The following is a 68,821-nucleotide window of genomic DNA, read 5'->3' on the forward strand; positions in this document are numbered from 1 at the left end:
ACCATCTACTGTAAAACAATCCTTTTCTGTCAATAAAGATGTTTGTTCTAGTTTTGATTCTCCATGTCATATTACTGATTGTTCTTCTTTTGTTGTTAAGTCTGATAACTCTCATGGAGATGAAATTTTGTGGCATGCTAGACTAGGTCATGTACTTTTTGTAAAGATGAGAGACATCCAAACTATACCTATTCAATTCTCACCTAGACAACCCTTTACTTGTGCCATATGCCCTATGACTAGGCAAACTAGAATGCCATTTTCAGAAAGTACAACTAATACCACCAAAGTTTTTGAGTTGCTCCATGTTGATCTATGGGAACCATACCACATTCCTACTTATGATGGTTATCATTATTTCTTGACCATGGTAGATGACTTCACTAGATCAACTTGGACACAACTATTAAGGTGTAAAAGTAATGCCTTACAAATAATCAAAACATTTGTATCACTTGTGGAAAACCAATTTCAGACCAAATTGAAAACTATCAGGTCTGATAATGGTTTGGAATTCACCTCTACTGAAGCCACTCATTTTTTCAAAGAGAAAGGTATAACACACCAAAAGTTTTGTCCCTACACACCTCAACAAAATGGTGTAGTTGAAAGAAAACACAAGTACCTTCTTGAAAAGCAAGAGCACTCTTATTTCAGTCCAAATTGCCCATGAAATACTGGGGAGAATGTGTCCTCACAGCCACATACATCATTAATAGACTGCCTTCCAAGATTTTACAGAATAGAACTCCTTATGAATTGTTGTACTACCCACAACCCACATATTCTCATCTTAGAAGTTTTGGATGCATATGCTTCCCCACTACTTTGAAAACTCATAAAGATAAGTTTGAGCCAAAGGCAATACCACACATTTTTGTTGGATATCCCTTCAATACAAAATGATACAAGGTTTTAGATTTAGCTACCAAAAGAGTTCATGTATCTAGAGATGTTATTTTTCATGAGTCTGTGTTTCCTTTTATACTGGCTCCTGATGGTTCTTGCTTTTCTTCTGTTTTAAAACTCCTGGTTCACCACTCTAACAATTTGACTTGCATGTCTAATTCGACAAACATTTTTTGTAATGATGAATCACTGGACATTAACACATCCCATGAATTCAATATAGATCAAGTAATCACTACCATTGATGAAGACACAGTCTCACCTACAACTCCTGATATTTAACCTCCCATCAACTCATTAATCACCTCACAACCCATACCTGCACCTATATCATCTTGTGATTATGTACCTACCCTTAGAAGAAAAACTAGGTCACTTCATACCCCTAACTACCTGAAATAGTATAATTACACTCTACCTAACTTGCACTTATCTTCAGATGCCTCCAGCTCACATCACTCCCTCACCTCTTTTATGTCCAACCATGATAGTGTTTGTTTCATCTCTTTGTGTTCTGATAGTCAGCAGTTGATTGAAACCATTTCACATGATTGTGAACCTTCTTCTTATGAGGAAGCAGTCTTGCATCCTGCTTGGCAAAAGGCAATGGCATAAGAATTTGAAGCACTATATTCAAATAATACTTGGGAACTGGTTTCTCTACCCCAAGGAAAGAATGCAATTGGTTGTAAATGGGTGTACAAAATCAAACATAAGGCAGATGGTAGTGTGGAAAGGTTCAAAGCCAGGCTGGTGGTTAAGGGGTATACTCAGCAGACATGAATAGATTACAATGAAACTTTCTCTCCTGTGGTTAAGATGACTACTGTTAGGACCTTCATCACCTTGGCTGTCAAGAGGGGGTGGAATTTGTATCAACTAGATGTTAATAATGTCTTTCTTTATGGTAATTTGAATGAGGAAGTGTATATGAAATTGCCACAGGGTCTTACTGTGTACAGTCAAAATGTGGTGTGCAAATTGAAAAAGTCATTGTATGGTTTAAAACAAGCTAGTAGGCAATAGTATGACAAATTGGCCAGCAACCTTTGTTCTAAAGGATACACACATTCAGATAGTGATTATTCACTGTTTCAGAAGAGGAAAAGAATCTCTTTGGTGTTTGTTGCCATTTATGTAGATGATGTGATTCTGACTGGAACTGATCAGGAGGAAATCAACTCTTTGAAATCCTTTTTGAATGATCAATTCAAATTAAAAGATCTTGGTAGAGTACTGCACTACTTCCTGGGATTAGAAATATTGTACAGACTTGATGGTGTTCTTATTTCACAAAGGAAGTTCACTATTGATCTGTTAAAGGAGTTTGACTCTTTGAACTGCAAGGTTGCTACATCACCACTTGATTACACTAAGAAATTGAGGGCCACTGATGGGAAACTACTATCAGATCCCACTCATTACAGGAAGTTGGTAGGGAAGCTTAATTTTCTTATAAATACTAGGATGGATATAGCTTACAGTGTGCAACACCTTAGTCAATTCATGCAAACACCCAGGGAACCACATTTAAAGGCAGCTTATCATGTTCTTAGATACCTAAGACAAGATCCTACAATGGGAATTTTCATCTCAAACAAGGCTGACCTTACCATCACTGCATATTGTGACTCAGACTGGGCTGCTTGTCCTGATTCAAGGAAGTCGGTTAGTGGTTATCTAGTGCTTATGAGTGATAGTCCTATCAACTGGAAGTCTAAGAAACAAGCCACTGTTTCATTATCCTCTGCAGAGGCAGAATACAGAGCTGTGAGACAAGTAGTTGGTGAACTGGTATGGCTTGAAAGGTTACTGAATGAATTGTTTGTACAATGCCCCTTACCAATATAGGTTTTCTGTGACAACCAAGCTGCAGTACACATTGCCAAGAATCCAGTTTTTTACGAAAGGACCAAACATATAGAAATCGATTGCCATTTTGTTAGGGATAAACTTCAACATGGCCTGATCACACTTCATCACATTTGCACAGACTCACAACTGGCAGATATTTTTACAAAGGCTCTGACTGGAGTTAAGCATACTACACTATTAAACAAGTTGTCTGTAAACTCACTTACCTCCAACTTGAGGGGGTGATGAGAATATAAGTTAGTTAGTACTGTTCACTGTTAGTTAGAGTTAGTTACAGGGAAGTCAGTTTTGTATAGTTTGTGTATCTATATATATAGGAACACATGTAATAGTTGCTCTCTTAATTCACATTCAATAAAACACATTTTTCATGTAGTTCTTCCAGAATCTTCTTCTTCCTTTCTCATATGAACTCAAGGTTCATCAATGGAGGAATTCGATTGTTTGTGATCACAGAGTGTTGATTTTCTCACTTAGCCTATTCCTTGTATAAATTTTTCGAAGAGTTTGATGAATAACTTGATCTTCATTATCCTAGGAAATTACGGTTCAACTTGAAATTATTTTCGTTTGATACTGACTACTTTTATGATATGGACAATTTGATTTAAAGAAATTTGCGTTGTTTCGTCAAAGTGAAGCTTTTTACATATTGAACAGTTGGACGAATCAGAAAAAAGAAAATAGATGTCAATTCCAAACACTGAAATTACAATGAAAGAAAATAACAACGGTAGGAAAATGATGAAATAACGACAGCGATTGCCATGAAAATTCATCAAATATGTGAGTTGCTACTTGTTGGCTATGCGCAGAAGGGTAGTAAAAAGTTGTTGAGGCTTAGACATCATGATCATGTGATCAGAGTCTGAGATCTCTTCCACTTCATTAGGAGGATTATTTTCAATCATCCATCGTTGAAATTCTTTGTTAAAAGCTTTACTTTCAGTAGCAACAATGAACACTCGCCTAACTGATCCATACCTTTTCCTTGAAAGAACTATCTCCTTAGAAACATCTTCAGCATGATATAAATATAGTGGCCTGACTAGTTTAGTCGCCATCGTCCAATCCTGATTTAAATCAATTTCAAGTTGATGTTACAATTAAGCACTTAAATTTGTGTTATGATTTGGTTACGTACCTTAATTGGACTCAACTGGTAAAGATTACTTGCCAAGAACTTCGAACCTAGGATGAGGGTGGTTGGAGGACTCGTAGGTCCATTGTCGTATGTAACGCGATTATCAAGTTCAGGTAGTACTGCACTAGATGACTATAACGAAGTATATTTAGTTTCAAACATGTAATTAAGAATTTAAATACAATGTGGAAAATTGGTACCTGAGTGTAGACGATGCTTGCATTGAGAGTTGGACCAGGCATTAGAGCAGTGACAAATACAACAGATGAAATCTTTTCGGGGAATGTTTCCATGGCTTTAGAGATGGCGAGTCCACCAAGGCTATGGCCTACAAGAACTACTTTTTTATGAGCAGGAAGTGAAGCCATGAACTCCATTAGTGGACTCAAGTAATCGAAAAAACTTGGAATTTCCAGTGCCTGTTTTGGGTTGTTTCCTGAAGCACCCAAGTCAATAGCTGTAACATTATGCCCTGAAGATGTCATCAATTCTACAATCTTGTACCAAGACCAGGCTCCATGACATCCCGTATGAACTAGCACAAAGTTATTAGGCCCTGACAAGATAGCATCTGCATATGCAAACATAAGTATTAGAACTACTTAATTGTCGATTATCGTAAGCTTGTAACCAAATTGTGATGAGTAGTGAAGGGGAATTGACAAATATGTTTGGACATGTATCTTTGTGATGTATTTGGGATATCGACTTGTTGACAATGTTTGAGCATTTTATTTACTCTAAATGCATGATTTGAAAATCTAAAGAGCAACGCGCATTGTACGTAGAGGACAAAGCTCCACCTTTGGGTTGTGATGAGCTAACAATGTTTGCAGTGGAGAAAGGGAGGCTTAATGAGGCAACATGGTTAGTTGCCTTTTGATCTCTAAATGAGTTGAATCCACTAATGTTGTACTTCATTTTGTTTCTTTTGATCTTGGATGACATCTTTGTACCTACAATATTGGCTGCTGAATTTACTGTTGCTGCAAATAATGTTGTCATTGTATTGTCTCACCACTAACCTATACAAAAAAAAAGTGAAGTTGTGACAAGTTTGTACAAAATCTTGGAAAAGAAAGAGATAAATGATTGGATTTTTACCTGATTGTGATGTCCTATGGACTGTGGAGTGCTCTATATTTGCCAAAAGAGATGATAAAAGAATGAATATTGGATTAAGAGGCATCTTATATATAGCTCATCAACTTTGTCAGGAAATTAGATGGTCCTTACTCCTTTTGTCCAAATTTAGATAAAGAATTCTTTAATTTGTCTTTCTTTTCTTTAAAAAGAATATCGCATAGGCCAATGTAAGTAGTATTTATTTATTGAAAAAAAAGAAGATATTTTTTTGTAGCCTATGAATATAGTAGTATATATATATCAAGTTCTTTAAATCATATCGTACATATCATAAAAGAAGCCAATATCATGATTCATGAGTTTCTAAATTCAACTCCACGGCACTACATTTCTTTATTTGAATCCTCTTAATGAAAATCATGAGTCAGAATCAGATTAATTGAGTATATAAAAAACGAATGATAGCCAAGAGTAGCCTAAATAAAAATGTAAAAGGTGATACAAAATTTGCAGAGTCATGACCGCATGATCAGAGCCCTCGATCTCTTCCACTTCATCAGGTGGATTATTTTCAATCATTCAATATTGAAGTTCTTTCTTTAAAGATTTATTTTCAGCAGCAACAATAAATACTCGCCTAACTGATCCATACCTTTCTCTTGAAAGAACTATCTCCTTAGAAACATCTTCAGCACGATATAAATATAGTGGCCTCACTAGTTTAGTAGCCATCGTCCAATCCTAACACCCCAAAAAGAAAAAAGAAAAACTGATTTAAATCAGTTCCAAGTTACGTTGATGTTGCAAGTAAGCACTTGAATAGATTTAATTTGTGATTTTGATACAGTATTGTGATTTGGTTACCTCAATTGGACTCAACTGGTAAACATTAGTTGCCAAATACTTGGGACCTAAGATGAGGGTGGTTGGAGGATTGGTAGGTCCATTGTCATATGTAACGCGATTATCAAGTTCAGGTAGTACTGCACTGCAGGACTATAACAAAAGTATATTTAGTTTTAAACATGTAAAAGAAAAAACAAATCGTAACAGAATCATCTCAGGACAAAAATTGATACCTCATTGTAGACTTCGGTTACATTAGAGTTGGACCAGGCATTAGAGCAGTGACAAATACAGCAGCTAAAATCTTTTCTGGAAAGTTTTCCCTAGCTTTAGAAATGGCGAGTCTACCAAGGCATATCTCATATGGTCACTTAACTTTGAGTTGTTTACTTAGAAAGTCACTCAACTTTAAGTTGTTTACTTAGAAAGTCACTCAACTTTGTTTTTTAACTCAAAAGTCATTCAACTATTGATGTTTCACTTAGAAAGTCACCCAACTATTTATATTTCACTTAAAAATCACTCAATCAATTTAAATAATTTTTTCATTAAATTTTATCTTACACTATTTTTAAGGAAATAATAAAATATCTATTTTAATTATTTTATTGATCCACTCCAATTATTTAATTATAAATTTTTTTAAAAAAAAACGTAGAGTGACAATTCCCCCCCCCCCCCCCCCCCCCCAAAAAAAAAAAAATTCGGTTCTAGTAATTGTAAAACTAGAAATAAATTGTTAAAAGATTACCAAAAAGAAAAATTAGAATTGATAAGAAGTAATTAAAAAAAAGAGGCAGTAACGATCTTCTACTATTTTTTTAATGAAAAGGTAGTAAAAAAAATAATAATTAAAATAAGCATCTTATTTTTTGTATTTTTACAAAATTTAATGAAAAGATTTTTTAAATTGATTAAGTGACTTTCTACGTGAAATATAAATAGTTGAGTGACTTTCTAAGTGAAATATCAGTAGTTGAGTGACTTTTGAGTTTAAAACAAAGTTGAGTGACTTTCTAAGTAAACAACCCAAAGTTGAGTGAGTTTCTAAGTGAACTATTGAAAGTTGAATGACTATATGAGATATTATCTCAGGCTATGGCCTACAAGAACTACATTTTTATCAGGAGGAAGTGAAGCCATGAACTCCATTAGCGGACTCAAATAATCAGAAAAACTTGGAATATCGAGGGCCTGTTTTGGGTTGTTTCCTGAAGCACCCAAATCAAGAGCTGTGACATTATGTCCTGAAGATTTCATCAATTCGACAATCTTGTACCAGGACCAGGCTCCATGGCCTCCCGTATGAACTAGCACAAAAGATGCAACATTAATGTTATTTGCCATTGTGTCTCACCACCAAACTATACAAAAATAAGATAGAATTGAAGTTGTATACAAAATTTTGGAATGAAAAGAAAGAGCTAAAAAATTGGATTTTTACCTTAATTGTTATGGTTTGTGGAGTTAAGTTGGCTAAAAGTAGTCTATAGAGATAATAAAGTTGGATCAAAGAGGCATTTTATAGCTCATAAACTTGCCTAATGACTTGTCCACCAGTATAAAGGTTTGAATAATTAGTAATGGAGTTCTATTTATTTTAATCATAAAAATTCCAACTAAAACGCATCATGTTTCTGTTGGGAAAACGCGGACAAGCACAAAAATATATATGGTAAAAGTAATGGAAATAAGAAGGGAAAATAATGGCACCAAGAATTTTACGTGGAAACCCTTCTAAATAAGGGAAAAACCACGAACCAAGAGGAGCAACTGATATTACTATAGTAAGGAATTTTACACTGTAGTCACGAATACAATACTCAAAGTGACTACTACACACTCAAAAGGAATAACACTCGTTTGATTTTCACCTTACTAAAATATCGCTCGCACTCTATTTTTTGTCACAGACTATTTTTCTTGTATAGTCTATGGAATACCTCACTTTGCTCTCAAAATGGTTTTTTCTCTCTAACTTGGTGTGTTTCACAAATGAGTAAAGGGCTCTCTATTTATAGGAGAAATCTACTCCTAATTATGTCACCAATGACATCATGAAAATACCAAAGTTTCAAAGTTTGCAACTATGTAGTTATCTTGATAAGAATTAGTTGGTATGTAGTTGTACCAACTTAAGACTTTAACAAAAATAGGGGCTGGAACCCCACAAATCTCCCCCTCCAGTCCCATGCCTCTTTCTTATCGAAGACTCTGGTAGCTGGAACTCATTAGCACTGGAAGGAGGTATCTTCATTTTCTTTAGAGAGAGCTCATACCCCCAAGTTTTTTGCGTAACCTGAACTTGTCTTTCGGTATCGTCTTGGTCAGCATATCTGCAGGATTTTCACTTGTGTGGATCTTTTTGACGTGAAATGATTCACTCTCCACTTTCTCACGAATCCAATGATATCTGACGTCGATGTGTTTTGTTCTTGCATGGTACATGGAGTTCTTGCTCAAGTCTATTGCACTCTGGCTGTCACAATAGACAATATACTCTATCTGATGCAAACCAAGCTCTTGAAGAAATCGCTTGAGCCATATCATCTCCTTGCCGGCTTCAGTAGCCGCAATATACTCAGCTTCAGTTGTAGATAGTGCAACACACTTCTGCAACTTTGACTGCCATGATATAGCTCCCCCTGAAAAAGTAAACAAATATTCGATAGTGGATTTTCTGTTATTAAGGTCACCTGCCATATCAGCATCTGTATAGCCCTTCAAGATTGGATCTGATGCTCCAAAACACAAGCATTCATCTGAGCTTCCTCTAAGATACCTGAGTATCCACTTCACAACTTCCCAATGCTTTTTTCCTGAATTGTCGAGAAATCTGCTAACAACACCAACTGCGTGAGCAATATCAGGTCTAGTGCATACCATTGCATACATTAGACTTCCGACGACGGAGGAATATAGAACTTTGGCCATGCTCTCTTTTTCCTCCCTAACTGTAGGACACATCTTCTTGCTCAACTTCATATGACCAGTAAGAGGTGTACTAACAGGCTTAGCATTTTTCATATTGAAGCGCTCTAGTACACGTTCAATGTACTTCTTCTGTGACAAATAAATCTTCTTTTCATCTCTGAGACGAGTAATTCTCATGCCCAAAATTTGCTTGGCATGACCCAAGTCTTTCATAGCAAAAGACTTACGCAACTCTTTCTTCAACTCGTCAATCTTGGAAGTATTCTTGCCCACAATCAACATATCATCCACATACAACAAGAGGATGATAAAATCATTGTCAGAAATTTTTTGTACAAATACACAATGATCTGAAGAAGTCTTCTTATAACCTTGCTCCCCTATAACAGATTCAAACTTTTTGTACCACTGTCTAGGAGCTTGTTTTAAGCCATAAAGACTCTTTTGAGTTTGCACACAAAATTTTCTTTACCTTCTACTTTGAAGCCCTCAGGTTGTTCCATATAAATTTCTTCTCCTAGGTCACCGTGAAGGAAAGCCGTCTTCACATCCATCTGCTCAATCTCTAAATTTAGACTAGTAGCCAAACCCAGAACAGTACGAATCGAGGACATTTTCACAACAGGAGAAAATATCCCGTCAAAGTCAATACCCTTCATTTGACCAAATCCCTTAACAACCAATCTAGTTTTGTACCTTGGCTTCAAGTTGTGTTCTTCAACTTTAACTTTGAACACCCACTTGTTTTTCAAAGCTCTCATGCCCTTGGGCAATTTTACCAACTCATAAGTGTGGTTCTCATGCAGAGACTTCATCTCATCTTGTATGGCTTCAATCCATTGATCCTTGTGCTCATCTTCTATGGCCTCCTTATAACATTCAGGTTCTCCCCCATCAATGAGTAATACATACTCATTGGGTGAATAACGATAGGAAGTAATTCGCTGCCTTGTGGACCTCCTGAGCGAAATATTTGATTCGTCCACAACTTCATGAGCAGGAGGATCATCAATAACAATATCATTGTTATTATCAACATCAACATGTTGATTCGATACATGATTATGGGCGTCACCGTGATCATCAAACCCAACAACATCATGCATACTTGTGTGAGGAACTTCTTCTAGATGAATTATAGCATCAAAACTTGAAGATTCTAGCTTCTCCGCTTTGTCAATATCTTCAATTGTTTGATTCTTCATGAAAATAATATCACGGCTTCTCACAAGTTTCTTCTCAATTGGATCATATAGCGTGTAACCAAATTCATCAAGACCATATCCAACAAAGATGCACTGCCTTGTCTTGGCATCTAACTTTGACCTCTCATCTTTCGACACATGTACAAAAACTTTGCAACCAAATACTCTCAAATGGTCATAGGAAACATTCTTTCCATACCAAACACTATTTGGTTCATCACTTTGCAAAACAACATCAGGAGATAGATTAATAACATGTGCAGCGGTTAATAAAGCCTCACCCCAAAATGAGCTCGACAATTTTGCTTCAGAAAGCAAACATCTAACTCTTTCCATCAAGGTCTTGTTCATCCTTTCAGCCAAACCATTTAGCTGGGGAGTCTTAGGAGGAGTCTTCTGGTGTCTAATGCCTTGATGTTTGCAGTATTCGTCAAATGGTCCACAATATTTACCACCATTATCAGTACGAATACATTTTAGTTTCTTTCCAGTTTCTCTTTCAACTGAAACCTGAAACTGCTTGAAGACACCTAACACTTGGTCTTTAGTCTTCAAGACATAGACCCAAAGTTTTCTCGAGCAGTCGTCAATAAAAGTGACAAAGTAGAGTGCACCACCCAATGTCCTTGTCTTCATTGGACCACATAAATCAGAGTGCACCAATTCAAGCAACTCTGTCTTTCTTGAAGGAGGGTAAAACTTAAAGGAAACTCTATTTTGTTTACCAGCCAAGCAGTGCTCACACTTTTCTAATTTAGCACTTTTGAAATTTGACAATAATTTCTTCTTGGCTAGAACATTAAGTCCTTTCTCGCTGATGTGGCTAAGCCTCTTGTGCCATAACGTTGAAGAGTTATCGCTTTCAACCACATTCAGCATATCAACACAAGTAGAGGCAGCAGTCCAGTATAGACCACGACGTTTGTTACCACGAGTCACAACCAAGGAACCCTTAATGAGTTTCCATTTTCCATCACCATTGGTACTAACATATCCTTCATCATCCAAAACACCAACAGAAATCAGGTGTAGACGAACATCAGGAGCATGTTTCACATTGTTCAAAACTAGTTTAGTTCCAACACTAGTTTTCAAACAAATTGTACCAATACCAAGCACCCTAGAAACAGTCTCATTACCCATACTCAAGGTTCCAAAATCACCAAGAGTATATGAAGAGAAAAAATCCTTCCTTGATGTCACGTGAGAAGCGGCACCAGTGTCCACAACCCAGCTTGACTCATCACAAGCAATATTTATCATATCCGCATCAAGGACGGTAACAAGATCTTCAGTGGTGATGGTGGCTAGGCAATTTTCATTGCCATCTTCTTTAGTTTCCTCTTTGTTTTTGTTCTCCCTCTTCACCTTCCTGCAGAATTTCTTTGTGTGTCTTTTCATGCCACAATGATAGCACTCAATGTCTTTAAGCCTGCCTCTGGATTTGCTCCTATTTTGTTCTCTATTCTGAGAACCACGAGTTTTGTTTCTCCCCCTGGAGCTAGTTATCAGGACATCCGATGAAGAAGAACCTTGAGATTTTCTTCTCATCTCTTCGTTCAAGACATTACTCTTGGCGGAATCCATTGAGATAACACCATCCAGAGCAGAATTTGAGAATGAAGTTCTAAATGTTTCCCAAGTTTCTGGTAGGGAACCAAGTAGAAGCAAGCCTTGAATTTCTTCATCAAATTTGATGCCCATAGCAGATAATTGGTTCATGATCCCCTGAAAATTATTCAGATGGTCTGTCATCGGAGAACCATCATGATACTTTAAACTCAACATCTGCTTTATTAAGAACATTTTGTTGTTGCCAGTCTTCCGAGCATACAACTTTCAAGATGCTCCCATAGGGTTCTTGCATGTGTCTCCCCAGAAATATGGTTCAACACATTATCGTCAACCCATTGCCTAATGAATCCACAAACTTGTCTGTGCAACAGATTCCACTCTTCATCTGTTTTATTGTCATGCTTTACAGTGGTAAAGACTGGTTGATAAAAATTCTTGACATAAAGTAGATCTTCCATTTTCCCCTTCCATATGGCATAATTAACACCATTCAAAGTGACAATTCTACTTGTGTTGGCTTCCATCGTTTTTCCAAAAAAAAGTAGTTATTGCAAACCAAAGTAAATATTTTCTGATGTGGAAGTTCAGACTGTGCTGCAACCACAGAGCATACTCAGATAAAATCTTGGCTCTGATACCAGTTTGTTGGGAAAACGCGGACAAGTATAAAAATATATATGGTAAAAGTAATGGAAATAAAAAGGGAAAATAATGGCACCAAGAATTTTACGTGGAAACCCTTTTAAATAAGGGAAAAATCACGGACCAAGAGGAGCAACTGATATTACTATAGTAAGGAATTTTACACTGTAGTCACGAATACAATACTCAAAGTGACTACTACACACTCAAAAGGAGTAACACTCTTTTGATTTTCACCTTACTAAAATATCGCTCGCACTCTATTTTTCGTCACAGACTATTTTTCTTGTATAGTCTATGGAATACCTCAATTTGCTCTCAAAATGGTTTTTTCTCTAACTTGGTGTGTTTCACAAATGAGCAAAGGGCTCTCTATTTATAGGAGAAATCTACTCCTAATTATGTCACCAATGACATCATGAAAATACCAAAGTTTCAAAGTTTGCAACTATATAGTTATCTTGATAAGAATTGGTTGGTATGTAGTTGTACCAACTTAAGACTTTAACAAAAATGGGGGCTGGAACCCCACAGTTTCTTAGGGCCCGTTTGACCATGTGATATGGTATCATGATATGGAATCATGAGATGAAATTGAAGGTTTGTTTGGACATGCGATATTAAATTTTTGTGTTGTATATTTTCTCATAAACATAAAAATCTCATAAGTTGAAAAATTATTAAATAGCCCCAATTGTTTATTCAATCTTATCAAATAAACAAAAAATTATAACATCGCATAATAAATTATTACAAAGTTATTTGTTCTCCACTTAAGTAATTGTTTCATCTAACTTTAATTTAATAAAAAAAATTGAACATAAATTGTAGTGTACTAGTCTTTAATATAATCCTCCCACATAGTACAGACAATTTCCTCGCGTTGAACTTGCATAGTCCTTTGTATGGAGATAAAAATCCTTTTGTGTTTCAGAAACCAACATCAACAACATAATATTTATCTACCAAAAAACATTTTATAAAGAATTACTAAAAGCATATATGACGTAAATGAGACAGCTTTGTGTAAATAAATAATATTTATTCTAAGGATGTAATTTAAAGTTACCATGTGGCAGAAATGGAAATTGTAACGTTGGTTCAACAAGTGCATTCTCAAGTACTTTACTATCATGTGCAGTACCATCCCAACCAGCAACAACAAAGGTAAATCGCATATCAAAATCACAAGCACATAAGACATTTTGTGATGTTCTTTTTTTGCGATTACGATATGCTTGTTGCACCGCTTTAGGAACCTTCCCTTCTATATATGTTCCATCAATCGCACCAACACAATCCTACCAAATAAAAAATACATCAATATTAGTTTAGTGAACATAAAATAAATTGGAAGCATTATAGAATGCACTACATAAAAATAATGTTTGTAAGAGTAATAAAAATAGTGCTTCCAAGACAACGCAAAGCCATAAAATAAATATTATCTCTTTAAACAAAGTTGATAGGAAATATGTAACTAAATACTAATAACTTACACATAAAATATAAATGTTCACTTATTAAGGCAATAAAATAAATTTATTAATGTGATTGAAATATTACCTGAAACCAAGGCCAAAATCGAGTATTATGTCGAATTTTGGAATGTACACCAGTCATATTTTTTGGTTGTATAAATGTTGGTGCCATCTTGCTAATTGCCTCGACAACTATTTTAACATGCCGGTTAATTGTTTCAAGTGAATGTTGAAAAGTTTCACAATCGTGAGGTGTGAGTTAAAATGACTATATGTTGGTGAGAATAATAAATTTTATGTCGGTGAGAATAATAAATTTTAAAAAGTAATGATGTGATTATAAATTTTATTTACATATGAAACAAATGGTTAGTAGATATAAATGTGGGGTTGTTTTAACAAAATATAAACCCATGGATCAATTATTGTATTAAAATATCTCAAATCAAGATATGGAATCACATGGTTTTTGGAGAATATGGTATCACCTCTCATGATATGGAATCATGAGATGGAATCAGCGTAAAATCGCATGTCCAAACGCTGATTCCATCTCACAATACCATATCGTGATATGGTATCGCATGGCCAAACGCCTACTTATACAACGTAATTTTAGTATTACTTCTTGATTTTCTAGCCTATGAATATAAATATAATAGTAGCTGTAGCAATTTTTTTAAAATCATAATTGTCCAGATCATTAAAAAAAAAATTAGTATCAGACAGCAAAATATTGATAAACTCAAAGTTTAAAACTTATGAGGTCATAGTTCAAGTTTGTTGACTATTTCAGAAATTAAGTTTAAAAATAAAATGAAATTTGAGGCATTCTCATGATTTTACTGCAAGTTATTACTTCCTTTAACGTTCTAATTATATGGTCATTTGAAAAGTAATCCACAACTTATGACATCTACTAATTGAGTTTTATAATTATACGAGATCGCAAGAATCCTAGATCAAACTAATTAATAATTTGAATAAAAATGTAAAAGGTGATCTAAATTTGTAGAGTACTAGTGATTGTCATAACTTCATCTTCTATCGAATGTTGAAGATTTAAAATCTAACAAAGCACTTCCCCTTCCCCTTTTTCTATACACTGCCCACATCTAAAAAAAAATAAAAAATATTAAAACAAGGAGTCTCTGTTAAAGCAAAAAAGTCCAGGTGGTTAATGAAATGAGTGAACTCCTTATAAAACTTGCACAATTTTTCTCCATTTGAGCTAACTTTTGGGGTGTGAGTTATACTTAAGACCTAATTTAACATGGTATCAGAGCATGACCCATCTCACCTAATGTTGGGGCCCAAAAAAATCAAAAATTGCCCATGCATTAGATGCTAAGCATTGGGCTTGCCCAAAATTGCCCACGCACCAGCTGCTACGCACTGGGCATGAGATGGGTCAAAAATTCCCCACGCACTGGGCGTGAGGTGAGGTGGGGTGTTAAAGCACAAAGGTCCCACATTGGTGATTAATGAAATGTGTGGACCTAATTTAACAGTCTCAATAAATGAAGTTATATTTTAACGATGAGTATAAGTGATTAATAAATATTATATGTGGATCATGAGCACATTTAAATATTAAAATTAATTTTATAAATAAACAGTTACATGTGTTGGTAAAACTTTTGAAATTGATAACATGTAAATTATTGAAATTTTAATTTAAAAAGATTCTCGAGATCAAACATGCATGTATTCGATTTTAAAATTAAAAACTCAGATTAGGTAGAGATTAATTAGTATGCTTGTCCACTTAGCTCTAGCTAACTCAATCACTCAATGATAATCTTCTATTAACGAAATATATAATAAGAGGCATGATGCACTCTACTTGCAAAAACCAAAGGTTATTATAAGGTCTAGGTATACATATTTATTAATTTTTAAAAAAATGTTGAAAAAAATATTTAATTATCTCGAAGAATAAGTTATGTATAGGATCACTTTTAGGTATTTACGCCAATTATTTCCTTTAATCCCTTTGTAACAAGCCCATTATTTGCTATTAACCCTTTTAATAACCTTAGCAAGAAAACCTCTCCTTGATTTTCTATTTTGATTTGAGTTCTCCTCATCTATTTATACTTGTTTTTATTCTTTTGATGAGTAGAGAAGATTAGAGATTATTCCTTTTATATTTGAAATATTTGAAAGTATGGAAATATCTTGTTATTGTTATAACTTATAATACTTAATCGTGAAAGGAAAAAGAAGAAGAAGAAGATTATAAGACTTTTGGTTGTATGTTAATCGCTTATGCTAACAATAAGTGTTATAATTTTTGTGTTACTAATAGTAATGCATGTGAAATCATATAGTTTGAAAAAAAGAAGAAGTTTTTGAGAATACCTTTCTTAAAGAAAGTAATAATATTTTCTCCTACTATTATTGTTCAAAATGATTTGAAAATAAAGATTTGAGAAGAAGCAAAAAGAACTATTTTTTGGTGATATGAGTTCTACCCTTAGGGACGCCAAATATGATTCAAAACATGATGTTCTCCCAATTCGCCCAAAATCTTATGAATTTGGTGCAAGGTAATTTCATATTGGGCTGATTTTTAATCATCCAATATAACTCTTTCTTAAAGATCATTTACATTTTTGTCCTATGTTGTGTTGGTTTTTAATTATACCCTTATAGTAAATAATTTTCTTGTGGGCCATAAATTTATGTTTTAGGGTTGTTTGGTGTGAGGGATTAAAAATAATAATGATGGGATAATTTTTTTTAATCTTGTTTGGTTGCCATGTTTGGGATAATTTATCCCACCATTTATATCATAGTGATGAAATAAGTTATCCCAAAATAACTTATCATGGGATAACTTGTTCCCAACCAAACGACCCCTAGTATCATACTATATATATTGTTATAAGTTATGCTTGATCATGACTTTAGTTAAAAAAAAAAAAAGAAAAAAAAAAAAGAAAGAAAAAAAAGAAAGAAAAAAAAGATCATGACTTTAGTTTGTTTGATCAAGCCAAAAACGTAACGAAGAATAAAACTAATTCATTTTAATAGTTCAAAAATATATTTAAATTGTTTCCCAATAAAAATACTATAAATGAGAATTTGTACTACGTACCCCACACTAATAACTTTAGTTGTGTAGTAGACACAAATCTTATATTTTTTGGTCTATAAATTCGAATTCATATTTTTGTGTAACAAAAAGGTGCATAATAACATTGTGCACCATTCAAATTGGGTTAATCTTGGCACACCAATCATTCTTGATTAGAGTAAAAACCAAAAAAGTGTGGAACAAAAGGTAATAAAGAAAAAAAGAAGGGCAAAAAAGAATAAATTTGAAAAAACGAAGGCCCCACTCTATGGCAAAAATTTAAATTGTAGCCGTTAGGAATCATTAGTAGGACTATAATTTATTTCAAAATTTCCCCCTCCTATTCCTTTAATTTCCCGAATAAACCCCTCTCTCTATTTCAAAACCCAATGCGCCATTTCAAGCGTTGATTAAATCATAACCGTCCATCTCTGACCCCTGCAGATTCATAATTTGAAAATCTTGATTCAACAACTCAACAGTCTTCACTCTCCAAAAATCTAGAGAGAGAAATTCTCTACTCGAGAATGAGTTTCCATTTCAAGATTTGATGTTTCAAAATCAAGATTCTTGAATTCCTAGTTCAGCTCAAGAAAGTAACTTACAATTTCAACATATAGAGGACTTGGTATTCTCTTCTTCAACACTTCTTTCAGGTACTAACCCCCATTAGTTTCTTTTCTTGAGTTTTGTTTAAAGATTTGTATGGAATTACATTGTATGTGTTTTTGTTGTATCTTGAATCGTTTTGTTGATACACAGAATGTTGAGGGATTTCAAATTCTTGCGACGGAACAGTGGTAAGAATAATACCCAACCGGAGGAAATTGAGAATGTACCGGTGAATCCGAGGGATTCAATGGGTCCTCCAGCTAGTACAGACTCAACAAGGCCTCCTTTAAACGCAATTCAAGAAACCACCAGGAATTTGAAAGGCGGAGTAGATCAACAAGGGGGTGTTAGGGTTACTAAAATTGATAAGACCCCCACTAAACCTAAGGCTAGTAGATATTCAGACATCAATAGAACTCCAGAAAAACCGGCAAGTCTTCCAAAAGGTCGATATGGATGGGTGCAGAAAGCGGGTTCCAGCTCGAATTCTGTGGAAGTGGGGGATGAAGGAAAGATTAATGCAGGTACTTGTGGGAATCAATCAAGGATAGTAGCTGTCAATGCTACTCCACGGTCCACTAGGACGATAGGAAGGGCTAATTCTAACTATTCGGAGAGTCATTCTAATCAAAACACACCATCTAAAAGTGTTACAAAGCCTCCAAATCCTGCATTTTCTTTAGCCAGTAGTTCTAGGCCTTTAGCGAGTGGAGCTGCCCGGACGGCTAATTACACAGCATTGTATAGGGGAATTCCAATCAGTGGTAATTCACCGACTGTTCTTGATACAGTTGAAATTCCTCATTTTGACCTCAAGGAAAATCCATCATTCTGGTTGGAGCACAATGTACAGGTAGGTGGACCTTTATTTGGTGATTATTGTGTTAACCGATCCTTTGGTGATCAAGTACTAAACTACATTGAATTACCACAGGTTTTGATACGAGTGCGTCCTCTCAACAGCATGGAGAGAAGTACTCAAGGGTACACTAGATGCTTGAAGCAGGAAAGTGCACAATGTGTCACTTGGATAGGGCAGCCTGAAACTCGGTTCACATTTGATCACGTGGCATGTGAAACAATCAATCAGGTCTGTGTAATTAGCGTTTAACTTGGAGCATTATGATCATTTCTTGTTGGACTATGTGTGGTCCTACAAGATACTGAAAATTATGCAATTTCATTGTGCAGGAAACACTTTTTAGAATGGTCGGTTTACCGATGGTGGAGAACTGTTTATCTGGATATAATAGCTCCATCTTTGCTTATGGACAGGTTAGGCATGATATTTGGTGAAAAGCTATTGGTGTGACTGCTTCTAAACTTGTGCACTACTAATGTTAAAAGTTGTCACACCACATGCTTAAACAAAGTTTGTTGATGGAAAAAAACTTATTGTTTACTGTAAAAGGTTCATTAAGTTTTCATTGTCTATGCAAATCTTGTAGATAATTTTTCTCTGCAAATACTGAAAACTGTGATTTGCTTGATCAATTGAATGTCGAGATATCCGCCAACTCCTTTAATAATAAAAAAAGCTTCCCCTGAGACGTCTAAAGTTTAGAGGGTCATCCTTACTCTAAATGCAATTCTTTTTTGAAATAATCTGCAACGTTTGGATGCTAAGGCAACTGAGCACTATGTATTTATGATAACTGTCCACATATCTTTCTAGTTCTCAAATCAGTGACACCTATTCTTGATTCTTTTCCAGTCACAAGTTTTTAATTGCCAAGTTTGACTAAAAAATAGTAGCACATTCGGATATCTTCTTGCAGACTGGTAGTGGGAAGACACATACAATGCTTGGTGAGATTGAAGAACTGGAAATCAGGCCGAGCCCCAACCGAGGAATGACGCCGCGCATATTTGAATTCTTGTTTGCAAGGATCAGAGCAGTAAGTAGGATGTTTTGTTGCTTTTTGTTCCTAATACAACTTCTAATCTAGGAATTGTAGGTGAAGTCACTTTTGATCTTTATTTTTCAGGAAGAGGAAAGTCGAAGGGATGAGAGACTACAATACAGCTGCAAATGTTCTTTTCTAGAGATTTATAATGAGCAAATCACTGATCTCCTTGATCCTTCATCCACAAATTTAATGGTAATTTGTCTATCCCGTGTCTGAACTTGACCTAAAAATTGGATGCAACTTACTGCTGTTGGTTCACACTCATATTTTTCTCTTATAGTTGCGAGAGGATATCACAAAAGGTGTTTATGTTGAAAATCTGTCCGAATTTGAAGTCCAAACTGTGGGTGACATTCTTAAGCTCTTGACTCAGGTAACAATATCTGTAGATACTGAGTTTCTTCATTAATATCTTACACTTTGCAGAGCACACACATGAGGCAAGTTTTGTAAGTGGCATAAAAATATTCTCATGAGTTTGAATAAAGTTCAATATCTGTTCAGGGTTCTTTAAACAGGAAAGTTGCAGCAACAAACATGAACAGAGAGAGCAGTCGCTCACACAGTGTCTTTACCTGTATAATTGAGAGTAGGTGGGAAAAGAACTCTGCTGATAACTTCCGTTTTTCAAGGCTTAATCTTGTTGACCTTGCTGGTTCAGAAAGGTAATTCTTTGATTGATAAGAGCAAATATGTTATGTTTACTCAGGAAAGAAAAAACTACAAAAAGATTTCAGACACATCATTTATGTGGCCATTACCTATTACAGGCAAAAAGCTTCTGGTGCTGAGGGTGAACGCTTGAAAGAAGCTGCAAGCATTAACAGATCTTTATCAACTCTAGGGTATTTTTCCTTGATGATTTTCCCTGATAACTCTTGCTTCATCTCCTGGCCTTTTACATTCACTTGACAGAGCATTTCATTCTGCAGTCATGTAATAATGGTTCTGGTTGATGTTGCCAATGGGAGGCCAAGGCATGTTCCTTATAGGGATTCAAAGTTGACATTTCTACTTCAGGTGAACTTTAAAACACATTTTTCTGCCCAGTTTTTAAATTTCGAGTATATCAGCGTCCTTCTTACAGTATAAAATGCAGGATTCACTGGGTGGAAACTCAAAAACAATGATTATATCAAACGTCAGCCCTTCTATCTGGTTGGTGTTATTTTAAACTTTCTTAATCTTATGCTGACTAGTTTTGGTGAAAAATTATTCAACTATGCTGATTTTTTTATCCTCAGCTGTGCAGCTGAAACACTGAATACGTTAAAGTTTGCTCAACGGGCAAAACTTATTCAGAACAATGTAAGCATATAACTTAGCTGATGACAAAGTGGCCATCATTCAGCCTCAATATTTTAACTTTGTTCCTTTTCTCCTTTTGCAATATGAAGGCTGTCGTCAATGAAGATTCTTCAGCAGATGTCTCTGCTCTTAAACATGAGATAAGACTTCTAAAGGTAGAAAGCCTCTTTAAATATTTACTATGCAATGTAGAAGTTGGTGTGAACTTAAAAACTGATGGAAAAGATTGGTGGAATTTTTGAAACAGGAGGAGCTTTCGTCTTTGAAACGTCAGAATATATCTAGAGCTTTATCATTTGGTCAAACAACTATTTCAGGAGACTCTAGACTGGAAGATGACAGTAGTAATGATGAAAAGGCACTCGAGACAGATCAGAATGGTAGTTTGATAGCAAAGGAGGCCAAGGGCATTATAAGGTTATCCTCTAAACAGGTAAATCATATTGTTTTTAGGCTTCTTTTATTTACATTGCTTATCGCATATATTCTTTTTTCTTTCACGAAGAAAGTTTGCAAGTCAAAAGTATGACTCAACACTTTCAATAAGCTTTCAAGTAATCATTCCAGAGGGCGCTACACCACCTTCTGATGTACAAACACTGAAGAATACAACTGTGTTTAATTCAGTTCCATTTTACATTAATCAAGGTCTAAAGTTGCACGATTGTGTTACTACAACATAAGCACTCAAGGGAAGTCAATGAAGTGGGGTTGAGAACCATGAGATCTTAGGTTCAAATATCAGCGAAGGCAGAAACATTAGATGATTTCTTCTCATTTATCCAAGCCTTAGTGGACACAATCATCCGGTACTTGTGCTTAGTGGGATGTAGCAGATTTAGTGCCTAAATACCTACAACTCAGAAGTCTTCTAGGAGAATAGCATGATAGATGAAGATGTAACATATACAAATAGAATAAAATGACTGAATAAAAGATTGTTACAATGTGTTATGTGATAGAAAGATACCTAACGAGGTAAATAAAAGATATATGGAACAGTTGTGGGACCATTGATATTATATTATAGTAAAGATGACTGTCGTAAACTGCATATGTTAAGATAAATATGCAGTCATACAAAATTAGATAATAATAGAAATTGATCATATCTGAAAGAGGGTGCAAGTAGCACACATGGAGGAGAAAATGGGAGGCAGCTTGAAATACTTCTGTCCTGTCCATTGTCCTACATAGACATCTTAAATACATCAGTTCATGGGCGTGACAATATGATGATTGAGGGTGATAAAACAGGATAAGTTGTACCGAAAAATCACATAGAGGAAAGTTGCTTCATTAGACTTAAGATCTCTCAAAAACAATGAAACTTAGTTAGGAGAATAGAAAACACAATTGAAGTAAAGGTTCCATATAGGCGATACCAACTAGTTAGGAAGAAACTAGTTAACGCACAGTGTGTAGGATAAGTGTGGTCAGAGAACTCAGTTCTATCTAAAAAGGAAAGTTTACTCAATGTCAGTATAAGTGTACTTGAATTAAGCAGAATGGACTAGAGAATTCATATAATCAACACCAACTGATTCGGACTAGTCGATTAAGATTAATTGACAGTATAAGAACAGGAAGAAAAGAACTATATTTGTAAGCTGAATACAGGAAGAAAGGAACTATGCTGAACAATATTTGTTTTTTTCTTCTTTCTGATTTTATTCAAAACCTTCATTACGCAGTTACTTCTCATAGTATCTTGTTGCTTGTCCCAGCTTGGTTCACTCTGATTATTGCATCTCTATCTGGTGTTCTTACATTCTTGCATCTTCATGGGTAAAAATCAGACTTCACTTTTTTTCATCCAGGAGATCTGGTGTTCTTACATACATATATCTTCATGGCTAAAGAATCTGATCTCACTTTCTTCATCCAAATGCTTATCTACTCTGCTGTGCAATGATTCCTCTTGCTTTTATTTTTTTATTTTTCAGTTCAAATCACTAGAGACCACACTAGCTGGTTCTTTAAGGAGAGAGCAGATGGCTGAAACTTCTATCAAACAACTTGAAGCTGAAATTGAGCAGCTTAACCGTCTGGTGACCCTCTTCGCACTTTCTTGCCTTCTATCCCATTTCTTTGTTTAGGTTTGACATTTTCAATAAGATACTAACTTCCGTACACGGTTATCCTGCATGTTTGTTTCTTAGGTTCGTCAAAGGGAGGAAGATAATCGGTGCACCAAGATGATGCTAAAGTTCAGAGAAGAGAGAATTCAAAGGATGGAGTCACTTATCAATGGACTAATTCCAGCAGATAGTTTTTTATTGGAGGAAAACAGTGCACTTGCTGAAGAAATCCAGTTGCTTCATGCTAAGGTTGATAGAAATCCAGAAGTAACTCGATTCGCATGTGAAAACATTAGGCTTTTAGAAGAACTGCGGAGGTAGAATGTTGTACATACATATCCAATAACCTAAATACTGAAGCTCGTTTACTTTTTATTCTTCAACAATTTTTCGTTCTGCTGGGCTTGTAGATTTCAAGATTTTTATGAAGAAGGAGAGAGAGAAATTCTGTTGAATGAGGTTTCTAACTTGCGGGATCAGGTAAATTCTGTGCCTTTTGTCTTTTCTAGCTCTTTGACTTGTATAAGAGTATGATGTCAAGACAATATATGTGTACAGCTACTTAACAATATTGATGGGAACTTGAAGCAGCACAGCCATTTGGACATGAATATTCCATCTCAGGTAATGTTTAAAACAGCTTGTACGGTGTGTTCTTTCCTCTTTCAGCTGCTTTAAAGATACAAATTCAAGCCTGCTTATGTTCAAGCATCTTTTGCCTGGTGCAGGAGCCTGTACATGTTTGCGACGAACAAACTACACTGCATTTAGAGGTTGGTCTCTGGTGACCCCCCCTAACTTGAAGAAATTGAATAAACTTGGTCTCATATGTATTTTAATGTTTCAGTTAAAAAAGACTTTATATGAGTTGGAGGAATGCCAGACTAACCTAAACTGTTGTTTAGAGAAAAATGAAAAACTCAGCAGGTTAGTGACCCTTTTCAACTGTGGTTATACAGACTTTCTTGACGTTTAACATATTGAAATTATAACTGCTGCTACTATTAGTTTCCTCTAACTTGCTCTCAATCCTCTTCAGGGAAATAGATGAACTACGAGGTTCATTAAATAGCATCAGTTCCGCTGACAATGATCGCGATGGCGGGGTTGACGTCATAAAGGTAATTTTCCTTCTGAACAAGCATGTTTTTGTCATTATATAACTGAGAATAAGAGAAGAGCAAGAAAGATAAGGGAGAACACGACACCCTTATCATGATTCAGGGAGTTGCGTTGGATGTTTGAATTAAACTGATGCTTTTCCGGACTTTGGTAATGTATCTGAAATAAGAATATTTCACAATTCGTCTAGTGCAAAGTATTGCCACAAAATAACAGAATAAACTTGTGTTGAAGAGCCCCCAAGGCCTAGCTCGAGTGGTAAAAGGTGGAGGATTTGTGGCTTAGGTCGCAGGTTCAAGCCCCACACCATGCAAAGCGAAGCTCGGTATTTAAGTGGAGAAGGGTAGAGGCGGGCTCATTATCCACCGAGTTTAGAAGGCTGTGATTGGTCCAAAGGGCAGGTCAGAGACGGATTTCTCGGTTATCAAAAAAAAAAAAAAACTTGTGTTGAAGTAGCTCATAGCTCTGACCTCAAAAGTTTTTGGGTAACCTAATTTTCAGTTATTAAAGCTGTTGACATAAGTTGCCAAAACAAATACACAAGATATTAGAGCATAATCAGCCTGAGTTTGTACCTTTTTCTCATGATTCTTGACCATTCATATTGCTTGTATAGAATCCCACCGAATATTCTTTGTACAGTTTAGTTTTTTGTTTGCAAAAACTCTACTTTGTTCATGTTCTTGATGTGAAAGACTTTTCAGGAGTCAACATCAGAAGCTGTGGCTCTTAATGGCAAATCAGAAACTTTTGCTGAGAATGAGAAGGAAGATACGAGGAAAGAAGAAATGATGGAGCACATAGAGGAAATTATGGATTTGCAACTTGAGTTGGACATTCTGAAGGTTATAATTCAAGAAGAAAGGTTGCATCACAATGAATTGCAGCAACATGCTCAATCCATGATGCAAGACCGAGACTCATCAAAAGAACAGCTTCTGTTAGTGACCCAGAAATGTGAAGATGTTCACGCAGAACTTGGGGAAGCCAAATCCATTACTGAAGCTCTTGAATCCCAACATCTCTTAGCAATCACTGAGGTAGAAGATCTAAGAAACAGTAACAGTCGTTATGCTGAAGTAGTGCGGAAACTGGAGCTTGAAATCTCTTCCTTGAAGGAGAAAATGTTTCATCAAGGATCGAGAGATCTCTCATCATCTAAGCTCTTGGAAAGTGATGATTCTCCTTTGCAAGCAAAGCTTAAAAAGATGCATGACTCCCTTGAGAAGGCCAAAATGTTGAATCGGCGTTACCAAAGTGACTCTGAATTTCATGTGTCAAATGAGGAAGCGATGGATGAAATAAGCAGGCAGGCTGAGGCAGAAACTGCTGAAGTGATTGTATGCTTGCAGGAAGAACTCCTCCTTCTTCAGCAGGAAGTTGAAAATAGCAGCTTGAAAGAGATGGAGAGCAGAAAGAGGTTAACTGAGTTGGAAACTGAAGTTAAAAATTTGGAGGCAAAATTATCTCTGATGACAGAAGAAAATCTAAAACTTGGTGAAAGTGTATATGACAAAGAAAAAGAGTTAATAAATATGTCTGAAGAATGGGAGCAGGTAAACAACGAGATTGAAGCTATTGTATGTGGGGGGCATGAGGCTCTCAAAGATGCCTGTGAGCAACTGGATTTTATTTCCAGTACATTTCCAGATAAGAGAAGCAGGATATCTGAACAATTTGGCAGAATGACAAAATACATTGTTGAAAAGGAGTTATTTATTGAAGAGCTCAACCAGAGTCTGGAGAATGCTCTCAACAGAAGAAATGATATGGAGTCCATGTTGAGATCTCTTAGAGGGGCAGTTTTAGTTATGACGGAGGCTCACCAGTTAGATTGCCATGAAAAAGATGCTGAGCTATTTTCTTTGACATCCCAGTTGAGCTCAAAGGCACATGTCATCTCAGAACTTGAGAACAAGATTAAGCATGGGGAGGATCAACTCAGAAAGGTGTCAAGCAGTGCAACAGTCGCTTTCTTGGTAGTTAACTGGTTGTCGGAACAGAATTCTAACTGTGTTGATGCGTTAAACCAGAAGGACATGCAGCTTATGGAATCTCTAGAAACAAGCAGACAAAAGGATGCTATTCTCTGGGATCAAGCTTCAGTAGTTGCCGCTGCAGAGAATCAAAATGAGTCTCTGAGAACGGAGCTACATACTCTGGAAAAGACATGCAGTGATCTGAGACTTCAGTTGTTTGAGGAGCAAAGACAAAAGCTGGATGAAAATGATATGTTGAAAACGATTGAGAAACTTAAAGAGCTGAAAGCAGGTGTTTCAACAGTACGTTTGCACCTCAGTGAGTGTGTGGAAAGAAGTGGAAGTCATGGAAAAGATATAAGCAATGCAACTCATGCTTCTTTTTCTAGTGATGACAAGTTTGAAACATTGGTAAGTTATGTGCCGTTATGTTTGAAAGTAACTCATATCTTATAGTATCTATTTTTTAAGTGGAATGGTAGATTCTTCGTGATGGATTTTATTATTATGTAATCCAACTTTAACGTATTGTTGCAGACAGGTAGTGAGACAAGACAACACAGCCAGCACCTAGAGTCATTTATTCTTGAAGATAGGACAGCTGAAAAAACAGACTGTTCCTTCGACAAAAGTAATAATATGATTGGATCAGCCAGCAAGCAGGATACTTTTCAAATAAATTGGAAGGATAAGAGCAGAGATGCTACAGTTATTCTACTAAGGAAAGAAATGGAATCTGCTCTTGATTGCTTAAAAGGAGTGCAAACTGAAATGGCCAGATTACATGTTGAGAAAGAAGCCCTGTGGTCATCTGAGCAAAAGAGTAAAGAGAGCATTGGAGATTTTCTGGCTGCAGCAACTTCTCTACAGACCTATATGGATAAGTTTGAACAGGAACTTGTGGAGTTGGTAGACAATAAATTACGAACAATTGAAGGTGCTGTGCTGGAGTCCTCCAGCTCCTGGTATGAGCAAAAAAAGGTATGCCCATATCACTAGAAACACATCATATATTACTGCTCATGACTTTCAATGCTGAAATCCTTCTTTTTGACTGTTCATTACAATTTTATAATCCTTGAGAACAATCATCTTGACGGATTAAATAATGCGTTCTAAAATATAAGATTAGAATTCAATTTAAAGGACAAGTTCCTAACCACTAAATTAAGTATGATAGAATCAATAACACGGTCTCAGTCTGATCTGCTCTCTCGAAATTCTTGTCTGCAGCTACTTGAAGCTGAACTTTGTGATGCTAAGGCAGTGGCGGCCCAGAAAGCTACTGAAGCTTCCTGCATTCTAGCCAAATTTGAAGAGGTTCAAGACACCATGAAAGAAGCAGACATCATGATAAATGAGCTAATGATAGCAAATGAATCCTTAAAGCTTGACATCAAAAGGCTTAAGAAGAAGGAGATCAGGTTAACTGAAAAGAGAGACATCCTTGTTAATGAAAATCAAAGCTTGCAGTCGTCTAATGATCTAAAGGACATGCATTACCAAAGACTGGAAAATGAGTTTGAGTCAGATCTAGCAATGATGCTAAGGCTGGTGTTGGAGCTAGAGGATATAGTTTCACAGGCAGCAACCACTTCCACAGATGAGCTCAAGTCTGTAACATCTGATGTCCTTATCATAAAGTCTCAACTTCATGCATCAACTAAGTACATGAAGTCATGGCTTGAGGAGATCTGGTCTGATATTATTGTCAAGGACTGTGCTCTGTCTGTCTTGCATCTTTGTCACATGGGCATTCTCTTAGAAGCTGCAACCGGATTGAATGTAGAAAATGGGCTACTCAATCATGGGCTAAGTGAATCAAACTCATTAATATCTAAGTTGAAGGAGCAGAACTTCAAAGCACAGAAGGAGCTTGAAATGTGCAGAACTCTGAAGGGGAAATTATTGGCCGACATTAAAAATAGCTTTGATCGTGTATTAAGGAAAGAGTCTGATGCAGGGGATCTTACCTCCAAACTTGGCTCTTTCGAGAAAAAAATATTTAATCTGCAGTTCCAGGAAGAGTCAATGTTAGCAAGGTCCGAGCAAATGGGATCTGAGCTTGTTGAGTTAATGAAAGAGATAGATCTCAGCAACAAAACTGTCTTGGCATCTCTTATAGATCAAGAAAGGGTGCTGAAGGACAAAGAGGAAGCCGTGAAGTCTCTGGAAGATAGTTTGACTATGGAGTTTTCTGCAAAAGACTTTGAGTCATTAATTTTGTCATCTGAGTTAGAAGAGAGGACCATATTAATATCTGAGTTGGAGAGAAAAAATAAGTACTTCTATGAAGTTGCCGAAGGTTTGAAGAGAGAAATCATTTTTGACAATCTAGATGTTGCATTAACCGCATCCATCTTACATGACAAGGAAGTTGAGGTTTCTAATCTACAAGAGGAAGTTGCAGAAGCAGGAAGGAAGCAGCAGAATTTGTTGGCCGAACTTAGTGTAATGGATTCCATGATTGCCAAAGTTCACTCCAGAAAAAATGCTCTTGAGAAAGATGTGTGCTCACTGATGGAAGCTTCTTGTTTGAATGAGACATTAAAGCATGAACTTGGTGAATTAAAGGAAGGAAAGATTGTTCTGACAACCCAGGTCCAGGAACTTGGCTCTAAAAATGAGAAGTTGCTTGAAGAATTGCAAAAGAAGGACTCAGCCCTTGAAAGTTCTTCAAGTCGCATCTTTGTCCTTGACCAACAAAATCAGATGTTGCAGAATGAAACTTGCTTGCTGGAAGCAGCATCATGCAGACTCCAGAATGATATGGAAATGAAAGAAGCAGAAATTAAGAAAATGAATTGTCTAAAAAAGGTGATTGAAGAACTGCAGCATGAAATAGCAGAGTTAAAAGGAGAACGTTGCCAAATTTTCTCAGAGTTGGAGGTAAAGAAAGAAGAGATCGAGAGAATCAGTGTTTTGGCAGCAGAGAATACTTTCTTGAGAATCCAACTCACATCTTGTGAGAAGGGTAACATTGACACTTTTGATATGGTGCTCAAAGTAGACAGCATTGGGAGTAAAGCACTTAATGTTTTTCAAAACAAAAGTGCTGAATTTGATGCCATGTTACAAAACATACATGAAGAACTTGAAAGGGCATCCAAGTTTTTTGAAGAGTTTGAATCATTGGAGAATTCTGCTGAAGAGATATTAATACAAAGTGCTTCCCTGCAAACTGAGTTAGTACGGAAGGATGACATCATCAAAGGAATGCTATTTGACCTTAGTTTGTTACAAGAATCGGCATCTAACCACAAGGATCAAAAAGATGAAATTGATGATCTGATGGCTTCTATAAATTCTTTGGAAAATGAGCTTGATGAAGCTGTTTGCAAAGGTCAAGCGCTTGAAGTTCAGTTGCAGGAAAAGATAAGTAAGATAGCAATTTTGGAGTCAGATATCTCTCAAAAGTGCAAGGACATAGAATTGCTTTCACAGACAAACTCGGAGCTGGCTGCCAGTGCCAAGGACACCATGGAAGAAAAATGTTCCATCGAGGAGGAATTGTTAGAGAAAAGGGAAGTCTGTGAGAACTTAGAGATAGAAATTACCAACTTTGGTGATATTGTTGGCGAAATGGGCAACTCAATTGAATGCTTGAAGAGAAATCTGAGTGGTGTTACCAGTGAAAAAGAAATTCTCCATGGAGAAATTCTCATGTTGAAAAAGAAACTAGAGACAACACAAACTCTTGCGGAGGAAAATGAAGCAATTGCCATAGAAGCGAAAGAGGTGGAATTGTGTTTTAAACTACTTTCTTCAGTTATTGATCTCTAATGTTTTCCTTCTTTTTGTTTTCTTTTTCTCACAACAATATTCTATTCATGTCAGGTGGCCGATATAGCAAAACTCCAGGCTGTTGAGAAAGAAGAGGAGGTTAAATTGTTAGAGAGGTCTGTTGAGGAATTGGAGTGCACAGTGAATGTACTAGAAAATGAGGTACTCATTCTTGCAAAGCTTAAATGTATTTATCAATTTATTTATCATTTAATAACATGATTTCCCACTTTATAGGTTGAATTTGTCAGAGGAGAGGCTGAGCGACAGCTGTTACAAAGAGAGGAGCTGGAATTGGAACTTCATGCCATCAAGCAACACATGAACAATGTAAAAGGCAGTGATGCTGATATGAGAAGGTTTCTGACAACTATACCATGCAACCTGAAATCTCAAAAATAGGACTCATTTAGGTTTCTAAATGTTCTGATATCTATGTATGCAGGCATCAAGAGGAAAAAGAAAAGAGTCTTCAAGAAGCTTGTCAGCGCATACAACTTCTTGAGGGAGAAATCATCTCTAGAGATGCTGAAGTGAGTTTGGTCCTCTGTATCTTCACTACAATTTTTTGTTCTTTAAGAGTTGACGTTCAATTTCATTAACTTGTTAGATTAACTTATTTCATTTTCTTTAACAGCTAGCCCACTTCAAGGCTCATATATCAGAACTAAATTTGCATGCTGAGGCACAGGCTAGCGAGTATAAGGAAAAGGTGATTCCTCATTCCTTCTGTTGATTTTGATAGAGTTGGTGTTGGTTGCTAACCTGTGGTTTTAACCTAATATCAAAATTCAAAACAGTTTAAGGCATTAGAAGCATTGGCACAGAAAGTGAAGATGGATCCCCATGCCACCCAAGCTCCAGCTTTATCATCAAGCAAATTGGAAAAAAATTCTTCAAAGCCTAGGGGTTCTGGTTCCCCTTTCAAATGCATTGGCATAGGCTTGGTTCAGCAGTTGATGTCTGAGAGGGATGAGGAGCATAGTGCAGAAAGACATCGCATCCAAGAACTTGAGGCTCTAGCTGCTAGTAGACAAAAAGAGGTAATTCACATCCTAAAACAATATGACTTATTTTTGTAAAATTTCCTCTACTCAATTGTGATCATACACTCATCGCAGATATTCATGTTGAACTCAAAATTAGCTGTTGCTGATAGCATGACCCATGATGTAATGCGCGATCTATTGGGTGTGAAACTGGACATGAATAACTATGCGGTAATTTAAATAAACCTATATTTTTTTGTTAGGAGGGAATGTTAATACCAAAGGCCATTTCCTTTTTTATGTTCTCTAGTATGACCTGACAATTTCACATGTGTTTGTTTGGCTTATGTGGGTTACCCCACCAGAATCTGCTGGATAATCCGCAAATAAAAATGTTGATGGAGATGGCTCGAGTCCGTAATGTTGATGCTGAGGTCAAGGTAAACTTAGTAAGGATATAATGATATAACGAACATAGTCTGGACTTATCTAATATTAGTAACTGCTTGCTTGCAGGAGGAAGAGTATTGTAAGCTGAGGCAACAGCTAAATGAGTTTATAGAGGAGCGGAAAGGGTATTAATTGTCAATTAGATTTCGAGAGTCATCTTGTTGTTGTTGCGTTTCTCATTTGTTTTTTATTGATAATTAGATGGATTGAGGAAATTGAGAGAAAACAAGCAGAGATGGTGGCTGCACAGATTGCACTTGAAAAACTGCGCCAGCGGAATCACTTGCTTACAACTGAAAATGAAATGATAAAGGTAAGAGATGTTAGTAACTTTTTTCTCTATTACACCTCAGCAGGTTGTTACTGTATTAAAAATCACTTGTACACCGGAAATTTTCTCAGATGGAGAACATGAATCATAAAAAGAAGGTCATGGAACTTGAAGCAGACATAAAGAAGTTGTCTGGTCAGCAAAACCTTCAACAGCGCATCCACCATCATGCTAAAATTAAGGTTGGTACCTTTTTACCAGACTTTCCAGACTGAAGATTGACATCTTAAAAGTGTTGGTTGGTATTTTTTGCTACAGCACTAATCCACCATGGGTCTGTCACAGGAAGAGAACAATTTACTGAAAAATCAGAATGATGACCTTATAGTAAAGCTGCGGAAAACTGAATCAATTCTTTCTCGAGTTAGGGAAGAGCTGGCTCACTTCCGTCAAACTAATGGAAGAAGCCCCTACATTAATTTTGACAAGGAGCAAACGCTGGAGAACAAGTTGAAGGTTTGTATGTTTTAGTTGTTAATCATTTTATGTGCATAGGAGGAATTCCACAATGTGACTTGTGGACATGAATTATGTTAGGAAGAGGAGAATTCTTTTGTGCGTCTCTAGGAATTTAAATAGTTGGGAATTTGTCCAACAGGAAAAGGAAGAGGAAAGATTGCAATTGGCGCAGAAGTTACTTGGTCTGTGCACTACTGTGCTAAAGGTAAGGAAATTTCATTTTTTATTTACTATAATATCAAAGGAAATGTTGGTTGTAGTCTCTAGTTCTTTAGCGTTGGTTTTTTTATCATTTGAAATTTATACTGCAGGCTGCTGGATTAACAAAACTAACATCTGAGATGGGGATCTCAGCAGCTGAAGAAGCACTTGAGCAGCTCAAAAACAGATTGACTTCACTGGAAAGAGAACTACAAGATGCCAAATTTAAGGTAATATCCATATTATTTCAATCATTTTGCTTGATCGTAAACCTCAGAACACTGATTGTATCAAACTAGCGACGCTAAGTCACTAACAAGTTCCTTCTTCAACAGAACAAAATGACTAACGAACGGCTCCGATTGTCTGAGTTCATGCCACAATCCTCCCCTCTAAGAACGAATGAAAATGGACATATTTCAAACAGAGGATCATCTTCCCCTCTAACTGTCTTTGATCGGTGAAGATTCTTTTACCAACTTAAAGAGGAAGAGTAGTTATCATCTGTACATGGTGTTAGTTTTTTGCTAGCAGTTTGTTCATATATCCCTTTGTACTTGATATACACAGTGTATACAAATCATGGAAATCTGTAAATAGTGAATCCATGATTTTGTATTATCTTTATTTGGAAGTATTTGTGCAATATGTGTAATTCTTTATTCTGTAAATTTACCAGTATAACGTCTACAAAGGCATATGTTGTTGTACAATCACAATTAATTATGTTTACAGCACTGAAATTATGGTTGAGTCTGCGGTTATAACTTTTGCTTTTTATTGCAATAAACCAAATTCATTTTTAAAATAAAATATCTTAAAGAAGATTGACAAATAAAGTACTTGTTCCCAACAATTAAAACCAATATTATGACCTCCATCCTAGACAATACTTGTCTTTATATTTTCAGGAGTTCCAAGTTTTCTTAGTTCATTCAACTAATGAAAGTTTTTTTTTCTTATGTATTGTAATATTTCCACATTCCACTACACCAAGTGGTGCAAGGTGGATTCTCTCTTTAACAAACACTACTTGGAACTTGAACAATAAAATGAAGGCATAATGCATAAATATGTCCTTTAATTTGACTTTAAGCTGACATTTATACATTTTAATTCTCGGCGTACACACGTAGACATTTAAATTAATATTAAATTGAACAAACAAACGCTCACATCTGTAGGATGTCACGTAGTGTGTCTATTCGTTCAATTTTAGTGTCTACTTGTGCACACTCAAAGTTAGAGGGTATAAATACCAACTAAAGCCAAGTTAAAAGATATGTTGATTTATTATATACTTAATTCACCCATATAAATTCTAATGAAAGTCGAATTTAGCTGATTCCAATACAAACCTACACCACCATGAAAAAAGTAAAAATAATAAGTGGGCATCTATTGTATGCCAATATGGCCCCAATTCTTGACGTAGACCGTAGATGTACATGCTTAATAATTTAATGGGTAAATTACATAAATTTCATAGTTTTAATATAAAATTACAATCTATCTCTAATAAGTTTTTAATTACATTAATCCCTTAAAAATTAAAAAAAGTCTGATACAATAATTAAAGCTCTGATACATTAATATGTAGCCTGGATATATTAAATACTATCTCGGATACATAATATGTACTCGAATACATTAAATACTGGCTCGGATACATTAAAAACTATCTCGAATACATAATATGTAGCTCGGATACATTAAATACTGGCTCAGATACATTAATATGCAGCTCGAATACATTAAAGAAATAAGGGATTTTGAAGATTTTTAAAAGTAATAGAGAATAATGAAAATAAGTGAAACAAAATGTGTGTATTTCTGTAATTTGCGCTAATTTAATTGGTAACTTTGCATGTATAAATTTAAACTTATTTTAATAATTTATTTCAAATTTGCTTTTACTTTATCAATAAATCATTGCGTAAAATAGAAGTAGGTGAAGTCGGGTCAAACCATATATCCATCGGATCACTCTGCTCTGTTCTTCATATTGAACTAAAATACCCTTTACTTTTCTCTTTCTCATTTTGCAAAATTCACACTTCAAACTCTGAATCTCCAATGGCTTCTTTGGCTGCGCTCAGTTCTAACCTCTTCAATGGAGGTTGCCTTTGGAAGTATCAGGTATGTATTCCAAAGTCTCAATTTTGAATCCCGCTTTTGTATTATTTTACCCAAATTAGGCTTTATGAATTCTCTATGTCTATATTTAGATAGTTCAAATGAAATGTACCGTACAATATTTTTTTTCTGATTAGACAAGTGATTTGTAGGACGAACTGAAGGTTTCTAAGGCTGGTAAGCTCAGAATTAGAGTTACTTCCATGGCGTCATCATCACCAGCGCAAAACTTGCAGTTTGCGGATGGTAAAGCTAACAAATTGGACAAGTTGCGTATTGGTGTGCTAGGTGCTAGTGGCTACACTGGTTCAGAGGTGAGTACAAGCCCTCTGTCGACGTTAGTGGCGTACTTTAGCTTTACATTCAACTTCTGTTTTTAAAAAAAAAAAAAAAAAAAAAAAAAAAAAAAAAAAAAAAAAAAAAACTTGCTTTTGGTTCTGTGAACTTTGAAAAGAATAAGCCTAAAAATAAGATTTTAAAGTTATACTCTTTCGACAGCAATCCAGTTATTATGTTTGACAGATGATGTCTATTGCTCTTGCACTAAAAGTTAGTTTTTGGCGCGTTTCATTGTTTCATTTTAATTGCATGTTAAAAAATAAAAATAAAAAAATTTGAGTGATTCATTGTTTCTTGTGAGAACAAATTTAAGGTGCAAAGGCACCTAGTAGAGATTGCTTCTTTCCCTTGTTTTTATTTTTATTGTTTTTGTCTCAGATGCATTCAAAAAGTTGCTCTAATACTTTTAAATCTAAGCTCAACAAACATGTGTAGATGTAAACCCAAAAAATAAAAATAATATTAATAAACGACAAACTTCAATTTTTGGTAAAAGTGGTGAACCTGGATCATTGTTTGAGACTCTGCAGATGCAGTTGTTCTGAACTTGGCACCTGCGAGGTTTGTGCTTTAAGGTACAACTGGAAATAGCCTTTGCTACTACATTACTGATTGTTGTGTGCTATTAAAACTACCAAGATAGTTTAAATACTTCCTAATATGGAAAATGAATCTTCCATTTCTTCTAAAAATTTGTCTGGATAGTCACATCGTTTTTTTGAGATTTTACATAGTGGAAGAATATACTTATTATTCTAAATTATGATATACTCAATTAGGATATTTTCAGTATTGGAAGTTATGCGTTGTATATGAGATGAAAAATTCTGGAAGAGGAATAAGAGTATAGTATTTCCTCCCATTATAATTTTAATTATGGATAAAAAATTAAATGTGGCTAGAACATTCATGGCCCTTTTCTGTACCCCTTTATGTGATTAAGTTAATCTTCTGTTTCTGCGGTGTGATATAATGTCATCTCGGGTAATTTTTCTTGGTTACCATCGTGCTCTTGTTTTCACATATTGTTAGACATATCATGTGCGTCCCTTGGTTCTATGATTATCACTTGACAAGTATAAAGTTTGTTGCAGATTATTAGACTCCTGCGAAATCATCCACATTTTCAGATTACTTTGATGACGGCTGACAGGAAAGCTGGCCAATCAATCGAATCTGTTTTCCCTCACCTGGTCACACAAGTATGTATCTTCATATTTGCATGATTGTAATATTTCTTGTTCTTTCTTGTTGGACTTTAATTTTGAATTAGTTTGATATAGGATACTAAAGTATGATATTATTTGATAAATACTTATGGATATGTTTTGCTATCTTTATTTTTCGCTTGACTTTCTGGCTAAATGAAAGTATCATGAAGGAGATTGAGTCTCTTCTATATCTAGCTCTTTTATTAGAATGTTGTAAGATCATTTTCAATCCTGCTCTTTTCATTCTGAGGGAAAGGATTGTTCACTTCAATTTAGCTCATGAAGTATTAATTTTACTATTCCCATACAGGATCTACCAAATCTAGTCGCTGTTAAAGATGCAGATTTCTCTGCTGTGGATGCCCTTTTTTGTTGTTTACCACATGGTACAACTCAGGTTTGTAGCTATTTCACATCTTGGATTTCCCAAAATCAATCAGCGTCATATTGAAGGAATAGTGGTTTCACTTTGTGTATCATAATTTCTAATGGAGATTCGGAGCCTTGCATTTATGTTTTTATTTTTGTTAATTACTTACATTTTGCAGGAAATTATCAAAAGTCTTCCAACAAATCTAAAAGTTGTTGATCTTTCTGCGGTAGGCATTCAGTTCAGACTTGATACTTCCATTGTACTTAAAATAGTTTCTTTACTCTGCATCTCATACATTTTCTATATTTATTGTCGTCATGATGGTCATGTAGGACTTCAGATTGCAAGATATAGCTGAGTATGAGGAATGGTATGGCCAGCCTCACAAAGCAACTGCTTTACAGGTAGAGTAGTTGGTTTCGTTTCTCCCTCCTTAGTACTTCCAGAAAAAAGAAAAAGAAAAAAGAACTTCATATTTGATGCAGATATATAATGTTATATCACCCATCAAACGAATAAATAAATAAATAAATATATATATCTGTGTGTGTGTACAAAATATTATGTGATGGTGTACATCCAAGAGTCATAACCAGAAAATTTGGAGTCTCATATGTGAAAATGAGAGAATTTTTCCTTTAGTATTCCTATTGTATCTCTTTGTAGCCAACATAAGCTCACCTTATTGAATTTTTTCAACTGATGCAGAAAGAAGCAGTCTATGGCTTGACAGAGATTTCAAGGAGAGAAATTCAAAGTGCACGTCTAGTTGCAAATCCTGGCTGTTATCCAACATCTGTTCAACTTCCTCTTATTCCCTTGATCAAGGTTTGTGTCTAAGTTGAAAAACAAAGCATGTCTTTTATTGCATGCATTATGAGTTTGTCAAGATTTCTTGAAAATGGAAGGATCTACCTATAGGCCTCCTTTGCTGGAAAATCTGAATTTTAAATGAATCATCCCTTATAAAACTATAAGAAGAAAAAATCTTCTCAAAAATAACCTTTCATTTGACCTGCTTCTCATGGTTTTATCTGTCCCCTTTTAACCTTTAAACTATCCTATCTACAACGAATATTCAGCTGCTTTTTAATCAAAAGCTAGTTTCAGACATCCTAGGCAAGCAATTTCAATGTTTGTGTAACTTCTTTAGTCATCCAGAAGCACTTTTTTCTAATTTTTTTTTTATAATTTAGTGGAAACGTATTCCAACTGAGTGAGTATCTGACTAAATTTTAAGGTTCTAATGTAGGTGAATTCAAAGGCCTGTATTGTGGCTTTGAAAGTGTCTTTCACTAGAGGTTTTCTTTTTCTTCCAGTTTCTAATATCTGAAGTCATGGGTTTCTGCTACAATTTTCTGAAAATCTTATGATCCCTCTTTCTTGAGAAAAATGGTTTTCCTCGTGTCAGTCTTGATTCTGAATTAGCAAGAGATTCCTCGGTAAGCTTAGGGATGCAAGTTTTTTTTGCTCAGAAAAATGGCATCCCATATGCCAGCTCGTTTTACAAAATATGACTGAAAATTGTGTTTTGTAATTTTGAGGCATGATTTTCTTTGCTTGCCGTCAGCCTAAGGTGTTTGATGCACAAATGCTATAGTGCTCATACACTGGAAGAGCAATTTGTGTTTATGACGTTCCCTTTTGGTTGAGAACTCGAACATCTGTATCATTCTAATGTATTTAGTTTTTCCTTTCATGTGTTTTTTCCATGGCTCACTCTTGGTTGATTCTTTCTTTATTTTTGCAGTCCAACCTCATTGAAATAAGAAACATAATTATTGACTCAAAATCTGGTGTTAGTGGAGCAGGTTTTGTACTTTTTTGTACCCTTTCCTAGTCATGACTGCCACTGGTAGTACTTTAGCAGTAGTAACCGGCTTCTCAAACTTTATCTTGCAGGTCGTGGTGCAAAGGAAGCAAATTTGTACACTGAAATAGCCGAAGGAATACATTCTTATGGTATAACCAGACATCGGCATGGTCAGTAATCCATTTTAGCTGTGCAAATAATGAAGCTTTATTTGTTAATCCAAATTGTCCAAGTTATTGTTTCTTAAGTTTTTAATGGGAAAATTTACAAATTTAAGAGCTACATTAGAATTACTCCCTCCCTCTCAATTTAAGTGTCTTAGTTTGACTGAGCACACAATTTAAGAAATAAAGGGAGGCTTTTGAACCTTGTGGTCTTAAATAAAAGATGTGTGTAGTACTTTAAATTTTATGGTCTTAAACTTGCCAGGTAGAATGTTGGAATTGAAAAACTTACTAAATATATGAAGGGACTCTTTTTGGGACAGACCAAAAAACAAAGTAAGACACGTAAATTGGGACAGAGGGAGTATCAAAAATTGACAATTCATCTCACCTTAACATGATACTCTATTGGACTAAGCTGAAGGTTGAACCAATTCAGAAATGGATAAAAAATATTTTGAGAAGTTATACATCAAAATATTAAAAGTCTATTCATAAAAAAAAAAGAAGCAAAATTCAAAGAAGCAAAATTCATCTGTCTTTTCAAATAGCAATAACATAATTCTTTCTTAGTAGGGTAGAAACAGTATTTTGCTGTAAAATGGAAGACTATTATTAAGCCAATACACTAGGATCACATAACAATACTCATTATTTGATGAATATGGTAATCTATTTTGTAATTGACCTTAGTTTAGAAGTAATCTTATGTCAGAGAAACCCAAAAACTTTCAACTTAATGGTACCAGTTGAGTGACTGGTTCTGCATGAAGTTCATTTGTTTATCTCTTCCATGTGCCTGTTTTTATCATGTAATGTACCTCAAGTTTTCAGAAGTTCACAAAACGAGTAGTTCATGCTGACAAAATCTCCATTCACCTGAGTTTTGCTTCAGAATTTCTTTTCTTTTTTTTTTTTTCTTTTTTTTTTTGATAACCGAGAAATCCGTCTGTGACCCGCCCTTTGGACCAATCACAAACTTCTAAACTCGGTGGATAATGGGCCCGCCCCTCTACCCTTCTCCACTTAAATACCGGGCTTCGCTTTGCATGGTGTGGGGCTTGAACCTGTGACCTAAGCCACAAATCCTCCACCTTTTGCCACTTGAGCTAGGCCTTGGGGGCCTTCAGAATTTCTTATCAAGTGTAATCTTACTAGTGAGAGTTCTGATTTTATTTACAGTGCCAGAGATTGAACAAGGATTATCAGAAGCTGCAAATTCAAAAGTTACTGTTAGCTTCACTCCACATCTTATGCCAATGGTAATAGGCTAATAGCTGAACCCAGTTCTAGTTTGTCTAGCTGCCCTGCTCAGCAGGTCATTCTTTTAGGATGTTTTTTTATCTGTTCCTTTTTGTGCTACAGAGCCGTGGTATGCAATCGACTATTTATGTGGAAATGGCTCCAGGAGTGACAACTCAGGATTTGAAAGATCACCTTGGTAACTGCTATGAGGTATGTACTTTCTGCCGCATTACTGGAGCAGCATTTTATTCATGGATTTCATTACCATTTTTGTTTCTGCGCCTTGACCAATAGAACTCCATTTCTCCTGTTAGTATATTCCTCAATTAATTCTGTTCTCAATGTATTCTGAGGTTTCTTACTATATGACATCCCAATATTTTTCTTTTCCTTTTCATTTTTGAAAGAGTTCTCATTTTTTATAGAAGGCTTTATGCTACTCTTTGTGATTCTTAGATACCGTTTGTAGTTGTAACTGGAATGAGGATGTTGTTGACTTGTTTTATATTACCTTTCATCCCACCCACATAAGAGTTTGAGATATATATCTTTGTGTGAGTAGAGCAGTTATCCTGTCATTTTTAGAGTCCAAAAAAGTAGTTATGATATATCATTCCATCTGCATATACATAAGTAAAATGGTTATGTTCCTCGTTAGGATGATTGATATATGTATGTATTTCCCCTTCTCCAGCATGAAGAATTTGTGGTGTTGCTGAAGAACAAAGAAGTTCCCCATACTCGACATGTTAGAGGATCAAATTATTGCCTCATGAATGTATTTCCAGATCGGATTCCTGGGAGAGCAATAATAATATCTGTTGTAAGTTTTGTAGCATTTTTCTATATTCTGCATCTGATATTTTTGTTAGATTAGGTGTTGGTTATTAAATTTGAACTCCCAATTGCCTTTTGTAGATTGATAATCTTGTTAAGGGAGCTTCTGGTCAAGCTTTACAAAATCTTAACTTAATGATGGGAATTCCAGAGAACTTGGGACTCGGTTGCCTGCCTCTGTTTCCATAGAATATTTTTTGTGGCTCAATCCTCCTGATGGTATAAGGTAAAGCTCTTCCATCTTGCAATTGCTTTTCTGTGACGCAACATGAGTATGTATGTACTGGCACTAGTTAAATCCTGCCCGTTGTTCTGCATTAGTTGTTTTCTGTAAGTAACGAAATAATCTTTTTTCTCGTTCAGATCTTTTTTTTCTCCTGTGCTTATAATTTGAATTAGGTTTTATGTAGAATATTGTTGAGTTGCACCCAAGGGTGTGGCCTAATGGTCTATGAAGTGGATTGAGTGCCATAAGGTCTTAGATTCAATTCCCTGCAAAGACTAAACACTAGGTGATATCTTCCCAAAAAAAGAATATTGATGTGTCAAATTATGCATCTGATGCTCAAATTTAAGTATCAAGTTCAGATATTTACAATTTGTCCATACTCTGCTGGACCTGATTCTAATTTCTAGCTAATCTAGTCACTGAGAGCAAATAATGGTCCAAAGAGCTTTATAAATTCTTTGGTTTAGTTACCATTCCCCCCACGGTTGAGCAATATGTCGGAATGTGTATATGATCATCCTTGACATTTCTGTTTTATTTTGTATCCAGTCTTCCTTGCAGGTATTTGTGAAGTCTTATTATTTTCCAACAAGTAGAGAGTGCCTCAAGATTTGCTGTGGAAGAGTTTTGCTTGCTGTAGAAGTTTTGGGCTCCCGGCTTAGTTATCAGTTGTATCCTATATTTATTTGCTTGTTGTACTCCAAATCCCCAGAAGGAAATTATGTGCCATAGATAAAGTTAAACAGGGGGATGGATGTGCGCCTTTTAATAAAGTTTTTTGGAGTTTTGTACTCAAGTCGTTTGTCTTATTTTTGGCAAATATCTACTCCCTCCGTCCCTTTTTACTTGTCCATATTTCCTTTTTTGGATGTCCCTATTTACTTGTCCATTTTGACAAATCAAGAAAAGACAACAAATTTTTTCCTATTATACCCTTGTAAAAGTGTATGTTGTTTTCCTCAAATTTATTTCACTTGAATTCAAAGAAGTGGTTGTAATTTTGAAATGAAAAGTTGTCATAAGGGTAAAATTGTAACTTCACTGTGCTAATCATTGTTGCCTTAATCTGTGTGTCATTTCTAAAGTGGACAACTAAAAAGGGACGGAGGGAGTACCTTTTTTTAATGAAACTAATCAAATTTAAATTTAACTATCTAATAATCATATCTAAATAATCGTAAACAAAACCAAAGTCCAAAACAAGTAAAAATAGTTCCTTCTACAATTTGGATTCAATACTCACCGAAAAAAATTCTAACTTCAACTCAAATATTGTTTTTACCAAAAACAATCTCAAATATTGCTCAAAATGCCAATTTAATTCTGCGAAGAATGAACTAGATAATGTTAACGACTTCTATTATTTTCAAGGGAAAAAAGATAAATATATGCCTCAACTTTGTGACTTTGGGATGATATTCCTTACTAAAAAAGTGGTGTACATATACCCTATTGTATAAGAGCATATTTACCCTTTTCAGAGAGTAAATACAATAATTCTAAAATTGATTTTTTAGTTCCAAAAATGTCATGTTTCTTTAAAAGATTACCTCGCCTGTTTTGCGTCAAGGGCGGAGCCACCTTAGGCAAAGGGATACACTCTTCGTCAAATTTCTAGCTATACCATTATAATGCTTACCCTCCGGACCAACCCTACCCAACTTTAAACAATGGATAAAGTAATTTTTTAAGATCGCAAGACATTTTTTGAAATTAAAAAGAAAATCTACAACTATTATTTTTAAAAAAAAAAAAAATCATCCGATTCTAAATTGTAAAATTGAGGGGTATATTTGTCTTTTCACCCCATTTTCAATTTCAATTTCCTATAAATACACGGCCCATTTAGAGGTCCATGGATAATCTAAGCAGTGGGTGTACCCGGATCCGGCACCACTCTTCCAAACTCCAAGAATCCATCCCTTAAACCCCTCAATTTCATGCGGAGAAGACCTTATCTTTCATGGCAGTTACACAAACCCAGTTCCCTGCTATGATGGCTCTCAAACTCAATTCTCCAGCCGCCAATGGTTTTCAGGTGACCAACATTACCCTCTTTTAGGTTTTTCCATTATTATTAGACTCTATTCTTTAAATTCTTAGCGTGGTTTTATGCGTTTCTTGAAATATTTAAGCATGTATGTGATTCTTGATTTAAAGAATTGGATTTCTTGACAATTACTGGAATTTTTCTTTACTTATGGCACGGAGAAATCTTGTATTATTTGCGTACACTCTATCCTCTCAGACCCTACTTGTTGTTGTTGTTGATATATTCTCATATCCATGTAGAGCTGGTTGTTGAAACTTGATAGGCTTTTCTCTTTGTTCTTCTTTTAGTCATTTGTTCAGGTTCTTGTTGTATTAAAACCAAGCTACCATCTAATTCTATATTTTACATCCATATGGGAATGTCACTTACTTCATTCCTTTTTTGTTTGACAATTTAATTTGAGAAAGTTTGTAGCCCTTCATTTGGATTACTAGGTTAGTGGTTGGTTGTTGTCCAGTACCCACTACTAGTACAACTACTATTGTTGTTTCTTTTTTCTGTTGCCATTGTTTTGGTTCTTTTCTTGCTTTTGTTGCTCTTACTTTATTGTTATTGCTGTCGTTCTTGTTATTCCTCTTTTTCCTGGTTTGCTTCTTTTCTCCTGTTTACTCAATCTGGATGACAGTCTCCTTCTATCTTGGCAGATTTTACCATCGTTGACTAAGTCTAATATGTGCATTTTGAGCATCAGATCAAACGGGACACGTCCAATTTCAAGACCAAAAATAATCTGCAATATGAACATAGCAGCTGGACAATCAGATGAACCTCACAAATTTAACTTGGAGAACGTAATAGACCAGGCAAGGAAATTGTGGGACAATACTCCTGCACCAGTCAAGAGTTTCCCTTGGAATAGAGCTCTGGACCATTTTGTTCAACTTATTCTTGACATTGTTTTGACAGTTACCAAATACTTGTATGTACCCGTACTTGTAGTTACCTCAATCAGTGAGTTGTCTTACTGTGCACATGAGAGGAAGCTTTATATCACCCTGCTTCCTTTTCTTGCTGGTGTTGCTATTGCTGGCATCTTAAAGTCAGCAGCTTTGGAGTCATCTCCATATCTCAAGGTGATCGTTTTTGCTCTACATTGTTCATGAAATTCCAGTAGAAGACTGTTGATGGTTAAATTCCATGTTGCTGATACAGTTGTGTTTCATGTAAATTGTTGAAGTGTGTGAACATCTCATCTAAAAGCTTGAGTTGTAAGGGAAAGCACACCTTTGTTTTGCTTAATTATGTCTTCTACTTAAATAATATATGAAATGTTACCAATTTAAATGCATCTGTTAGATCATTTCTCAAACAAAACGAAAAGGTGATCTATTAGATTGCCTCTAGAGTTTCATTGCCTAGTTGGTAAAACTTGGAAACTAGATTGAAAAAATGTTCGCAATTATTTTCTACAGTAACAAACTCGTCCATCTCTGTTATTCTGTTTGCCTATCCTTGTTTCTTTTTCCCGCTAACTTCAACTTATCCTGGTTTGGCTTTTTGAAATGATGACCACATGTTTGTGCTATATGTCTAGAGCTGTTCTGCTTCTTTGTCCAAGAATAAAACAACATGAACGGATTCTGGTTGTATTCTGACATGTTTCTTGCTCTGTTTACAATGTTAGAATGCAGATGTTCCTTGGCATTTGATTGTCACTGGCCTTTTCTTCACACTGCTAAAGTTGCCGGGACCATATTATCCATATTGGGGTCGAATTTTTATCCCACACCTTGCAAATGGGGCATTGTTCAGAACTTTGTGGTTTGCTTTCCTCTGGTACAGAAGGCCTAGGAAGTCAGTAGAAATGACGCTGCCTGATTCAGTAGTTGCTGATCCTGAACAGAATGGACTGTAACTTTTTGGCGACAAGTATTTGAACTGGTAATAATATTTGTTATCCTAAAATTAGATTCAGTTCCATATTGAAACTCGCTGCTACTTGTGCCCTAAAAATGATACAGGCACCTTTCTTTTGGTTATCAATAAAGAAAAATAATACAGGTGCCAATACTTGGCAAAAGGTGTTTTATGAATGAGAAAGGGAGAAAATTTTGCTGGGCGTTTTATTTGTTTGAGACATATTTTTGTCTATTGTAAGGTGCATGTGTGCTCTTTTCATATTTTAAAGGGTCAAAGGGAATCATGAATGCAATCTTTTGTACTTGGTAGTAGTAAGTCTGCCTGCACTGAATCTCGGTCTCCCGAATAAAAGGTACTCCATTAATGATAATAGATTAGTAGTTCTGAGAGTCAAAACTCGTATTCCTTCTGCAGTGCATTAAGCTGATTTTGTGCCCTTTTTTACTTCCTTTCCAATTAAATGAATGTCCTCTATGCAAAGGTCTAGATTGTAATGCTTACTCAGACAAGAGGTTTCTCTTGACAGCTCTTGAATACTTTCAGCAACAATTTGAACTTCCAACTTCAAAGGGTGTTTGAAATACATTTAGACTTAAATGTAAATGTTATGATGGCAAAGTCATCCAATAATGTGTGGTTTCTTAACTATGCTTAACTATACGTGTAATCCCTTTATAATAGTCTGTGTGATTAAGGTTTCTCTTTAATATTTGACCATTTAAGTAATTGACTTAACCTTGTGATGTGGAATTCTTCAATTATGAATTTCTAAAATGTTGTTAATAGAAACACCAGTTACCTTTGATATTCAAGCTGTTAAATGTAGTCAGGACAGCAATGCAAGTGATTCTTTGTTTTGGGTATCACTGTGTTACCATTGGAAGTTTCTTTCATAGTTTAGAAAACAAGATATTTGCAAGCCAGTATTGTTGACTGATGAAATTATTTTTATTAGGGGCAAATCGCTACTTTTGGCAAATTTTACTACAGCAATCAATTGATTGGCTATTGGATCAACCAAGTTCGAAGATATTTGGTTTTCGCTTCAGGAGGGGATTTGGTTTTTAGTTCTTGTGCAGAAAGTGAAAGCTTCTTTGCAATAAAAAAATAGGTATCGCAGTTAATAATATTCATTGTAAACATTTTTAGATTTATCCCTAATGTACACGTCCTTTCAAAGAAGTGTATCTCTTCTGTATTGCTTTTACTTTGTTCTCACTGTAATTGGATTCCTATGAGTTTTGAGGTTCTCCTTTTGGAAAAAAGACCATCTATTGCCATTGACTTGATGCCCCTGCATGACTGAGGTTTTCTCTCGATTGGGAGGTGACATTTATCATACGCGTCGAGCATGGTAGGACAGTAAAAGTGCTCCTTATGAGAGGGAGATGTTCTCATATTGTAGAGCATATCTGAACTAATAACGAAAATATGTGCAAGTTTGCAGGTGACATTGTGTTTAGTCTCTTACGTCATCTTAGATAGATATTATTGGAACCTTGATGGTGAGTATTGAAGTGGAGCATGTGATAAACAGTACACCAGAACAGTAAAAGAAGATTCAATAGATTATTTGAGCGCCCAAGTTTGGTAGAATACAAACAGTCAAACCCTTAGTTGTTAATCTCAGGCTTAAGAATAAGGTTGAAAGATAACACAACAAGATAAACAGAGTACTTAATAAACATTTAAATCATCTCTAGAATAATGTTTGAATTAAATCAGGTACTTTTATTTGATAAAACTCAAAATTATAGTTAGTTGTTACAGAAGCTAAGAGGGGCATTCCCCTGTATGAATCACTCAGGGCCTAGTCTTTGAACCCATACTATTTACTGAGACGTAACTGAACATAAACAACTGTCTTAGATGAAGAGTAAGTGCCTAACAATAGAAGACATGTCTTTGATTCCTGGAATGATGCCTTTCTACTGCTGCTGTATCTTCTCCAAACTTGAATTCTGGAAATATGAACCCTTTTTGGCTGAAGAGTGTATCAATCAGGTTCTCCAAAGCCTCGGGGGTCAGTTGAAATCCATCCCAATGTATATAAGAAGCCCTATCAGAACATGCTCCGTCATCTTTACACTTCTTCTGCATATCAAAGTTGAACAGACCATCGCCACTGCCACAACATGCCTTCATCAAAGTATTCTTTTTGAATCCCAGAAAGGCGTGGTTCTTTAGAAGGGCCATGAACGCTTTGTAGTAATCTGCATATATGATGTGAACATCAGGGTATTTCAAACGCAGCTCTAGAACTGCTTGCCAAAGGTGATCATTGTGAAGCTTCGCGAACATATTCAGTCCCTTGTGGCATCTGCTTTTGTCAATTGAATCGCTCTCAGGAAACAGAGTCCGAAAACCCGGAAAGCAGCCCATGGGTACAATTCCAGAAACCATAACAGTTTTAGCTTCAGCTTCTTTGATGAGTCTTTCAACTGAATTCTTAATGGTCTCCACCACTTCAGGCACGAGATGGGATGCCTCGGAAATAGATTTTCCATGTAGAAAAGCCTGCTTGTAGTCGTTGATGCCTGGTTGATCCATAAAGATGAGTGCCTTCTGAAGAAGCTTGTTTTTTCCACAGTTATGAAAGTTGAAGCAATGTTTATAAAAGAACTTCATGAATGTGACAATCTGTGATAGGTCATGAGACTGAGGAGGTGGTGGGATGCCATTCTTGAGGAAGAAAAAGGGTTTCATGATGGTTGCTCCAGGGGTCGCAAAATTCAGACCAGACTCGACGAATTCAGTGTCTTCTTGGGTGTAGGGTTGTGGAGAAGGCAAATTGAGGGTCACAGAAATATGATTAGCGGCTGATGATGTCAAAGAAGAATCAGCATCCCCTAAATTGTATATGGAATCAAAGGGACCAAGTAGTACAGCTTCTTTCGCCAGAGAGAAAGAAGAAACAAGAAGAAGACAGGAAGAGATTAAAAACAAGATCAATAAACAGCGGCTGCTGCATTGAGAAGCCATCCAAGCAGAGAAAGAAATTAAGGAGAACAAAAGAGATTAGGTTTGTAAGGCAAAACTATGAGGAGACGTGAAAAATATACTGTATTTATAGAAGGTAACATCTTTCCTAAGTTGATTAAGATTAGAATTTGTTGATTATAATTCGTTTTCCTTAGTGGATTAGGATTAGAATTATATAGTTTTTGGGTAGAAATTTACTGATTTTTATTTTTATAGAAACCAAATTCTCCAATTTTATCCTTTCCATCTATTGTAAAGAAACGGAATTGTTTTTCCTTTTTTTACAGAAACTAATGAGGAAAATAAAAGGGATATATTATCTTTCTAGTATATTCTTTCAAGGAGCAAAAAAAAAAATTGGGTCTTGAAGGAAGGAAGTTGAAGAAACAAGGAAATTTTGCTCTTTCTTGCTGTCTCTTGGTACTCACTAGTCACTACAACATGTTTTGCAATTACAAAGACTGAAACTATGTAATCGCGATGCATAGTGATTTCAGAGAATCAGTTCTTGCGAGCAAATCTCTTGCAAGAACTGACTCAAAGAAGCATGACATCTGAAAAAAATGATATTGCAGTTACAAGGAACAACACGGTATTAATAATATTCAATAGAGGAGGATGGATGCAATTTGCTTCAAAAGAATATAATATGTAATAATTCTCAGGTAGGTAGGAATGTTTGTGTTGATTTATCGTAACAATAAATGATATGAACACAACATATTTCTGATAAATCAAACCAGCTCTCAACTATATACCTCCATAATCTCTAGACATAATTGCACATTCCATCATTATAATCTAATCCAAATTTTATTAGTCTTCTGTTTCTTCTCTTTCTCGTAGAACTGCACCAAAGTTGTTAACTAGTAAGTCCACAATAAGTGGTACTAATTCATCACAAGGAACGGCTTTCTTGTATACTTCTCCCAAATGTGAATCACTCCCTATTCTGCCTCCTAAGAAAACATCGGCGCCTTCTACAGTCTTCTTGTCCTTATCTCTAGTCAGGCATCCCATGAATCCAATGTCTGCAACTTGAACTTGTGCACACGTATTCGGGCAGCCTGTCCAGTGCATCCTTACTGGCCTCGTTAGAGATACTTGCCTTTGAACCTCTTCGGTGATCTTCAGGGAACGAGCTTTTGTCTCAATTATGGCTTGTCCACAAAACTGGTTACCAGTACAAGCCACTAAACCTTTCATGAGAATAGGTGGATCAGGTGAAAATTTGCTCAAAATAGGCTCTTTTAGCAGTGCCTCAATCTTTGAGTTCTCAATGTTGGGAATAATAATGTTCTGTTCCACAGTCAGCCGTAGCTCTCCTGAGCCATACTCATCAGCCAAATGAGCTAGATCATCCATGTCGTCTGCTTGGACACGACCCACTGGAATGTGAAGACCAATAAAACTATAGCCTTCCTGTTTTTGTGGATGTACACCAAGATAATCTCTTCTTTCCCATTGTTTCTGAACCAAGTCTTCCGGAGATGCTCTCTCTAGCTCTTGCTGAGGCATTCTCTTTTCGACCTCTGCCCTGAATCCTTCTACACCCTGCATTAGTTGAAATTGGAGCAAGTTAGACCATCTAATGAAAATTTGGATCTACCTACGTAACAGATACCCCCTCTAGATGAGAACCAATCCATCAGTTTTCACCATTACATGAAGTAGGACTTGCTATAGAACATTATCAAATCAAACTTAGAAAACTTTGTTGAGGCCATTTGTTAAAACTTGAGACAAAACAAGCATGACAGCGGTGAATGTACCGATGTATCACTCACCAGTTCATCGATTAACCACATCATTCTACATTTCTGCCTGTTCCCTCTGAAACCAAGATCTCTAAAAGCTTCCAGTATTGCTTTGCAAACCGGAACAACATCATCAGCTGGAACCCATGCATCAAGAGGAATTGCCTCATCACATCGTTTGGCACTGAAGAACCCTCCCACAAGCAGGTTGAATCCGAATCGTCCATCTTTTATGGCAGGCATGTATGCAAGATCATTGATATGAGGGTGCTCATAAAGATCATGAGAGCCTACTACACACGGATTCCACTTCCTTGGCCTACAATAAAATCAAAACATTGCAAAATTCCTGTTAATGAAACCACTTTAATTTTCTCACACAAGAGAACCAACAAAATGATTATAGCACGAATCAACGACAAATATACTGTATGGAAGACTTACAAGTTAGAAACTGCCGGATTGCCTCGTGAATTACCAGTGATAAATTGGGAGAGCAAATTAGTGTAAGGTCTTGTGTCAACTATTTCTTCAGGATCAATTCCAGCCAGAGGATTTCCAACTGGATTCCTGACATTATCCATGCCACTCTGCAAACTAGTCAAGCCAACTTCTTCAAGTCCCTTCAGAATCTCAGGCACATCAGGTAGCACAACTCCACGAATCTGCCAATTTTGCCTTGTCGTAATATCAGCACATCCTTCCTCCCCGTATTTCCTTATCACACTTGCCAAATATCGAGTTTGAGCACTCGTTGTTACTCCATTTGGAAGTTTCAACCTCATCATGAATCTCCCATCTGGTCACACAAATTTGGTAATGAAAATAAGTGTTTTAAAAAGGCGTTTTATGCAGTACAGGGTTAGGCGGATGAGATGTATGTGATAGAGGCGGGTGCACCATACAAATGATGGATTCAACCGAATGCATCAGTTTTGACACGGAATATAGATATACATGTGCAAAACCAATACTCACCCTGTTCCAATTTATATGTGGTACGGTTCAGATTTCGAGAGTAAAACTTCTTTACATTCGACTGTGAATTTGGATATCAAATCTAATCACAAATTAATATTTAAAAATACTTATAAAAAATGAAAAAATGGAATCCTTTAGTGTCATTGCCATAACATATAGTGTCATTGCCATAAACAAACTGAATCTATAAAGTTTAAATTCTGAATCGGCTTTTGATAGTTGAGTTAGTTAGTTATTATTACATATGGTGTGGAGTTGAGGTTGAGTACTTACATTGATTCTTTCTCCTATGGAAGAGGCCAAGCCACTTAAGCCTAACATCGATGTCATCCTTAGTAAGCTTAGATTGATCTATCTCTTCAATTGAAATCTTAGCTAACTCTTCAATACCATTTTCCATGAACAACTTCATAGGTTCCTTCTCAATCTTCACCTTCTCTTGAGGATTAATACCTTGCCTAAACTGCTCTTTTAGTATCCAATATCCATCTTTTTCCTCAACTCTTGGTTCTAGTCTCTCAGCAGCAACCTCTGGAGGGCCCGCCGCAACCACTGTCTGCGGCGGAGTTGCATTGAGCTTGACAATAGTACTCTTGGAAAATCTAGTTGGATTTGGCAATGAAGGTACCAAAAATTTGATAGAAAAAGATGCCATTTTGGAAGTTGCAAAGAGAGGTCAGACCATTTTGTAGAGCTGTGGGAGTGAATGAATGTGTGGCAAAACGTTTTAGTGGACTCTTGATTGTTGCAAAGGGTCGTTAATGTTAAAATAAAGTTTGGACAAGAATATCCCTTTTACCGTTAAACTTTTAAAACATTGTAGCAAGTTGGTGTCAGGTGACCATAAAAAGGGATTGGATGCGGTGAAGTGAAATTTATAAATAATGTGTTATCGCAATGACTGAATTAATTAAGAATATTAGAGTAGAAACAACATAAAATAGTATGGTTATTTAATAAACAATTTGGATATGGGTGAAATATAATGAAATAGTCATTTTTGAGGTTTCTTAGAAATGATATAATTAAGAGAGCGATTATGAAAAAGGTTTTGGGAATTATAAAAGAAAACTTCGAGTTCGTATTAGTTATTAGTGGCGCGGTCCAGTGCATAGGATTTGAAGCTGGAACCTTAGGGTGAATGTTGAATTCTAAATCAATGAGGCAACCTCTAATCTTGTATTCAAGAGATTTAAAATCTGTATATATCCACTAATTATTTTTTTAAAATACCATATATATATATATATATATATATATTAAACTTTTGTCGAGTAATTTCAGATGAACACCCTCTCGCTCTCTCCTAGATTCGCCTTTGCTAGTCATGAGTTGAGAATTGAAATTGAACTACATGACAACAAAATATATCTTCTAGAATTTCTCTACTATTAATCAAGATTTCGAAGTTTACCCCTCTTAATATAGGTTTATTGGGAGCGAAATTAGATTAGTTAGACCAATGGAGTTGGATAGCTAATAGTTTAGGCCTCGTAAGAAAAAGTTGTGGCAAGTGAAGCATATTTGGTGGGTGATTTAGTAAATTTAAGGGTACCCTTTTGGGAGTATGAATGGGTAAGAGAGGCGTGTGGCTATTGGTGATGATAAGAAATTAACTGGTTGGCCTCAGTTTTTCTACTTGACGGGAGCCCACTCTTCCTTGTCCTCGCATTCTTGGAATTCTACATCATAAGCAATAATTCAACTATTTATTCTTTCTCCATTTCGAAAATTGAAAACTAAATACAGAGACGTATTATGATCACTAAAGAAGAACTTTATTTTTCTTATAAAAAAACAAAGAAACCTTGTTAAAACTTTTCTTCAGATTTAGATATTTTATGAGAATATTATGGAGAATAAGTTGGATTCGGCTATATGAATTCTCATTTCGTCATCTAAACTGATCATATATATCATCATCATAATAAATAGAACAAAGGTGAAAACACGTTAAAATATTTATATATAATAAAAATAATTTCCGTCTTCTTTTTTTTTTTTTAGATTTTCTTCAAATTCGTAAATGTAATATCCTTTAAAAAATTGAAGTGAAATTAAACTATTCCACCGTGAATGGTGATCACCAACCTTACGGGCAATATTATGGCATAATAAGTCTACAAATATACGTACCATTAATTTCAGGGACAAGAAAAGGCAAATTAGCAAAGAAGAGACAAGACTCCTAGCCGCCTCACTTGTATTGGTCCTGAGGCCGATTTGCCTACCATAACATGTGGCCTAAAGTTTTTTTGTCATTATCTTTGCCCACCATGTTATAATTATTTGTTGCCAAGACATTTAAGAGAGAAAAATTATTGAAACATGTGATTTGAAAAAAATTGATATGTGTAAGAGAATAAGTTATCTCATTAAAAATAAAATAAGAAATTTCAAATGAATTATTATTTCTAATATAAAAAAAATCATTCTTTAACCACGTATAATGAGAGGTAAGTAGTTAGAAAGCAATAAGTTTCGTTGTGCATAGTAATGAAATGCAAGAAGCAGAATTTAACTGCTTGGATTCAAAGATACAGGTATTTTGCATTTCTGTTAAATTACATAAGAGGATCTGAAAAGGGCTAGTGCATTACGTAATATAAGGAACGGGTACATTGGAATCTAGTAACTTGGACCCAAACTCTGTATATATATATTAAAAAATCAACTAAAATGTACATATGAAAACTATGAACCAATTGCACAAATAGGTTCTGTGAAACAAGGGGTTGCCATAACTCATAAATTGCAATTTTAGATCCGCCTTTGGAAAAAGGGGAAGAAAAATGAAGACTCTGAAAACTGAATATCACACCTATAATCAAAGACTCAACCAAGTGTCACGATATTATATGCCTTGGTGGGTTATTTACCTACTTGAGACAGTAGGTGGCATGCAACTGCTACTCATCAAAGGATGTAAGGTAACCCCGCAACATGTTACAGCATTCTCAGTTAGTATTATCATCTTGCACCTTCCTGAAGTCATCAACCAACGAAAAAGAGGGGAATGGTTTTCCGACCTATAACAGAGTTCGAGAAAATTGCAAAATTTCCAGATATATACACAGCCAGAATACATAGCTGATCCAGGTTCATAATTATACAGCAAAGTTCTACAGTATTTATCTCATATTCTGGCAGAATAGATACGTTATGTACATGTGTGGGAAGACAGAAACGTCATATTCCCAGAAGCAAGTAAAAGTGCCTTATGTACATGTTACCGAACAATATATAAAATCACCACTTGCTAAAGGCTCCCAAATAGTTTCTTATCATCACATCACCTTAAGCAACTGAAGAGTGGCTCAAACGCTTCCCAGACCAATCAAATGGTACATGCTGCTTTCCATATATTAACAGCTCTCATACACACCACATCATGTCTGCCCATCCCATTAAGATAGGAGATGTGTTACTCATTTAACCTGTACACTTCGTTCTAGTAGCCAGCCAAATCAGATCATTAGTCAGTTTCACCTTGAAAAGTGACCTCCAATATTTCATCATAAACTTCTTAAATCATGGAGGTAAAATTATGATATTAACCATACAGTGCATCTCAAAGAAATGTGAAAAGCTGAAGTGAGTTCCACAAGAAAAGGCCTCATAACCGTGAACGGCGGAAGTTTTTGATAGCATTTAGTGGCGAATGCTTACGCACTGAGGAAAATGGTTGGCCTTTTAAGGAAGAAGTATACTTAACATCCCAACCTTCAACATTCTTAGGAACACAAGCATCAAAAAGGATTTGGCCAAGCACAGTGTGTGCACTTAAACTGGGATTTGGCCAAATAGGCAGATCTTTTCTTTCTTCGGAGGAAGAGCCAGAATCACTAACATTTTGACGGTCAGATATACTTGGCAAGAAAAAGTGATCATTTGGTCCCCCTGCAACTCTTCTAAAACTTCCATTCGACTCAGCTGCTGCATTTTGGAGGTCACAAATCTTGTGAGATATCTCATCATGCATATCATCCAAGCCATTTCTCTCTCCTAGTTTCTTAATTCTGCTAGTGAAAACTGAAGTTGCCTGAGCAAGTAGTTGATCAATAGCAATGCTGTACTGGATGGGATCACTCTTGTACATACCTGCAAGATAACGATAAATGTTTGATGCACACGTTCAAAAACATGGAACTCAGAGAAAATTGGAACCAACAGTATATGCGCAGAGTAACCGGAGAAAACCAAAAGGGATACAAGCGCTAGATACAGAAAACAGTGTGTCCGAAGAACAAAAATGCTGAAACACCGTAATGATATGACAAGAAAAGAATACAGCAAGAGACTACTGTAGTATCAACTGACCTATGTGACAGGAACTCTTCCACATTATCATTTTGATATCTGCTCCCATGTCTTGCAAGCTGTGAGCAAATTTAGATACAGATTGATATGGTGCAATATCATCATTTTCTGAGCACAAAATGAGAAAAGGGGCCCCAAAACTCTGCAGGGGAACAGAATAAATCAACTAGGAGGGATAACATATTAGGAATTTCAAAATGACTTCCGGCTAGTTGAAACTTACAACTGAGGAGTAAAGAGTTCGCCAATACTCAGAACGCTGGGATCCAAACCTAGTTATGAATAGGGCATCTAATCCAGAAGTAAAACCTTTCGCAACCAGAGACAGTAGCTTTGTGGAGCCGGGGAACTTTAGAATTGTGGGAGGCACAGCAAATTGTGCTCCAAAGTCTGCAGTGAAATCAACAGGACAAGAATCATAAATTTGACCTGAGATGCAGTTAATGACCAATTGGCTGTCCTCCTGCAAAAGAGTGAAAGATTCAACAAATAATTAATGCTATCAATAATTTATCACAGGGGAAAATATGGATCTCTGAATACATAGCAATATATGTATTCCAACCTCACAGCAGATTCAAAGAATTGCGTACCAGATTAACTTGAGCTTCAGACCTCCCTTTAACAATCTGCATCAAGCGGAAAGTATTAAACGCATTGCTCTCCAATAACCAAAGACCAAGGACTTTACCCTTAGGTCAACATGATTTGCTGGTCAAACCCACAAGACACCTCGACGAGGCAGCATAGGGGATGCAAACACACAAAAAAAAGGATGAATTCAACCAGAAGTGAAACAGTGTACATCAAAAAGTCTTGTGAGTGATTGTCTAAGTCACTATACCTGAAAAAACTTATACATGCAGGCCTTAGAACCACCAGAAAGAGCTGCCACAACAACTGGACAAGGCCAACATCTTAGCTCCTAGATATTTAAAGATAAGAATATTAGGACATGAAAATGGGAAATTTGGGCCAACAAATTACTAATCAACTGCATGTTATGACTATATCATCGTAATCCCATCATCGTTCACAAATTAGGTTTCACAGATTCTATCTCATATAGTCAACAAAACCCTATAGGACAAAGTATACCAACATTAGCAAAAGCAAAGGTAAACAGCTGACCTCGACAAGCTCTCTCAGAAGAGAATATGCCAGGGATGTAGCCTTCTCAGGTATGTATCTGCATAGATTATTCACTGCTCAAACTTTTGAACTACCAACCAAAAAAAGGAACAAATAATATTCATTGGTGTACACTGTTAATGATGCAACATTAAAACAAGACAAAATCCAGATCATGATATATTTGCAATACAGGAAACCAGAAAAGAAATCAATATATGATCAAAATCAGCTTGATGCCAATGGCTATATAAGCATCAAGAACAGAGATGCATTACACTCAAATTTCCGCCTTCTTGATGCTTCAATTGTTGAAAATTTCCATCACTACCAAATACACAATGCCTCATACTGCTGCCACACGAGAATCACATAACATCTCCACCATGCCCCATCTCCTGACCCAAGGTTTCTCTATTGTCTCCTTCAATCACATAAAAAAGAAAGATAAACTGGCATTCCTGAAATCAATCTTCAGCAGTCCAACACCAAGTGCATCTCAACTTTCGAAGTTCCAAACCAATAATAGTCTTGGGGGAAGTTAGAATGGCAAGACACAATATACTTGCTTCCTAAAGAACCACACATTTGAAGAAAGTTGCAAAAGATTAATCTGCTCATGTACATCATCGAACTCTCTATTTCCTATCCTCGGAAAGGTTTATTGTGATTGTCATGCCACTAAACTTTACCAACAACAGGACTTGCCGATGTCCATTAAAATTCCAGCATGCTCCCTTGCACAACCACAATTGTAAACTCAAATCTAAATTAAGCAACTTAATACTCTAAAGAAAATACTACTAGTCAAATACAAAATGCGCCCAATGTTTCCTGTATCAGGAAGATAACTAATTTATGTGAACTCACTAAACAATCAGATCTTAAACACCTTACCACTGTATGAATACAGACTCAATTTTCAATAACTAAATATGAGCACTTAAACCAATTTAATCTAACACAAAATATAACCACCAACACCAATTTCAATACTAAAATACGACAACTTAAGCACATAGTCCATACTAATAGGCTTGCGTTAAGCTAGTTCTAGTCATTAGATATTCTCCTAATCTAGCTTGAGGTTTACTAGAAAAAACACAAAATAAATGGAATGATAAAACCACAGATAGGTCAAAATTTGCACAATCACAATCGTAATTCGAAAAAAGAGTTCAATTGAGCTTACAGGGTAGCGAAATCGGCAAGGCAGACAAGAGAGCTCCAACCAAGAGAAGCATAAAGATCAACATAGCTCTTCAATTCAGTTTCCTGAATTGAAACCCAAGCGAAGATTATCACAATTCCTTTGACCTTTTCATCAGAATTCCTCTCCCAGTAAAATCTTCCACCGTCGATTGACATGGCCGATACAACAAAAAACTCCGATAACAAAAGCAAGAGGAAGAAGGTGAATCGGAAAGTAGAGAGAGATGAAGGTAGAATGTGGGTGGTGTAGTTGGTGCAATATCGCACATGTGCCACCTCAGATTGTCAGCACGCGTTTAGGATGATTATCCTCCGATTTTTATGCTACTAGGAAAAGCCTATAACGCCGTCGTATTGGAATAAACTTGTGACAATTAAGTGTATCAAATGATGAGGTGGAAATTATGCTAATCAGTATATACTCGGATTTGGATATGATTCAGTATTATACTTCCCTAAATGCGGCTGAAAGAACGAAGGGTCAAAAGATAATCACTTTATTTAGTCTTATAATTAAGAATTAAGAAAAATACATAACAAGGTATCAAATTAAGCATATTCTCTGTGTGAGAACAAGTTGCTATCAAATTAAAGTTATATTAATCCATGTGTATCTCCAATATCCAATTTGATCTGTCAAACTCGTTCCTTAACAATTTTGTAATGTCAATTTTAATTTCCTACATCTTCCCTCCCTTTTTCATTATCCGGTATGATGGAAATGTGATATTTTTACTTATATTTCTATGTCAATTTTGGGTGATGTTGTTTAATTAGAAATGAAATTCAAGGGAAAAAATAATTTATCGATGATAATGGATGAATTAACGTGTCATATTTAAAGGTAATTGTTATAGTATATGTTATTTGCAAATTATATAGTATTGATTGATGTCGAAATATGTGGCGAAACGATAGGTTGGAGGTTTCACTTTCACATGGCATATGGGAAAGTGAAAATGGATACAAAAGTCATCGAGAGGAAATTTCAAATATTTTGGATTTGTAATCCAAGAAAATGGAAAGATGGACAATAATGTTACTCATCATATTTCAGTGGAATTAATGGAATGATGCCTCACATTGATTTTTTATGTGACAAAAATGTGTCAACAAAACTTAAAAGTAAGTTTTATAAAGTTATTGTTAGGCCAACTATTTTGATTGGATGGAGTGTTAACTGGTCAAAAACTCGCAACCCAAAAGAATGTTGCGATGAATATGTGGGCATATTATGAAGGATATGATTGAAACGAATATTCAAGATTAGGTGGGAGGCATTTGTGATGGACAAGATGAGGTAGGCGAGATTGATGTGATTCATGTATGTCAATAGAAAAAAAAAACAGATACTCAGTGAGGAGTTATGAGAAGTTGAATATGGTGGGCATGAAAAGAGGTAGAGGTAGGCCGTAAAAGTATTGGGAAAAATGTGATTAGACAAGACATGATACACATACACTTTACCGAGGACATGACCCTAGATAGGAGAATTGTTGATGATTAAAGTAGAATATTAATCAGTAGATAGTCATGCGTTGTCTAATTTTTGTAGTGTTATAATTTCCCTCATGCATATCATATTTTTTTTATTTATTACTCCCTCCGTTCCATTTTATGTGGCAACATTTGACCGGGCACGGAGTTTAAGAAATAAATGAAGACTTTGAAATATTTACCAAATTGCCCTTTAAAAAATAGACTTTTTTCTCTCTCCTCATAAATGTATTGGAGTATTATTTTAAGATTAAGTGGGACCAACAAGGATAAAAGAGGAATTATACTTTTATAAACTTGCCATATAAGGAAATGTGACATTCTTTTTGGGACTGACCAAAAAGGAAATGTTGCCACATAAAATGGGACAGAGGGAGTACTTCATATTGTTTTCATACTTGTTTTTTTATAAGTTTTTACTTAAGCCTAGTTTTATCGAAAATAGCATATCTATCCTCACAAAATAAAAATAAGATTGGAAATACACTTCTCACTAGACCTGACCTATGGGATACATGCATTGTGTATGTTGCTGTAATTACAATTTCTTAAACATTCTCTAATACTTTACTGATATGAAATTTCTAATTGTACAAAATCTTAGAAGATTTATGTTTTAATGGTATATAAAAAAAATGTTGTGGTGGACATTATTATGGGATGGGGAGATTGACACATTATTGGACTAGAAAAAATAGACCACCATTGTAGTGTGTTAGTCTATTTGTAGGGAGGAGTGTGGGGGCGCAGGGTTACTGCCACTACCTTCAGCCGAAAATTAAATAAAATGTGTAATTTATTTTACTGCTCACTCCACTAATATACATGGTCCCCAACCCCTATACTTTTGTCTCCTACTCTCCACTCTCCACCAGCACTGAAATCCATTTTTATGATCATATTCATACTACTTACTAAAGTGAGAAATTCGAAACTAAACTGTTTAACCAACCTTCTTCTTCTTCTTATTTGATTGATCCAATACATTATTATTATTAGATTAACAACATTCCCTCTCTATTTTGAATGCATCAGATCCAAAGCACATGGAAGTCAGCTCACCCCCACTCCTCCACGGCACGTGCACACCTCCCTCTATACTTATATACTAGTAATTCAAATTTGTCCAACTCTAATTACCAACTAGTAAATAGTTTCAAGAATATTGGTTCATGTATTTTGTTATACTCACTTATTAAAAGGTACACTTCACATGTGATTGGTGGATTTTTCTTGCTTAACACAAGGGTCCCATGGAAAGGTACATACATTTGCTTTCTGTACTTCTCTTCTTTTTTCCTTTTATGGGGTTTCTTTTGAAAAAGGATAAAGTATCAAAGAAAAACTTTATGCCAGCAATCACACAGATCAGCAAGCCAAACAGTACCCAATTAGTTCTATAAACTAGCTTCCGTCTTTCTCTATTCTTGGAAAAATTTGACTACATTTCTCTGTTTTGTTTTGTACCTTAACAGTTTCTATCTGCCAATAAAATGTTCAATAATATCAATAGTTGACTATGTCCTTTTTAACCGTCTTTTCCAACTACTACATTTCTAGAGTAAAACAAAGCTAAATACTTGGAGATGTATTCAAGATTAGAAGACAAAATATTGATGAAATTAACTAGATCCCCACTTCACCAACTAGCAAATTAAGCAATCCAGACATATTCATCTTTTTGTGGCCGGTGGGCAAATATCATTTACTTCTTTCCTTCAAAATAGTATGCCCATCTCTTCAGAAAAACTAAATGACAAAAATCTTTAAATGGATCGATCCTCTCAAGTCCTATCACATGCCTGACGAAATAGTCATATGCATGCCCACATTTCCATGAAAGACGCGCTCTTCCTTCTCCAACCAAAAAAAGTAAAAAAGACAATTCAATTGGCACTTCCAACCAGAGAAAAAAAAAAAAAAGAACAGGCATTCAACATTTACACAAATTCGTTATCCTGTTCCCTTAAAAAACAAACCGAAAATACGCCCAAATAAAACAAAGTGGACACACAACACAACAATGCTAGTAATTTTTAGTTTGTATATTCAAATTGAAATTCCAGATCGGTCACCATCTTTTCATGCCCAACACAGATAGATTATCACTGGCTCGCACAGTCAGTCTCGGTGTACTTTTTACCATCCAAAAACAGAACCAAATAGCACACATTTTTTAATGCAGATAGTTCCTACTCATGAGGAAGGTTGCAAAATTGCAGAAACAAGGTTCAGTTATGGCACTACTAAAACCAACAAGGCTTCACATAAATAGCTTCTTTACACAAATATGGAAAGACGAATGGCTGTACACCCATAAAGCTAAACTAAGCTGAAACAGTAAATAGTAAATGCTGATCTAAAACTAGAAATGGAAAGAAATTTAAAAGGATCAGAGTATTGGATTCCACTGTGTAGACCCCCTTCAGCAATTGTACTCTCATCTCTATTTTTCTTCATGATTTATTCTTCAAGGCTTCAAACTAACCCACTGGTAACGTCCCTCTAATGGTGCATCCTTCACGATATCGTAATTGTACCTGCAAACACCATTACAAGGAAATCATTACTAGCATATCCTCTTTTTTCACCTTTTTAGGGTCACACTAAAATGAGCCTGTGCGGTGTATGTTTTCTTATCATGCGCACCCGAAGCTTTTAGCACTTACTTTTCTGCAAATCTTTTTTGTTCGCGCTTTTCCGCTGCTGAAAAGAATTCTTCGATCTCCGCTTCTGGTGGAACCTTCGACGCAGACGGCTGTTTCCGGGGAGCACTGGCAGACGAAGATGATTTTTTGGTTGTCGTGGATGATGACTCCATATCTTCCGAGTCTCCGCAATGCTCACTAGGTGGATTCGGCAGATCAATTGGCTTGAAATTTTCACTGCTCCAAAAAGAAAATTTGAAAAATCAACGACAACAAAATTAGATAAACAGAAACATACGTAAAAACAACAATTATATAGAAGATGAAATGAACTCAAGTAATGGAGAAGATTTTTGGAGTTACGGTTTCCAGTTGAAGAATGAATAGACACTCACAGCCAAAGAGGAATTTATCACTTCAAATTCTGAAAGAAGAAGAAACGTATAACAACGTATTGTTTACCTGAAACCGCCGTTAAAAGAAGCCGAATTGTACGTTCCGAATTCCTCGGCCTGCCACAATTCAAAATTTAAAACCGAATATCTTTTGAATTTATTCAAGCAGTTATGGCATATAAGAAAACGATTATTTAAATAAACAATAAATTTGAAGTAAATGCATTCCGCATTTAACCTCACCTTCAGATCTAACGATTTCAAAATACTCTTCATCATAACTTCACCAGACTCATAACAACTCGAACACTGAGAATTCGTCGGAATATGAACAGACATTACAGATGTAGCCGGCGAAGCTGAATTCTCACTAAAATCAACGTCTGTAACAGAACCAAATTTTCTTCTCTTAGTTGAAGAGCTCATAGAACAATTACTCGTAACCTCCTCCTCCACATCATTATCTCTTATTCTCAAACCTCCATTTCCAATCTCCGTCACCTTCATTCCACCCCTGATTTTCTCGCATTTCTTAAGAAACTCTCCCATGGTAGCTTTCATGTATTTACATCACAATGAATAAATATGAGTATATAAAAAATATGAATTTACCTTAGAATGAAAAAGTAACAGTCTCTTTCAAGTAGCAGTGACAGCTGAAATTAGTTAGAAAGCAGAGTAGGGGTAAATTAGGAAATTCAAAAGTAGATAGATTTAATCAACGGTGGAGATTAAATTAGGCGGTTACGGGAAGAGAAACATGTGGTCCTAGCTCCGTTAACGGTGACAGCAGAAGCACATGGCAATGCCGTTAAGAAGATCTGGCCGTTTCGTAGAAGAATGATTACCGAAGGATTGTCGAATCAGAGAGTGACACGTAAGAGAGTAAATTGACCGGGTGATACCGGTCGAAGTAACCGGGAGTAAACCGAGTCGGGTTAGAAAGTTGGTTACAATTAGGCAGAACCGAACGGTACAAAAAATTCATGCAAATTGTTTCCAAAATGCCTTTCTGGTAAAAAGCAAACAGTGCTTTTTTCATCAATTATATTTTTTTAGTTTTTAAAAGAAAATTTAGTTTTCTTTCTTTTCAACTTCTACTTGTTTTTGTGAGTCTCAAAGTACTATTTCAAGTACTTAGTTATGTTTGAGGAGTTATTTTTTCATCTTTTAATGTGATGCTATCAGAATTTCGAGAGTTAAACAGTTTATTTTGACTATGAATACGAATATGAAATCTTTAATTTTTTAGAAATAAAATTTGTAAACTAAAAAATATTGTACATCATAATAATTTACAATTCAAAATTAATTATTATCAAAAATAGACTTGTTTAAATTTCAAAGCTAAAAGTTATCACATAAATTAAGGAGGGAGCATAAGATACTTTTAAATTAGCCATTTAGACAATTTAGGAACCTATGCTCATTAAAAGCATATTCAATGTAATTTTATAAGTGAAATTAAAAAGAATAAAATGTAAGCACATTCTTATTTTACCTTCGGCTCGAATATGTAATTATAGTATTAAAATAATTATTGGAGGCTACGATAATATACTGTTTATTTTATGTTTAGTTGTTTGGTCCAAATAATAGAATACATGCATGGTAGCACAATTTTCAAGAGGGAGAATTAATTTGGAAGTTGATGACACACAAAATTCAAACTCTCTAAAAGATGGGCTAAGTTCCAAAACTGTTCCTACTGGAAATCTTGTGCTAATGTATAACAGAAGAAACTTCTATATCATTTTTAAAAAAATATAATAATATAAATGTCAATATGTCATAGTCTAAGAATTAAATAAAAGAATACAAGGAGTGTCGATATAAATGACATTTTCTAATAATGGGATACTTTAGAATACTTTAATTTTGGAATCCTCCTATACCACTTCTTATATTTTCTTATATACATATATATGTAAAATTGGGAGAAAAAGTTATTCAAACAATAATATATCCAAACAAAACATTTAAAAAGATTTTAATATAACGACAAAAAACAATTATTAGCTTTAAATACTGGAGAGTTATTGGATGATTCATACATACTTGCAAGACTCGAAATTTTTTCATTTATTCATTCCTAAGCGAAGGTCCTATAATAAGTTTTGGGCCATCTTATGTTTTTTTGTTAAGAGATTCTCACATTTTCACAATTTAAGTACTGATTCCATTTAAATAAAAGTAGCTCTTTTTCTTTACTTTTTGAGTAAGCATTTTGAAACCTCCTTAAACATTTGTGTGATACATAAATTTCCTCTCATAATTGTGGAAGTAATTTTGTTCATGTACTTTGGCACCATTCATGTATTACCGTAGAAATTATTTTATTTTTATCATATTGTAATGTTATATTAAATATAATATTGATTTTGATTGTTATTTAAATTTCATTATGATGTATTATTAAATTCATCGTTATGTAACGACAAAAAAAATTCATTTTATTTAGCAATTGATTTGGTGCAATTACATCATTATCTTTTTTTTTTTTTTTTGTTTATTACTTAATAATCCTATTTTATTTTTTAACTTATCATTTTCCTATAACAATATTCATGATCTTTCGATATATCGATAACAATATTATACAAATAAGAGGAGCAACTCAAGTTAGACGAGAGGTAGAAATGTAATTTCAAAAAGACTCGACCAGATGTCATGGGAATTAGGCAAGTACGTAGGTACATAATAATAAGTTGAATTTATATATAATTGGCAAATAGGTTAGGTTATTAGGTTTGCCATAAAGTCTCCCTCCATGCACGACTCATATATGTTATGCCACTTAATTAATTTTGGTATAGGACAAGGTGTGTAAAATGGATCAATTCTCCTACTCTAAAACTTATTTATTCAATTTGTAATCTTCAACTACTTATAGTACGTACTACAACATAACATAACAAAAACACAAAGAACCATAAGGAAGGACGTTATTGAATGTTTAAATTTGAAGGTATTCGAGAAATAGGGAGAAAGAAGAAAAAATAGAAGTAAAAAGCACTTCTCATTATATCTTTTTTGGTATATATATCTACTCGATATTCAATATCTATTAACTCGAGTACTCAACAACAACAATAGAGTCCCATCAATATAATGGGATCTGAGGAGGGTACGTACTATATAGAGTGTACGCAAATTTTACCATGTTTTCAAAAGACCTTCGGCTCAAATTAGCTTAAGCACTTCAAGAGATTATTTCATGTGTCCATTTGATAAGATAGTTTTTATAATCGTAGTTAAGATCAGCTTACACATATTTTAACTAATTTATCAATTGCCTCCCACCAACATCTATACACATAAATTGGTACTATAAATAAGTTAATTGGGAGTCTTTAACAGGAAGGGAAAATTAATAAGTGCCTAATATAATACCCGTTACAAGTTATAACTGTATTGAGTTAGTTATATATGCCTTTACGCAATATTAACTGCCCATTTCAACCTTACACCTTTCCATTAATACTTCTTAAATAGTTAGGCAAAAATAATTCAGACCAAAGTCAAATAATTAAAGAAGAGAATTTGTATTCATGGAGAAGTCATTTTCTGGTATTTGATACATGACATATATATATAGTTAAGTTATTCTTCATGGGAAAAAATCATCCAAAGGAAGAAAATGATTTGACTTTTAACTTCATATATATTACTCGCTTCTAACACTTGTATTAGTCTCTCGCACTCAAAATTTTCGTCGAAACACTTTCCAATTTGTTGATATTATTATTATTATCTTACACATTATTTTTTTGTTTATGCAAAGGAATTTGTAGTAGATTGGAAGGCACATAGGATTCCCCCATATTGATAAGTTAAAGGGTGTGGCAAATATGAAAGGAGTTATGTGTAGAGAAGAGACAAGGCCCCCTAAAAACAAGGGTAAATGTCTCTTACATCTATTTTTCAACTTATTGTCTCCACATGCCATATGTGGAGGACCACCTCATCTTCTTTCTACCCAACAATAGATGTAACAATTCAGAAATATTTTGCTATATATACTAATAATATTAAGCTATAACATAACATGAAAATTTATGCTTAACCACAATTGAAACAATGAGTACTTCATTTCAATTCCAAGAGTCTGGCAATGTGAATTCATCATAAATTGACTAGTATTATTATATATGATAGTTGCTTACCTACGGTAACCTTCTTCCTTTATCAAATTAAGCTCGAAACCAACAACATGAGCAACCTTACAATGGCAAAGCTTTTAGAAGTTTTTTGCTGAAGGAATGCAAGGTACAAAGAGACTCTGAAAGCGTGACATATGCTAATACTCGGTTCTCCAAACGGTTTCAAGCAGTTAGAAATAGTACAAGTAGAAATGCCTTGTAAAACTAATCTGTTAAAAAACTATAATCTTGAAACTTCACAGTAAATTTTAGGTGGCTATTGGATTAATAAATATATTGGCACACTAATTTCTCTGCCTTCCAAGCTTCCTGATTCTATAGTCTTTTTCTTCCCCCTTCTTGGCTTCCTTCTCATTTAATCCGGAATTGAGGATTCTAACATCAAATAATGCATACAAGCATTTTCCGAGAAAGACTTTATCAGAATCAGAGTGCTTTCTTGACTTCCAAGAAGTTGGAACGCTCCTTGTTGGCTGCCTCAACATCATCTGGTGATGCTACAGCAACAACCACTCCTTTATCTTTAACTGCCTCCATGACATCTCCAAATTTCCTGAAATCTTCCAGACTATCCGGAAAAGAAGCATGATTAGTATAACTTTATACAACTCATGGAAGAATGAGAAACTACTATTGCACAACAGGATTATAATTGCAAATTTGATTACTAATTTTCAACACGTTCTATATTGATCTTTCTTTGCATTGTATGCTGATCTAGACTATGAGTTGTCCTGCATTGCTGATCTATGTTTTTGTATGCTTCAATAATTTACAAGGTTAAATGACCTCATCATCCCTAACTTTAAAATGGAACATTTTGTCATAAAGGAAAAGGGGCTAATCAAGTGAAAATGAAATAACATAACAGCATATATCAAATTGGGAGTAAGTTTACTCAACAGCCAGCAAATAGTAATATTATCAAATAGACCACACTAGTTCATGATATAATAGATCATTTGCAGCAGCTCACCAGTGCTGCATAGAATATATGCAAACAAAATTCAGCTGAATTTGGTACTATGTTTAAATCTAAAATAGAAAATGCATACATATCAGCCAGAGACACCAGTTATATATATGTATACCATATCATGGAAACAAAATTGCACTTAAATTTAAAACTATGTTATATCTAAAGAGAGAATTCATGCATATCAGCCAAGAGGAAAGGGGCGGCTATGGCATTTGCTGTTGCTAGAAAATCATGTACTAAACATTACTTGCACTCACTTATTACTCATTATAGATCAATATTTAAGCTAAATACAGAAAGGTTCAACACTTTTACCTTGTTGATAATATCTCCTCACGTCTCCTTTGTCTTTCTTCATCTGTTACTCCCAGTAAATAACGTAATAAACTGAGACCATGAGTGAACATCATTAGGTTCAATACAAACTAGTGAACATTTTATCATGAGCAATGTCAAGAAAATTCTCAATTAGCACACAGACTGGACAGAATATAAGATCAAACTATTACTCTTTCCTCCAGAGATTATAGATTGACAAACAGTTGAACATTGGCATATTTAGATGAAGAAAGGATAAAATAGAAATTACTAACTTGCAATCCAATCCTAAAAGTCAAAAGATTAAAATCAAGAAAATAAAGTAATAGTAAAGCAAAGTCATAGTAAAATACAACGATTTTTCTAAATTATATGTCAAATTGATCCTCCTCATACGTTTGGTAAAGAGAATAATCTTATCCTTTGAGAATAATAACAAATGGACAATGTTCATTGGAACATGAAAACGTGGCTAAATTGGTCCGTATAACCCTATAAAAATGAAAAATGCAAGAAAAAAAAAAGTTGTAAATTTGCACTTCTTCAATTATTATTTCTTGCATGTAATGAAGTGAAATCCAATTATTCCTATAAGTTAACTCATGGCAATCATTATCAATGGATTCCAATGGATATTAATTTTTGCAATTCCAAATAAACAATAAGCTGATTATCAAATCCCTAGAGAAAAGAAAAAATTATTGTTCTCAAACCAAAGCCAATTAATCATCATTTTGGTAGTTCAAATTTTTTTTTTGCCTCTGTATTATAACAGTTCTATAGACCGCAACAAATTCAAAACAGATCAAGCCTGACTAATCTGACAAAACACAAAATATGCAGGCCCATAAGCACGTCGTGAAGAAAAAACATTGACAAGATATTTTGCGTGTATTACCAAACAGAACATCTAACATTCACGGAATTAAAAACCCTTTCCAAAGCACTCAGCACTCCAACGGCAACGGTACTAAGGTAAATGCAGAATCAGGTTCAATATTGACAGAAACAAGAAAGAAATTTTAGTTGAAATGATCTAGCCTAGAGAATTAATAGTTAGAGAATGGAAGCATACGAAGATGTCCTTGCACTCGGAGAGTAATATGAGAGCACAGAATAGGACTGGTCATCCACTTACCTACTGTATCCTTTGGCGTCAGGCAACTGGTAAGAATCTACATCTCCAATAGTCCCAATAATTGCCTTTGTGAGTGCATCATCATCCATTTCAAGTTCTTTAAGGAAACTACTGGTTCCGTCATACACATCAAGTGTCTTCAATAAATTTGGGTCTCGGTAGGATAAAAATGAGAATACGCCTGATGAACCAAAATCTAAGATGTTAGCTAGAGAAACATTGGACCAGGAAGTACATCTTCAGATAAGATGAACACAAAACCGTACCTGAATGGGAGTCGAAACTACAAAATCCTCCATAAGCTCCACCACTAACACGTACACGATCCCACAGCCATGTATTACTGATATAATTAGAAATAACATAAGCACTGCCTTTAAGCTCATAACCAGCTTCATACAGATTAGCTGCTTTTCCAACATAATTCACCTATAAGAAGTATCCCCTCAAAATCATCAGCTGAATTTTGACAGTGAGATAGTGTAAGGTCGAACAACAAAACTTTAGGAGACAGCTAACCTGAGTAGGAACAACAAAAGCTTCATTTGAGCGAGACAATTGTGCATTCCAAGCAGCTGACTCCACTAGAGATGTGCTTGGAAGCAAATCAAGAAATTTGCTAATATGTTTCTCCGCGTTGTTGAGATTCTTCCCATCAGCTGTCAAATTTATCAGACACCCATTCTTGGAAAGTAAAGATTTTCGGATCTCCTCAAGGGATGATGATATTTGGGGCCAATCCTTCTCAACTTGGTCTTCAAGAACCTTCAGAAATTCCAAGTAGCTGCACACACACACAAAGAGAAAGAAGGGAACGGGTAAATTATGTTGTTTCAAATATTTACATTCTCCTTTTTCCTGTGGATGGAGGACATTTATCATAAGCCAATCTAAAACAGAAAAATTATGGAAGCCAATACAGCTAGAACATCAGACAGATAAATCTAAATCAGCCAAAGCTGTCCAATCAGGATCAATACGTAGGTACCCAGAGGGATAGGCCCATTGCAGTTTGAAAAAATTTTCCAACAACCAT

The 68,821-nt window shown here is 35.3% G+C and overlaps 9 protein-coding genes and 1 pseudogene across 10 annotated transcripts in view; 3 read left to right on the forward strand and 7 right to left on the reverse strand.

The window, feature by feature from the left end:
* Window positions 1-3,578: 3,578 nt before the first annotated feature.
* Window positions 3,579-4,933, reverse strand: LOC125849466 (methyl jasmonate esterase 1-like). Its single transcript, XM_049529552.1, has 4 exons — window positions 4,702-4,933; window positions 4,129-4,526; window positions 3,929-4,060; window positions 3,579-3,857 (listed from the first exon to the last, which is right to left on the reverse strand). Exons 1-4 carry the CDS (start codon window positions 4,931-4,933, stop codon window positions 3,579-3,581), a joined length of 1,041 nt encoding a protein of 346 aa, XP_049385509.1.
* A 427-nt stretch (window positions 4,934-5,360) lies between these two features.
* Window positions 5,361-14,923, reverse strand: LOC125849516 (methyl jasmonate esterase 1-like; annotated as a pseudogene).
* Window positions 14,924-17,161: 2,238 nt separating this feature from the next.
* Window positions 17,162-32,741, forward strand: LOC125867613 (kinesin-like protein KIN-12D). Of its 2 annotated transcripts, none has more exons than XM_049548170.1 (38): window positions 17,162-17,435; window positions 17,542-18,244; window positions 18,326-18,481; window positions 18,583-18,666; window positions 19,170-19,289; window positions 19,380-19,493; window positions 19,582-19,674; window positions 19,806-19,966; window positions 20,072-20,146; window positions 20,234-20,321; window positions 20,401-20,459; window positions 20,546-20,609; window positions 20,699-20,764; window positions 20,857-21,042; window positions 22,556-22,660; window positions 22,772-23,007; window positions 23,101-23,170; window positions 23,249-23,314; window positions 23,419-23,463; window positions 23,538-23,617; window positions 23,730-23,811; window positions 24,508-26,202; window positions 26,329-26,772; window positions 27,025-29,529; window positions 29,629-29,736; window positions 29,812-29,933; window positions 30,020-30,107; window positions 30,212-30,286; window positions 30,375-30,617; window positions 30,696-30,794; window positions 30,929-31,003; window positions 31,080-31,138; window positions 31,215-31,326; window positions 31,416-31,526; window positions 31,630-31,800; window positions 31,943-32,008; window positions 32,115-32,234; window positions 32,340-32,741. In XM_049548170.1, the coding sequence occupies exons 2-38, from the start codon at window positions 17,543-17,545 to the stop codon at window positions 32,466-32,468; spliced, it is 8,874 nt and encodes a 2,957-aa protein (XP_049404127.1). In that variant the 5' UTR covers window positions 17,162-17,435; window position 17,542; the 3' UTR covers window positions 32,469-32,741. The 2 variants fall into 2 exon arrangements, with proteins under 2 accessions (XP_049404127.1, XP_049404136.1); XM_049548179.1 differs by having other exon boundaries at window positions 24,517-26,202.
* A 1,218-nt stretch (window positions 32,742-33,959) lies between these two features.
* Window positions 33,960-41,125, forward strand: LOC125847934 (probable N-acetyl-gamma-glutamyl-phosphate reductase, chloroplastic). The gene is made up of 14 exons (XM_049527669.1): window positions 33,960-34,143; window positions 34,293-34,454; window positions 35,574-35,681; window positions 36,001-36,087; window positions 36,239-36,289; window positions 36,396-36,467; window positions 36,772-36,891; window positions 37,814-37,874; window positions 37,966-38,046; window positions 39,223-39,302; window positions 39,406-39,495; window positions 39,980-40,108; window positions 40,204-40,348; window positions 40,901-41,125. The coding sequence occupies exons 1-13, from the start codon at window positions 34,081-34,083 to the stop codon at window positions 40,309-40,311; spliced, it is 1,212 nt and encodes a 403-aa protein (XP_049383626.1). The 5' UTR covers window positions 33,960-34,080; the 3' UTR covers window positions 40,312-40,348; window positions 40,901-41,125.
* Window positions 41,126-42,218: 1,093 nt separating this feature from the next.
* On the forward strand, window positions 42,219-45,446 carry LOC125852458 (uncharacterized). Its single transcript, XM_049532186.1, has 4 exons — window positions 42,219-42,389; window positions 43,049-43,477; window positions 44,029-44,285; window positions 45,220-45,446. Exons 1-3 carry the CDS (start codon window positions 42,315-42,317, stop codon window positions 44,257-44,259), a joined length of 735 nt encoding a protein of 244 aa, XP_049388143.1. The 5' UTR covers window positions 42,219-42,314; the 3' UTR covers window positions 44,260-44,285; window positions 45,220-45,446.
* Window positions 45,447-45,998: 552 nt separating this feature from the next.
* On the reverse strand, window positions 45,999-47,369 carry LOC125852446 (GDSL esterase/lipase At5g03980-like). Its single transcript, XM_049532176.1, has one exon. The coding sequence runs from the start codon at window positions 47,244-47,246 to the stop codon at window positions 46,149-46,151; it is 1,098 nt and encodes a 365-aa protein (XP_049388133.1). The 5' UTR covers window positions 47,247-47,369; the 3' UTR covers window positions 45,999-46,148.
* A 481-nt stretch (window positions 47,370-47,850) lies between these two features.
* On the reverse strand, window positions 47,851-50,791 carry LOC125872548 (ferredoxin--nitrite reductase, chloroplastic-like). The gene is made up of 4 exons (XM_049553286.1): window positions 50,258-50,791; window positions 49,448-49,802; window positions 49,034-49,322; window positions 47,851-48,800 (listed from the first exon to the last, which is right to left on the reverse strand). The coding sequence occupies exons 1-4, from the start codon at window positions 50,637-50,639 to the stop codon at window positions 48,063-48,065; spliced, it is 1,764 nt and encodes a 587-aa protein (XP_049409243.1). The 5' UTR covers window positions 50,640-50,791; the 3' UTR covers window positions 47,851-48,062.
* A 2,243-nt stretch (window positions 50,792-53,034) lies between these two features.
* Window positions 53,035-56,979, reverse strand: LOC125842981 (uncharacterized). Its single transcript, XM_049522246.1, has 7 exons — window positions 56,628-56,979; window positions 55,436-55,493; window positions 55,149-55,229; window positions 54,898-54,933; window positions 54,528-54,767; window positions 54,305-54,446; window positions 53,035-54,085 (listed from the first exon to the last, which is right to left on the reverse strand). Exons 1-7 carry the CDS (start codon window positions 56,801-56,803, stop codon window positions 53,601-53,603), a joined length of 1,218 nt encoding a protein of 405 aa, XP_049378203.1. The 5' UTR covers window positions 56,804-56,979; the 3' UTR covers window positions 53,035-53,600.
* Window positions 56,980-60,380: 3,401 nt separating this feature from the next.
* Window positions 60,381-61,784, reverse strand: LOC125876140 (cyclin-dependent kinase inhibitor 7). The gene is made up of 4 exons (XM_049557255.1): window positions 61,431-61,784; window positions 61,255-61,304; window positions 60,814-61,029; window positions 60,381-60,684 (listed from the first exon to the last, which is right to left on the reverse strand). Exons 1-4 carry the CDS (start codon window positions 61,746-61,748, stop codon window positions 60,615-60,617), a joined length of 654 nt encoding a protein of 217 aa, XP_049413212.1. The 5' UTR covers window positions 61,749-61,784; the 3' UTR covers window positions 60,381-60,614.
* A 3,915-nt stretch (window positions 61,785-65,699) lies between these two features.
* Window positions 65,700-68,821, reverse strand: part of LOC125853867 (presequence protease 1, chloroplastic/mitochondrial-like) — a 12,551-nt gene continuing 9,429 nt past the window's right edge. Inside the window, exons 15-19 of the mRNA XM_049533615.1 lie at window positions 68,305-68,569; window positions 68,052-68,214; window positions 67,786-67,966; window positions 66,645-66,716; window positions 65,700-65,918 (exon numbers count right to left, since the gene is read on the reverse strand). Of these exons, the coding sequence (XP_049389572.1) occupies window positions 65,777-65,918; window positions 66,645-66,716; window positions 67,786-67,966; window positions 68,052-68,214; window positions 68,305-68,569 (823 nt within the window). The 3' untranslated portion in view covers window positions 65,700-65,776. The remainder of the gene's footprint in view (window positions 65,919-66,644; window positions 66,717-67,785; window positions 67,967-68,051; window positions 68,215-68,304; window positions 68,570-68,821) is intronic.

Source organism: Solanum stenotomum, chromosome 1 (assembly GCF_019186545.1).
Source record: "Solanum stenotomum isolate F172 chromosome 1, ASM1918654v1, whole genome shotgun sequence".
Classification (NCBI taxonomy): Eukaryota; Viridiplantae; Streptophyta; class Magnoliopsida; order Solanales; family Solanaceae; genus Solanum; species Solanum stenotomum.

Bases quoted from the DNA above. Each gene is read 5' to 3' on its own strand.
- LOC125849466 (XM_049529552.1), bottom strand. From the start codon at position 4,933: ATGACAACATTATTTGCAGCAACAGTAAATTCAGCAGCCAATATTGTA. The intron at 4,527-4,701 runs GTTGCTCTTTAG...ACAATTAAGTAG, and splicing joins GTCCTCTACGTACAATGCGC to TTCTAATACTTATGTTTGCA. The intron at 4,061-4,128 runs GTACCAATTTTC...ACTTCGTTATAG, and splicing joins CAAGCATCGTCTACACTCAG to TCATCTAGTGCAGTACTACC.
- LOC125867613 (XM_049548170.1), top strand. From the start codon at position 17,543: ATGTTGAGGGATTTCAAATTCTTGCGACGGAACAGTGGTAAGAATAAT. The intron at 19,290-19,379 runs GTAAGTAGGATG...TTTATTTTTCAG, and splicing joins TGTTTGCAAGGATCAGAGCA to GAAGAGGAAAGTCGAAGGGA. The intron at 31,004-31,079 runs GTAAACTTAGTA...GCTTGCTTGCAG, and splicing joins ATGTTGATGCTGAGGTCAAG to GAGGAAGAGTATTGTAAGCT.
- LOC125872548 (XM_049553286.1), bottom strand. From the start codon at position 50,639: ATGGCATCTTTTTCTATCAAATTTTTGGTACCTTCATTGCCAAATCCA. The intron at 49,323-49,447 runs GTAAGTCTTCCA...ATTTTATTGTAG, and splicing joins AATCCGGCAGTTTCTAACTT to GCCAAGGAAGTGGAATCCGT. The intron at 48,801-49,033 runs GTGAGTGATACA...CAACTAATGCAG, and splicing joins TGTGGTTAATCGATGAACTG to GGTGTAGAAGGATTCAGGGC.
- LOC125842981 (XM_049522246.1), bottom strand. From the start codon at position 56,803: ATGTCAATCGACGGTGGAAGATTTTACTGGGAGAGGAATTCTGATGAA. The intron at 55,230-55,435 runs GTCAGCTGTTTA...TTAAATATCTAG, and splicing joins TTCTGAGAGAGCTTGTCGAG to GAGCTAAGATGTTGGCCTTG. The intron at 54,447-54,527 runs GTAAGTTTCAAC...GTTCCCCTGCAG, and splicing joins GAACTCTTTACTCCTCAGTT to AGTTTTGGGGCCCCTTTTCT.
- LOC125847934 (XM_049527669.1), top strand. From the start codon at position 34,081: ATGGCTTCTTTGGCTGCGCTCAGTTCTAACCTCTTCAATGGAGGTTGC. The intron at 36,088-36,238 runs GTTTGTAGCTAT...TACATTTTGCAG, and splicing joins TACCACATGGTACAACTCAG to GAAATTATCAAAAGTCTTCC. The intron at 37,875-37,965 runs GTTTTGTACTTT...TTTATCTTGCAG, and splicing joins ATCTGGTGTTAGTGGAGCAG to GTCGTGGTGCAAAGGAAGCA.
- LOC125876140 (XM_049557255.1), bottom strand. From the start codon at position 61,748: ATGAAAGCTACCATGGGAGAGTTTCTTAAGAAATGCGAGAAAATCAGG. The intron at 61,305-61,430 runs GTGAGGTTAAAT...GAATTGTGGCAG, and splicing joins TGAAATCGTTAGATCTGAAG to GCCGAGGAATTCGGAACGTA. The intron at 60,685-60,813 runs GTAAGTGCTAAA...TGGTGTTTGCAG, and splicing joins CAAAAAAGATTTGCAGAAAA to GTACAATTACGATATCGTGA.
- LOC125852446 (XM_049532176.1), bottom strand. From the start codon at position 47,246: ATGGCTTCTCAATGCAGCAGCCGCTGTTTATTGATCTTGTTTTTAATC.
- LOC125852458 (XM_049532186.1), top strand. From the start codon at position 42,315: ATGGCAGTTACACAAACCCAGTTCCCTGCTATGATGGCTCTCAAACTC. The intron at 42,390-43,048 runs GTGACCAACATT...CTATCTTGGCAG, and splicing joins CAGCCGCCAATGGTTTTCAG to ATTTTACCATCGTTGACTAA. The intron at 43,478-44,028 runs GTGATCGTTTTT...TTACAATGTTAG, and splicing joins AGTCATCTCCATATCTCAAG to AATGCAGATGTTCCTTGGCA.